The sequence below is a fragment of the Oryzias latipes genome, chromosome 3 (genome assembly GCF_002234675.1).
Source record: "Oryzias latipes chromosome 3, ASM223467v1".
Taxonomy (NCBI): Eukaryota; Metazoa; Chordata; class Actinopteri; order Beloniformes; family Adrianichthyidae; genus Oryzias; species Oryzias latipes.
This window is the reverse complement of record NC_019861.2, coordinates 4867987-4940075: the sequence shown is the minus strand read 5'-3', so window position 1 is coordinate 4940075 and position 72089 is coordinate 4867987. Positions and strand designations below refer to the sequence as shown.

General features: G+C 40.6%; 1 protein-coding gene and 8 non-coding genes across 9 annotated transcripts; 1 reads left to right on the top strand and 8 right to left on the bottom strand.

Moving 5' to 3' along the window:
• The first annotated feature begins 7305 nt into the window (after positions 1 to 7305).
• On the top strand, positions 7306 to 13548 carry ccnd1 (cyclin D1). Its single transcript, XM_020711611.2, has 5 exons — positions 7306 to 7816; positions 8969 to 9184; positions 9729 to 9888; positions 10616 to 10764; positions 10873 to 13548. The coding sequence occupies exons 1-5, from the start codon at positions 7619 to 7621 to the stop codon at positions 11026 to 11028; spliced, it is 879 nt and encodes a 292-aa protein (XP_020567270.1). The 5' UTR covers positions 7306 to 7618; the 3' UTR covers positions 11029 to 13548.
• Positions 13549 to 24630: 11082 nt separating this feature from the next.
• Positions 24631 to 24704, bottom strand: trnak-uuu. Its single transcript has one exon. It is a non-coding gene; the product is annotated as a tRNA-Lys (tRNA).
• Positions 24705 to 31605: 6901 nt separating this feature from the next.
• Positions 31606 to 31679, bottom strand: trnak-uuu. The gene has a single exon. It is a non-coding gene; the product is annotated as a tRNA-Lys (tRNA).
• A 5594-nt stretch (positions 31680 to 37273) lies between these two features.
• On the bottom strand, positions 37274 to 37347 carry trnak-uuu. The gene has a single exon. It is a non-coding gene; the product is annotated as a tRNA-Lys (tRNA).
• A 7052-nt stretch (positions 37348 to 44399) lies between these two features.
• Positions 44400 to 44473, bottom strand: trnak-uuu. The gene has a single exon. It is a non-coding gene; the product is annotated as a tRNA-Lys (tRNA).
• Positions 44474 to 50063: 5590 nt separating this feature from the next.
• Positions 50064 to 50137, bottom strand: trnak-uuu. The gene has a single exon. It is a non-coding gene; the product is annotated as a tRNA-Lys (tRNA).
• A 6973-nt stretch (positions 50138 to 57110) lies between these two features.
• On the bottom strand, positions 57111 to 57184 carry trnak-uuu. Its single transcript has one exon. It is a non-coding gene; the product is annotated as a tRNA-Lys (tRNA).
• Positions 57185 to 62489: 5305 nt separating this feature from the next.
• Positions 62490 to 62563, bottom strand: trnak-uuu. Its single transcript has one exon. It is a non-coding gene; the product is annotated as a tRNA-Lys (tRNA).
• A 5521-nt stretch (positions 62564 to 68084) lies between these two features.
• Positions 68085 to 68158, bottom strand: trnak-uuu. Its single transcript has one exon. It is a non-coding gene; the product is annotated as a tRNA-Lys (tRNA).
• Positions 68159 to 72089: the final 3931 nt, after the last annotated feature.

Genomic DNA, 72089 nt, shown 5'->3' with positions numbered 1-72089 from the left:
TCCAATTTCTGGTTCATATTTTCAAACAGGACTCCTTTCATCTTCCTAGTAGTTCCTTGAAACAGAGTATAGATATGCAAATGGTGTATTTCCCAGCAGTACTAGGGAGCAGGATCCCACATCGAGGGACCAACTCATAGCAACCCTTATGTACTGTTCCATGCCAATGACGCCATAAGAAATTGTTTACCCTCAGTTCCTAGCTCTAATCAACATCTCTTTTCTACACCAGATCCTAAGACTAGCACTAGTGCAGTAGGTAGTGGTGATGTTTACACCTTAACCCTTGTGCTATCTTAGATGACCCCACCCTTACATTGACGTGTTCTCCCTACCATGACAAAGGTGGATAAAGGTGGAAAGATTTCATGTAATCCATGGACACCAGTGAAGATCACAAATCATTGAAGAAAAAAGGTGCACTGTCTAGTGGGTCTAGATGACCCAACTCCCAATGTTAAAGTGCCTAGGATAGCACAAGGGTTAAGTCAGCAGCGAGTCATGCCACAACTTCTCCACATCCCCAACAGTTTTTAAGAGACTCTCATTTCATTATCCTGGATGAAATTGTTCTGGCACAGTAACATAAAAAGATGTAAATAAAAAGTGAAGCATTTAATTACAATTTTATGTATAAACTGATCTAATTCAGTTTATACTGATCCATTTGCATTTTAGTTTCCTAAAGTTCAGCCTACTGTTGTTTTTTCTACATCCAAAGAATCCAAAGGCATTCGAACATTCTAGCACACTGTGTGGTGACATGTGTTTGCTACATTCAAAGTCTTTCCACACATTGGACTGGAATGATGGTTGATCAGTTTTTTGCTGACATCCCATGTGTGTTGTCTGCTGTGATGCACTTGGTGGTTTTTATGTTATGGTAAAATAAACCTAACGTTTCTCAATCTAAATGCTATTTTCCTATATTAATTATCGATTTATCTCACTTTAGAAATTATTTTTTAATGGTTTAGGTCAATTCTATTAGATTCGATTTGATCCTGCCTTAGATAGATCGATCTGGTTGGAAGGTAGGAATAGAAATTGATTCATTGATTAATCGATTATTTCTTTTACCCCTTAATGCATAATCTTGTTTTAGGGTATACATATTTCATTCGATTAGTAAAATATTACTAAATGATGCAAAGCAGACCTTAAGCGTCTGAAAGGGACTGGTCTTAATTGACCAACATATGGGTGTCTCGCTGAAGAGACACCCATATGTTGGGTGTTTTCTCTCTTGCCCTGAAAGTTTACTTATTTGTTTGTACACATGTTTCATTTACACTTGATTATCTTGAATGAAGCACAAGGAATCTGGAAAATGTCACCTTCACTGTTCAGTACCAGGTATTTACCTCTGAGTCACACTGGTTGAAGTTTTAGCAAAAGATGTCCTAGATCCATCTTAGGTCAGTGAATTGGATGGTTTAAAATGACTGACTGTAAATATTAACTATAAATCGTATCGTAAATCACAAATAATGATGTGAATTCAAATGTAATAATGAATCATGACAAACCTAGACTTTTTAAATAAATCCCGTTTGTTAAGACAGTCTGATCTTTTCTCTGACCTCCACCATGAAGGAAAAGGAAGGCTGAATCCTAATTGCTTACCTACCCCTCTGGCTCCTCTCTATTGCTCTAACTGAAGGGGCATTTTGAAGGTGTAATGGAGTGTAAACGTGTTTTTTTGAGGAGCCGTAGGAACTTAGGCCTGGGTATCCCTCCACCGGTAGGGTAATCTGCGTTGCACTGTAGTGCAGAGGAAAAACACATTTCTTTTCGTAGGTGTGCTCTGAAGCACATAGGTTTACATTTGAATGTAAGTGTTGACTTTTTGTTTTTGCATGACTTTTTTCAATTCTAAGACCAATCTTGTTGTGTATTTACCAAGCACTGGCAGCTATGTGCTAATTTGGATGACCTGGTGAATATTGGTGGCGTCATTGAGTGGCAGCAATGTCCAGATTTGAAGACAGTATAATGAATGTAAGGATAGGGAGAAGCTGTAGGAGTAGAGGAAGGTTACTTGCAGTTATCCAATATTTGTGGGAAAGAAAACAGGTTTAGTTAAGCGATTTAAAATGACATGTTTTATGTATAAAGGCATTAGCTTAAAAGTGACTTTCATGCATTTTAACCAGTTCTTCTCCTCCATCAAAGGAGCGTATGACGTGAATGAAACACAGTGGATCCAATCTCTGCCACCATGGCATAATGTGACGTTGAGATGAGAAATTGTTGTAATTAGGGATTGTTAAAAATGATTAATTTTTGGTGTAAAAATTGCCATTGTACCTCTAAGATGTCTTATAGGATGCAACAGACCTACATGCAAATGTGCAGCAGTTGTGGCCTGGTTAGTAGCTGACATGAGACTCATTCACACATAGTTGTCAAAGGAGCACCCTGTAGATTTGGGTTGAGTGTATGTGTGTTTGAGATATGGGATTCATGCATTCCAGCCACCCCCGACTCCCTTTTCTCAAACTCCTACTGACCCATTGTGTTGGGGTTGTTTTCCCTCTTATCCTTGCCCTTGGCCCTACATGGCCTCTGAGCACCCACCCATCTTGCCAGAACAGAGGTGCTGTTAGGTCACTTTTTGTGCAGGACACACACACACACACAAATCGACCCCCACCTATCACTGTTCGTGGATCACTTCACAGGACAATCTCCCTATCCATCTTTGCGAGGTCATTGTGGACCTGCCCTCAGCTGAGAAAGGAGCTTCATTCACAGGGGAAAGCCCCTTCTTCTCTGCCTTCTCCCTTTCAGTGAGTGAAGGAAGCCCTCACACACTGCATGTGCTGTTGGAGGTCATATTTAGAATATGAAGAGGCACTAGGACTTCAAAGCTGGATGTAGAATGTGGGTGAAGACAAATGTCACCACTTCAACACTCCTGCAGACACACACAACCTCCTTTTAGTTATAGTTTGTAAAACTGACTGTTATGTTCCAGGAGATTTCCCAGCAAATAAACGAGAAAGGGAAATGTGCACAGGTGGATAATAGGACGAGTCATTAAGATAATTCACACACACCCACAAACAAAAGTATTGGTCAACGCTTGTGTTTGCAGGTATTAAAAGGATGTTTGCTCAAAGATGTGTCTACATCGCACTGAGATGGTGTTTCAGAACTTAACTAACCTGAAAAGAAACTCTTAAAGTCCATGAAAGCATTTCTTCTGAAAGATATACAATCAAACGACACACATGAATCTAATAGTGACGCAAACCAATGTACTAACTTTTTTCTTAAAGCATAAGCAGACTGGGGGACCACAGTGTTTACAAAGTCGTGGTTGACAACAACTAAAAGTCTGCCTCCATCAGGAGTCCTTCAATAAAGGGAAATTTTGGAAAAGCCCAGCATCGTTTTGTGTGCACTAACATCAGCTGGAGCAATGGCTCCTGCAATGGAGACCCCCCACCCCCCCCCCACCCCCCAAATGAAGTTCTTGCAACTAATCTTTACTTTGTTGGTCTTGAAACAGCTAAGAACTTGTGTTTGGTCACAAAGTTTAAATGGCAGGGTAGTCAAATTGAATGCCAAAATATAATTGAACAATGTCAACAATAAAAGGTTTTGATGAGAAGCTGGTGGAGACTTTTAGGAGTTCTTCACTTTAGCTTATGACATAAGACAAGGCCTTGCTAAAAAGTAATGCAACAGTTGTCTTGCTTCTCACCACCAGAACCTGATCTAGTTTAACTCAACAAGGAATCAAAGCATGCTTGCAAGCAGCTTTGGCATTTTTTCATTAAGTCTTAGAATGACCTCATCCATAATTCAATCCAACAAAAGTTTTTCAAAATGAAGCATTTTCATTTTACTAAAGGACTGTAGACTTTACATGGCTTGTGCCTTAGTCACATGGCGCTGGTTTTTGGCTTGTCCGGACCCAACACTCCTCATTTTAAAAAGACTGTCTTGAAGTTCCCTTGAGACTCATGTGGCCACCTTGAGGGATGTTATGAAAATGGAATGTACCATTATCATGAAGTATTTGTGACCATAGAGTAAGCAGTTATTACATCTGGGTGATGTTGTAATGCAGTACATTACGCCACACTGTAATTGTTAGTAAGGGTCTGCAGGTGATTTATAAGTGGCAGTAAGACACTCGCAGCAAGACTGTGAAAGGTGAACTGAGGGACCACTGTACAATGAAATACTATTGTTTTCTGTCATTAAAGTCTACAACAGAGATAAGACTTCACCCAAGCAACTCAAAGGTATATCATGCAAACCAAAATGGTGTTTTGGTTGATACATATTTTGCTTACTTCAAATTGCTGTTAACTAATTGCTGTTTTCAAGTTGGTGGATTGGAACTTAGAAAACTGTGGTGCAAATGTATGAATCCTGCTCATCTTGGCTAGACATTGCGATCTGGCAGAGTATTAAGCATTGACTGTATATAAAGAGCCGGACAAAGTGACCCCCCCCCCTTGCATTCCAACTAGGAAGTACCTGCAGGCTCCAAGAAGCCAAAATCCCATAAACTTCTATAGAGAAATGAACAGCTGTTACTCAGTCATTCTATTGATCAGAATTACCATTCTTGCTCTGATACCTTTTTAAACACGTTTTTGATGGTCCACTTGGTTTTTCATAACATTTTGTCTTCATCGCAAGTTATTTATTTATAAACTGATCAATAAGATGCCTCAGTAAAAGCATGTGGAGCCTGCCTGCCCCCACCTTGAACGCTTGAGTGACAGATTCTCCTGAGCCCTCTTTCGATGGGTGTGGACTTTGAACAAGCACACTCATGATTGGCGACAGTAGTTGCCATAGATACGTAGCATCAGAACAACTCGGACCAATCACTGTTGTCTGGGTCCAACAAAGCAACGTCCGTCTTGGAGAAAACTGGTGATTGAATTAGGTAAGGCATTTTCAATGCAACATTAAATCCACTCAATCCAGTTCCTGTAAACAGTCAATGGTATTAAGTTCTGTGCAGGATTCACATGTGTTCAGACTTGTTAGTCAGATCTGGTAATGCACGGCATAAAAGCACACTGAGAGGTTCATAACATAAAGGAAAACCACAAAGTGGGATTGACACTGCCTCTGTCTTTGTTGGTTAACCCCAACTGTTAACCATAAGATGAATCATAAAACACAGTGCAGCTTTTAACAGCAAATTGTCCATGGTTACATATTTGTATAGTTTTGATTCACCACCTCAGATTCTGATGTTTAGATGTCATGAAGGAGATCTACTTCATAAAATACTCGACATGCTAAAGTACAAAAACACACATCAAACCATTAAAGATCAGTTGGTTGCACTGGAAGTTTATAAAAAACTGACATTGTAAAACATGTTTGTTTTCTGATCACATCCTGTTACATTTTTATTTATTCTTTAATATAATTATATCGAAAAAGCAACTCTTTTTTTTTACATCAGTAACACTTGTATTGCTAAAAATGAGCAAATGATCAATTTTGCCTCACCAGTTGTTGGCTCTATAAGTAAACACTATTGGGAATTGCAAAGTCCTTTATGTTTTTATACTGCTGCCTCACAACATGTGTTCCTGTGTGTTCCTGTGGGGTAGGAAGCATTCTGCCAGTTGGTTTTAGGCCAACTCCCCACTGTCCCTTTAAACGTCTGTGCCGTTACCATAAAGCAGATAGAAGAGGCTCATGCCAAAAGTCACATGCTCCAGCTCCCTTTGTCTCCCACAGTAAGCCCCTGTCTTTCTTTACATGAGAGGGGGCTGAAAGGACTCAAATGAGAAATGTTTGTGTGAAGGAAATGAGGGGAAAAGAGGGAGAATGCTTTTTGCTATTGAAAGCAGTGTTAACGGTTCATAACTGGTTACGAAATAACACAAAAGCAACAGATAAAGTTTAGAAAATGTCTTAAAAGTAACAACAGAGGGCACATTTAAAAGATATAAAGTTGTATTAGAATTGGATATTAAGGGGATTTTGTTTGTGAAATGGGGTCACACAAAAAAGCCTTTCCATTAAATTATTAAAAATAAATGTTTTGAATCAGAAAATTCTGTTGCTCACGTTCATCACCTTATTCCATCAGAACTTTTGCAGAGGTAAGATTCCGGTTTCAGACCAACAATGCATGAACTACAACATCAAAAGCCGGACACTCAAAAAGTAGACAACGTTTAGAATATTTAAAAATAAAGGAACAGACATAAACGTTGAGAGGATTTCTCAGTATATCCTGGGATCTGCTCTTTATTCCTGCACAGGTAAATGAGGATTGTTTTTTGTCACACAGCAACTTTCACTTCAGATGTTTAGTCCTTAAAAAGCAGGAGACTGGGAATGTGTTGATGTGACTTTAAGCTCTTCCAGCACATGGACCCCCTCTTCAGGCTTTACGGTAGTCAACCAAACGGCCCAAAGTGGAATTTCAGGAATGCAAAAAGCTCTGATTCATATTGAAACTGGATTAAAAAGTGCTCTGTTTGTACTTTTTACATTTTCGTTAAAGTGCCTAAATGTATAATAAAGGACAGAAAGAGGCTTGTTCTACCTGATTTACAACTTATAAGACTGAAGAGAAAAAAGAGCTTCTTTTTTTTTTTACCATAGTGAACTCAGCATCAGGAAGTTGTCCACAAACACAAAACTGCAATGTTGACTTGGAAGTTTGTGTGAAAGGACTTTGTGAGGGTTATCAGGGTCAACTTTTTCAGAGCAATGAACTTTTCCCTACATGAAAGTTACACCAACATCTGCCTAGTAACAGCAATTCCTCCCATTGGTGCGACTCTAGTCTCCTCCTGTCTGTCTGAACGTCTCACAGGAATCTTTTGAGGTAAAGTCAGCTCCTGTCACGTTTTCAACCGAGCTGAGATTCGCAACTTCCAGAAGTTAAAAGAAGATGCTGATCTGGTTGAAATGACCTGAATCTGTTTCATGTGTCTGAAGTGGGGATGCAGTGTGCACGCGCCCTGAACCTGGTTCCTCTCTGACTGCTTGGATTCCAACCCTGTTTGCTTTCAGCCACAACGGTTGGTGGGATCTCCTGAATGGAGCAAACGGCGTGTCCCTGTCCTTTCGTGGAAACCTCATGTTGTCGGTTTCATTCAATCCCAGGAAGACATATGGTGGGGTGGGGGTTCGGGGGGGTGTAGGATCGCCACCGCCCCCTACCGACCAAAGGATGGAAGCGTTCGCCGGTGGGCCGGACCTCCCACCTCTCCACCAGAGCCCTCCCCCCGCACATACATATGGACATAAAACAATCCCTTCCGCGCGCTCCCCAGCAGACTGCATGTGTCTTTGATACCCCCCGCCCTAACAACCGCTGACGTCACCGCGCGCATCCACCGTTTCTCACCACCTCTCCACTGTGCGCTCTGCAGATCAACTTTGTGTGCGCGCGTGTTCGTGGTCGCGCACGCAACGCGCGCACGGATCGGGGGTTTTGTCTTCGAGAGCAGAGAGGTCTGGCCCTCAGAGGGCTCGCGCGACCGAAGGGGCAGCAGCACGCGGCAGCAGAAGCCACGCGAGAAGAAAGGGCGCTGAAAGTTGGTGTGTGCAGCCTCCTGCCCGCGGGAACACGGCCCGGACCGCCGGCGGACTCCGCTCTCGTCCTGCTACCATGGAGGAGCAGCTGCTGTGCTGCGAGGTGGACTCCATCCGGAGAGCCCACCAGGACGTCAACCTGCTGAACGAGCGCGTCCTGCGGACCATGCTGAAGGCGGAGGAAAACTACCTGCCGGCGCCCAACTACTTCAAGTGTGTTCAGAAGGACATCGCTCCCAACATGAGGAAGATTCTGGCCACCTGGATGTTAGAGGTATCAGCTCTGTGCGTCTAAGCTGCCAGCTGTTCTGACCGGAACCGCAGGTCACGCCAAAGTTTGGAGCGCCTCGCTCACGCCGCTTAGTTTCTTCACGCGGCTTGCTGCTCGCGTGAGGGTTGGCCTCCCTTCGGCTTCGGCCGCGCGCCTCTGATCATCCGCCGACTTCATTCCCCGTCAGCTCTTTTCCATTTCAGCTGATGTTTCGGTCCAACGGGACGTTTTCAGCGAAACGTTCCCGGTGTACACGTATGCAGCCCGGTGCGTGCCAGTTTCTGATTACGCGCCATCTTTGTTGCGGTGTTTGCGGAGCTTCGGGATCTGATTTGAATGATGTCATTTTAACAGAAATAACGGGGAACGGGCCGGTAAAGCGCGGACTTTGACACGAGAAGAGAATAAAGTTTGAAGCGGGATCGAAAGCTGGAGTTTGTTCGGCCTCCGGAGGCGCAGCCACGGCCACGAACTTCACGCCAAAAAACGCAGATTCCTTCGAAAATCCAAAGCGCAGACGGACCGGATCCGTCGGATCTGATACTCAGAAGCATTTCAAACATTTACATCAACTTTCAGTTCAAAAGTCTTTAGGTTAAATATTTTTAATTAATTTTTGAAATGTGGCATCGGGCTGTGCGAGCAGCGGCTGCAGCACGTGAAGAATCTTCGCCTAAAAAATAAAAATAAAAACCAATTTGTTCTCCAAACAAGACAAATGACATTATCATCCGATCAGGCGCGCCTTCAGCTTCATGTATCTGCTAAAATAAGCAGCCTGCGATTTTTGTTAATATTTTAAAGTGTTTTTTGAAAAGATGACGAAGTTGAAATTGGAGTGAAAGTTGCGTCGACGCCACCTTTGTGTCTCCGTCAGAACTGACTGTAAACTCATTCCCGCTGCAGCTTTCACCTGCTTTTCCAGCCTTTTCTTGAGAGTTGGTCTGTAGGTTTTAACAATTTTTTTCCACGTATTTTAAAAGCCGAAAAATGAAAGATGCTTTAGTTTTTCTAAATTAGTTGGAGAGGATCATAGTGTGCAGGATGGAAGACAGACTGCTTACAGAAAGTGAAATCATTGTTCCATTTGAACAGAAAGAAATGTCTCCATGCCAGTGTCGGCCTCTAAAACACTTTATTTTCTTTTTCTTTTAGGTCTGTGAGGAACAGAAATGCGAGGAGGAGGTTTTTCCGTTGGCAATGAACTATTTGGACAGATTTTTATCAGTGGAGCCCACCAGGAAAAGCAGACTCCAGCTGCTTGGAGCTACATGCATGTTTCTGGCATCTAAGATGAAGGAGACGGTACCATTGACTGCAGAGAAACTCTGTATCTACACAGACAACTCGGTCCAACCTGGAGAACTGCTGGTAATTAAGTTCTTGCAGACATGATGTTGCGTAACAATGGGAGAACATGACCAGAATGCCTGAAGGCCGCGTTGGCTGGAGGCAGGGCTCGGTCTGGGTTGCTGGTGCGCCGAGGCTGCAACATGTCAAGCATGCAGTCATGCTACTGATGTACGTTGTGGTTGAAATGTGCATGGAAGTCTGCTGCAGCGTTTGAATGACTGCCTGCACTTTCCCATGGAGACTGGAAGGCCTCTGATTTCATCAATGGTCTTTGGTGGCGTCTGCTAATTTGCAGTGACACCTAGTGGCCGTCAGACAGATGTGCAGACAGTAGAAAGATGTATGCTAGAAAAAAAGAAAATGTCTTGTTCTGTCATTCACTTTGTTTAGGTAGAACATTACAGCCTATTTATGCATAAGAAGGATTCAATATTGACTGCTGGGTCAGCCCTGTCAATTTAGAAACTATCATTGATGGCATTTGATGGAAAATTACATAAAGAAAAACAAATGTTTGTCAACCACAAAATGAAGCATTGCGTCTTCTCTGGTCCTTCCACAGCAAATGGAGCTGCTGGTTCTCAGCAAGCTGAAATGGGATCTGGCTTCTGTCACACCTCATGACTTCATCGAGCACTTCCTGTCCAAGCTGACAATCCACGCATCGACAAAGCAGATCCTCAGGAAACACGCCCAGACCTTTGTGGCTCTCTGCGCTACAGGTACTAGCTCTTTGTTACATGTCTATTGGTTTCTGGGTTGTTGCAGTTTATTAAAACACCAATCACATTTATAGATATTTAACTGGTTAAGATTGAATTAGCCCTAATAGTTGCAAACCACCATGCCGTCAAACAGCGGTGGGAAGTACCAGTGAGCTATTTAGGAAGTCATCTTTTGGTCAGCAAGCCCCAGTCAGTCAAACCTGACCTCACACAAACACATCAGTCGCATTTCATTCACAGTTTCCACGCTTTAACAACTGGGGTCTGGGCTTTTTCAAAAGTTTTTAAAGGCAATCAGGCATGGTCGTTTTCTGTTTATTATTAATGTAACTTATGAAACTTTGACCTCTATATATATGTCTGTCTCATAAGTAATACAATATTCCAAAAATATTTCAAATCAAACCATTACCCAAGTCCTGATAAATGGTAGAACGGATGGACGGCTTCCTTTCAGAGTCCTGACAATGTGGCTGCAAACCAAATTGATTTGAGTCAGCTTAGAAAATACATTGATCAAACTGGAGGAACTCCTCCTCCCTGTAGTGGTCAGCAGTTTTTGCGTCACGGTTAACTTGCTGTTCCGGTCAGGTCTTTGGTATTCGAACCCACAGCATAGGATGGTGATGCTGAAAGAACAGAAACAAACGTGCAAACATACGATGTGACGGAAAACGGCTTGCAGATACCCGAACCAAATGTGAACGTTCTTCTGCCTCTACAGATGTGAACTTTATAGCCAGTCCTCCATCAATGGTGGCAGCCGGCAGTGTGGTGGCAGCTGTTCAAGGACTCTACTTGAAAAGCCAAGATGCCTCCTTGTCCTCTCAGAACCTGACTAACTTCCTGTCTCAGGTCATCCGCAGTGACCCGGTATGGAAAACCCCTCGCACTGTCTAACCTCTAACCCTGAAGAGGGCTCGTGTCTTTGCTGTTGCGCAGTGGCAGCACGTTTTTTTCTGACCAGTTGTTTGTTTGCAGGACTGTTTGCGGTCGTGTCAGGAGCAGATTGAGTCTCTGCTGGAGTCCAGCCTGCGGCAGGCGCAGCAGCATGGCAGCGTGACGGAAGCCAAGCGTGTGGATGAAGAGGTGGACCTGTCCTGCACGCCAACAGACGTGCGGGACATCAACATTTGAGATGGTCACCAGCATGTCCTAATCCCAGTGTTGGGAGAACTCTGTTGTTAGAAGATGGGCAAGCAAAGAAGGGGGGGCCTGATTACTGCCTCCCCTCCTCTCTTCCTCGGTTGCCTGGTGCGCAGCTGCTTCAACGGATGTCACTCACTTGTCCACCACGACTGCCAAGGCAAGGTGGCGCACCCTTCTTGCCATGCAGCGCACCTCCCACCACATTCCTTGCCAGTGTCCCCTCCAATCCTGGACATAGACCAGAACACTAGACATGGACAAGTGAGAAACGCGCACCGGTGACCCGTGTGGGCAGGAGTCAGAGCCACACAAACTGATTCTTTTGGTTCTTATCCTCCATTTCAAACTAGGAATCTTTTAAATTGCTGTGGACTGATGATGACTACTTAAGGATCCCAAAGTGTGGTGTTCAGTAGGCCTTCACAGTCTGTCCACCTGAAACCCAACATTTATCAAAGCAAAGATGCTGTTTTGAACCAGTTTCTTTTGTTTAGAATGAGTTAGGCTTTTTCTAAGTCCCCGTGTTTGTCTTGTAGTTCAGGCATCCATTTACCCCATGCTTGTTTATGTTTAGTCACTTTATTATATTATTTAGCCTTATACCTCTTTTGTTCTAAGCTTTTGGGTAGTTTTTAAAACCCGTCTGTGAGTGAAGTTGTGTTTTTGTCTGCTGCTGGTGTGGACAAACGCTAGTCTTTCTTGATGATTCATTTGACCCGTTTCCGCTTGCAGCAATTGATCAAATCAAGTCAGTGCTAATGCGAGCAGAGCTGTCCAGACTCTGATGGTTTCTTCTTTTGTGTAGTTAGATCTAATACCATTCCAATGTATTGTTTTCAAGAAAGAAGCACTTTTGGTCAGCCGTGCTGGCTCAACTGAAAGAAAAATCGTGGTGGTAGAGTTTGCAATGGAACCCGAGGTTGGTGATGCAGTGGTCGAGCAGCTGGTTCAGATTCATCAGATGGGACAAAGAATTGACCAGTGTTGCAGATAGACTTGTTTTTATGTCTGGGAAAGGCCCGTCATAGCAGCCTTCCTGTCCTGCTAGTTTCACTTGTGCAGTGTTAGTTCAGGCAGAGCCGCCCTGAGCTTTTCACAGGTTCACTACAACTGCAAGCATGTAGAGCCAAAGGCTAAATCTGAGGAGGTAAAAGGATTATTTTTATAGCTAAAGTAATGCTTTATATTCCATATCGTAAAACCTATTTATTTTTACAACTTTCAATTGTGGCTCCGCCCACTTGTGCAGATGTTTGCCAATGAAATGCTGTAAAACCGTAAGCTTGAGTTGACCTGAACCACCAGGACGGCATCCCTCCATACTCCTCCTCACTTCAAATACTGCTCATGGATTATGAAAAATGGATCAAGTTGAAGAAAGGGGAGCGATGAGAATATGAGATGATTTTTGCACAAACCTTAAGGACGTGGGCGGGGCTTCTCTTGGACTTGCCTCAAAAACTGGTGGAGAGTATAGTGGGCAACAGTTTGAAGTGTCAAAAATGAAACAAAGAGGAGAAAGGCTCATCAGAAACTGCTTTAGAGTGGTTGGGGCTTCGTCCCATAAAGAGGAGGCATTTCTGCTCAGATGGACATTCACTTTATAAGGAATGAGGCGGAGTCTGAGTGTAGGATCCTTTTAAAGTAGGTTTCTGATTCTACAGTAAGGATAGAACGTAGGAGAGAAACACTCCTTGTATTTTGCTGCTATAGAAGATACATTTGAGCTTTGTGTTTAAAGACAAAAATAAAAATACAAAAAACAGATATGAAATGAAAACAATGCTTTTTTTTCTGTTGTTTGCTGCTATTTTTTATATGTATAAATGTACTGCCATTCTAGGTCTGAATTTTCTAATAGGAAGTTGTTGATGTCACCATTTGTTCTGTGTAGACTATGTGATCTTTTGGTTGTAATTATCTAATGTGATTTTTTTTTTTTTCCAAACTATTCCAAATACAAGGACGAATTGACAATGTACAGTAATGCTTTGATTCACAATACCTCATGTGACAGTCATGATCTCTGATTTTTAGTTGTGTGTGTGTGTGTGTGTGTGTGTGCGTGTTTCATTGTGCTCGCTGGTTCAGTGCTTGCCAGCTTTGACCTTTTGTAGGTGAAGCATCTGCGATGGAAACCAGCGTGTCCAGGCCGTGCGTTGTAACTGGTGCCATAACAGAAAATGGGATGTGTATAACTCTGTTGAGTGTTAAGCTGTCTCGATAAAAGAGACTTTATCCCCCCATTAGGCCCATAATGGCCTCTCTTCCTTCCCCCTTTTTATATTTATAAAGAGAAAAAAAAAAACCTGCTCCAATTTTTCAAACTTCCAGTGAGTCGATTTGAGTTTGTAAATACATTCAGTCTCATCCTCGGTAAGCCATAGATCATCCTTGTGCTGTGTTCACGGATCATTCCAAACCGATTGTTTTCATGTCAGCTGTCTGCACCCAGGATAATGTATTCATTTTTGTGTTGACGACACAATAAAAACATGAACTAGGAAAGCTGGCCACCATTTGTTGCCTGAAACCTTCACACACCCAAACCACTCATCTCCAAGCTCACATCTTTGACTGACACTTTCTGGATTAAATAGAATCAGTGCTTCACTTGAGTTTAAACAGTGCAAATGTAACCCTTGTGCTATCCTAGGCACTTTAAGATTGGGAGTTGGGTCATCTAGACCCACTAGACAGTGCTCTGAACCTTTTTTCTTCAATGATTTGTGATCTTCACTGGTGTCCATGGATTACATGAAATCTTTCCACCTTTATCCACCTTTGTCATGGTAGGGAGAACACGTCAATGGAAGGGGGGGGTCATCTAAGATAGCACAAGGGTTAAGCATGTTTTAGAATGAAAGGTTGTGATAAAACGGACCTCCATTAGACCGAATAGACCTAAGTTTGGAGGTTGATCATAGATGAAATGAACTATTTTCAGCCAACGTTTCTGCGCGTCAAGAGACGTAGACTGGTCAAAGAGAACAGAGGTTTCTGAGTTTTGGTTGGGAGGTGAAGCATGAAAAACCACAGTGTTTAATGAAAGGGATTTTCTGTTCAGGTGCAATAAGTAGAGTTTCAGGGTGTATTCAGACTGGGAAAAGCATTTGTTTGGGACCCAGTCTGCCTAATCTGGTCCGGATCGAATCCTGAACCTTGGATTTGGTCTGTATTCAGACTGCCATCAAGCGGCTTTCCTGATTCGAACCAAAAGTACAAAAAACCACTTGAATCAAAATCTCTTCACTCATTGTTTAGAAATTACGAGGGCGGGGCAAAGCAACAAGAGAAATTATGCAAGTCCTGCACTTTGCTGTCCTCAGGATAGCTCACCATTCAAACTTTGTATTTTGTTGACCAATTTTAAATGCCTGCATCAAAGTCAGGCTCAACACTATACTTGCTTTATAGGTCTGGTGGAAGCATGCTGCAGAGCGGTAACTGGTAAGAAAACATCCAAGAAGGTATAAGGTAAGTGCTTATGACATATAGATTGCCGGGAAACAGTGAGACCAATGTGGATCATGGTTAAAGTTGTTTCAATGTAATTTGCCACAGGTGTAAATAATGACAGAACGTAAAGACAGCGAGAACGGGAACGGCACGAACAGCGGAATCGCCAAAATAAAGCCCAGAAAGCCCGGAAGTGCAAAAACAAAAGCCTAACCAAACCGCCCTGGCCCCAGTACCTGACACTAATAGTTTAGTGGCTCATTTAAAATCTGTGTGCAGGTTTTTCACAATTTCATGATCTTTTTATATATTCATGAGAGATTTATTGGTTGATTGTGTATTTGCACAAGACCATATTTATTTATTTAATTATAAACAATTTGGGGCTCCATTCTCTTTAGCTGCTTTTTATGAAAAAAGGGGTTGTACAGACACTGTTTTTTTAATTACTTTACATGCTATTAAAATTACCTGAGATCTCTTCAGTGATGTCAGGAACATCTTGGGATGTGGACGCTGCACCACCTCCAATACTTTTTGCTACTTTTTGAGAGCAGAAGGAACTGTCGGCTGAGACGGAACTGTGCAAAACATCATCATTATGTAAAACCAAAACTGCAAAATACAAATGAGAAATAAATCTACCCATTTATAAATAATAAATGTGAACAATAATTTTAGTATAAGTGGAAATATAAGCATTTATACACATCTTTATTTATTATTTTGTATGCTCATGATTTTAAAATTAGTACATTTATTTTGTTTTTCATTTATAAATGAGAACATTTATTTCCTATTTGTATTTGGCAGTTTTTATTCTCCATATTTATGTTAATACAAGATTTTAAGACACACTCATTGTTTTAAAGTCAGACTACCTGACCTGCTGTAACAGATTGACAGCAGTTTTTAAACTGACATAATAAACCGGAAAATGCAGAACGCACTAAAGATGTGTGTTAGCAAAACAACTAAATAACCAATACGATTACGTGAGTTAAAACATTTATCAGCCATTATACCATTATTATTACTTACTTTTCTCCACCGTTTTGGAAGGTCATGTCCGACCTCATCTTTTTTGTTTTTTTTGTTTTTTAAACTTGTCCTGTCCAACAGCTGGGCAGACAGATGACAGCTGAAGGCTGAAGGCTTGTGTTGGACATATTTTAACTTTTACAACAGGGGTTATGAATCTTCTGACATACCAGAGGTATGTCTGAATAAACCCCTTTTGTAATCGAGGCCAAACTTTATTCATTTTAATTGTTTTTGAAATTCAGGAAGATCATGTCCGACCTCATCTTGGTAACTCGGGTATCAGAATTATTTTCGAGTTTTCCACTAGAAATTACGACAAACGGGGTCGTTTATGTGCAAACTTGACCTCGAATCGGTTAGTATTTTACGTAAAATCGCGCAGCTGCACAGAAAGGCTGGGTAATGTAAAAAGTACGGCCTCACCATCCTCCAAACTTACCTAGTAATTGATTGAAGTTCTTCATCTTTTTCTTTCTTTCTTTTTCAGCGCCTGATGGATAAAGCCTCTGTGGCATGAAGTTCTCCTGTTGTCGCTTTGATCAGTGTGACAAAATACACTCGTTTTTTTTTTCTTTTTCCCAACTTTATTGAAACAAATGTGTTCATAAATGCACACTATGCCAGGCTAAGACACAATGTTGTTGACCAATCGTTGCTAAGAGTAGCGTAACGTCATCATTTGGGTTGCCAGATTGGTTCAGGTGTGTTGAAGAGGGGGGTCATTATGCAAACCAAATATGTGCAGTCTGAATACACCCTCTCTTTCCTATTGGTTTTATTGCTGGTTTTCCAGAAACCCTGCCTTATTTGCTGCTGATGACCAGGATCAGGTGTGTTAAGCCAATAAGGAGCTTCAATGGCAGGTTAGTTGGAAAACATGTCGGACACTGGCCCTCGAGGCCTGGATTTGGGGACCATTGCATTAAATGAACAGTAAAGTTGAATATCATCTGCATAAAAATACTATTAAACCTCTTTGAAGCTGTTTATAATTTGGCCAAGGGGGTGATGGTATAGCAGAACAGAATTGGGCCAAACACTGAGCCATGTGGGACACCAGGGGAGTGACTTTGAATTTGAAAGCAATATAATCAACAAATATGGCAAAGATTCTCTTGCGTTAGGTAAGAAGAGAACCATGATAATGGTTCTTCTTAATAGAATTGGGAATTGGGTTGAAGGGAGCCAATGAGAGCAGATCTAATCTCCTTACAAATGTCTTAATTACTACGATGAAAGATCTCTTTTGTTATGTAAATATTTTTAAGGACAAGGATACGGTGGCACTGAAGTGCAAATCCAATCAACAAATCACTCAACACAAAAATATTAAAAAGTTCACATTGCAAGTTAAAAAGCAAAACCAATAACAGAAAAAAATTATATTTTAGAAATCAAAATAAATTTAAGAAAATAGAACATGAAAAGAAATATTTTGGAAAACAAAAGTAATTTCCAGAAATCACAAAAGGTAGGTGTAATGGGCCATCTCTGATTGGATGATGTTTGAGATTTGAACAAAAAGGAAGGCAGAAGAAAGTGTTGCCTGAACCGTGGTAAAGCGTGGATTGACTGACCTTTTGCAGTGGCTGTGGCCTGTAGAAAGCAATACATCCTGTTAAATGATATGGACATGCTAAATAACTTCCGGTTGAAAAAGTGAACAAGTCCATCCATTGATGTCCCATAGTACCTACTCTTTCCAGTTTCCATTTCGTTTAATATTTAACATTTCATTTAGATTTCTGTAAATTCCCTCTGTTTTTTGAAATGTTTCCTTTTATTATGTTTCTTTAATTTTTTGGGAATTATGTTTTAGTTTTTGGGGAGAATTGTGTTTTGGTTTCTGGAAATTTGTTTGATTACCAAAAAATAATGTTTTTTTTATTATTTTATATTATAGGTTTTGTTTTTTTAATTGTCGTTGTGATTTTTAATCTGTTTTTGTGTCACGCGAGTAGTTGATGTGATTTGGACTACAGGATCATCTTACAAAGAGGATCATGGTGTTCAGTGCTGGCAGCACTGAACACCACAAAGGTTTCTAAGTAAGTCTTGGCAACGGATTTGGGCTTCACAGCAAGTTCTTTTTACTCGGTTACATTTCCCTAAATACCTTTTGCAGAAATGGTAACCCTTAAGGTGGTTTTATTGTTCCTTTTTTTACTTTAACAACTGAGAAGAAGCCAATACTCGTTGACGACTGAATTCATTGAGTTCCTTTTTCCTGGGAAATGCTCATATCATGTGAAGAGATGCACAATAATGTTGGCACAGTTTCAGTTACAGCAGATAATTGTACAGTGCTGCTAATCATAAAAATATATTAGAAATATATTAGAATACTACAGTAAAACATTTATTGTATTGCTCCTTAATATTAGCATATTTCACCTTCGCTGCCCGCCTTTACGCGCCATCCAGGCAGCGCCGGGCGAGTTACGCAACACTTTTGGACTGTAGAACTTAAGCTTGGGCTGACGCATCTGCCTGCACTGTTCTTTGAGCTTTGGAGCCGCATGGCAACGAGACGGACTCTGACAATGACCAAAGGGTACCTGGCGTGTTTGATAGAAATTTAGCCCAGCTATTCATTTCAGATACAGAAGATGAGAACTTTGATGGATTTTTGGATGTTGATTGATGACTGCACAAATAAAAAATAAATCACAACCAACTCAGTATGGCGCTCGCTGCCTTTTTTAAACACACACTAGCATGCATGTTTTACCGGTATGTGTTAACGTTAAATTCAGAAAAAACACTCATAACTGAAACAGCCCCGTTTAATCCAGTGCTGTTGTATTGTAAAGAGAGGTGTGTGTTATTGGAAATAATATGGCTTTCATCGCGTGTTTGTATATGTATGTCTGACAGGTCAGTGCGTGGTGTGGCTCTTTGACTATCACAGTTAAAAATGTTGACTCTTTGTGTCAAACTTGTTCGCCATCCCTGTTTGTGTTGGAGGCTTTAACCCTTGTGCTATCCTAGGGACTTTAACATTGGGAGTTCTAGACTCCCAATGTTAAAGTCTAGACCCACTAGACAGTGCTCTGAACCTTTTTTCTTCAATGATTTGTGATCTTCACTGGTGTCCATGGATTACATGTAATCTTTGCACCTCCCCCTGCTCCTCCCCCTGCAAAAGAGTGCAGACGCTTTTTCCCCTGCTCCTGCCGCTTCCTGCTTTATTTGCTTTTTAATCATTTAATTAATCATTTTTAATTATTTTACCTCATCCACAACTCCTGGAATATCAGACTGGTCATCCTTTTTTGTGACTTCCACCTATACAAATCAATATTTTTACGTCTGACAAGCCAGCGACATGTCCGGAAGAGGAAGAAAAACAAACTCCCACTGTGAACGCTGTCGGATCTACCAACAAGAAATAAAAGAGCTACAAACACGGATATTTACTTTGGAAACTGAAAATGGACTTCACAAGACCCTTCCAGTAACATCGGGTGGTAAGAAGCCTGCTCTTACTACAAATGAGAAGAACAGTGACATAGACCTGAGTAATGTTGTGTCCTTTCCGAAACTTTGTGCGTAGGAACTCTGTGTCAAGCCAAAGCGTAAAGATGACAGAACATCCGAAATAAAGCTCACAAACAGATTTTTACCCCTAACACAATGTGATGTTAAAGAACAAAGTGAAATTGGACCACAGAATAGGAGTCATAATGTTGGCAACAAAGCACAGGCAGAAAGAAAATCTGTGCCAAACGTCAAGGTCAGAGATACGCTGCTGCTTGGAGATGGCGCTATCAGTGGAGTCAGCCACAGAAGAATGCAAACTTTATGTTGCCCAAGTTCTACTGTTCCAGTGATTACAGGACTCGTATCTAAAGTCTTGTACCAAGGAGTCAAACGAATAATCATCCATGTAGGTGCTGTCGATATCAAAAAAGAACAATCTGAACGTTTGAAAAAAGACTTCATCAAGTTATTTGAAGAGATTGACAAGGTAGAGGTTGAAGCATTCATCAGTGGACCTCTTCCTAACATCGATGGGGTGTCACTCAAGTTCAGCCGTCTGTTTCAGCTGAACAATTGGCTCTCCAGAGAGTGTGCTTCCAGAGGATTCCATTACATTGAGAACTTCAATACATTCTGGAAACGAAAGGACCTATTCATGGGAAGAGGCCCACACCTGAACAGAGGTGGAGCAAGAGAGTTAGTGAAGAACCTCCTCCACGCTCTGGGGCAAAGAGGCCAAGGCCCTGAAAAGGCAGTAAGGAAGGACCGAGCCAGTGTCCCAGGAACCACAGCACAACGGCAACAACAACTACCTCCACCACCACCACCGGTCAAAGACTTGGATCCGGCAGCACCAGCACCACAACCACCTCCATCTAAGGACTCAGCTGCACCAGCTTCACAACAACCACCGCCAGCTAAGGACCCAACCGCAGAACCACAACAACAACCACCAGATTTGGCCCCAGAAATACCACCATCTGACCAGCTGTGGGCGCCCCCTGCTACATCTACTCCCAGTGAAGACTCACTTTCCTTTTCGTCCCCCCCACTTTCACCCATGGCCCTACCTAGCCATTTTGATAGCCTCATTAAGTCAGGAATTAAGATGGCTCCCCTAACACCTGTGAGCCTCACACCACACAGGAGCTCTCCTACCCCTCCAGTGCCCCCCCCTTATCCTTCACCCAAAGTCCCTCCAACACGTCCTTCATCCAAAGCCCCTCCAACACGCTCCCTCCGTCGTTCACCCAAATCCCGTCCAGCTCCCGCTCCTCCTGGTCCATCACCCAAACTACCCTCAACTCAACCTCCCCTGCGTGCCTCTAGACGTGCTATCCCCCAGAGCTAGGATGAAACGGGCCCCCAGTGTCCTAGGAAAGGTTATGTCAAACTGGAGCCCTGTGATGAACAGCTTCCTTCTGGTGCTATACCTGTAGTTGCACCACGTAGAATGCAAAAAAGGGCAGTTAGACTGTCCAATCAAAGAAATCTAGTTGATATCCCTTGCAAGAAGGTTTTGACCAGTCCCAAGGAAACTAATCTCAAACTTGCTGCACTCAATGTCAGATCTTTATGCAACAAATCATTTTTAATCAATAATCTTATCTCTTCTTTTAATCTTGATTTTATGTTTTTAACTGAAACATGGCTTGACAAAAACACAGGAAACATAGTTCTAGTCGAATCAACTCCCCCCAACTACAAACATGTATCGGAAATACGAGAAAATAAAAAGGGTGGAGGCGTTTCTGCACTGTTTAGAGATAATATTGCAACCCGCAGACTATCATTTGGTGTGTTTTCATCATTTGAGTATGTGTCCTTTAAGATTGAGTTAAAACAAACTCCTCCCTTACTCTGCATAGTCATGTACAAACCTCCTCAGCACAGCCAAAGTTTCATTGATGATTTCACTGAAATGCTCTCAGTTGTGTGCACAGACTTTGATGGTCTAGTCATTACAGGTGATTTTAATGTTCATGTTGATAATGTCAATGACAGAAATGCAAAAGAGCTCAATGCTGTCCTTGAAACCTTTGATCTAATTCAGCATGTAAGTTGCCCCACCCACAGCAGAGGGCACACTCTGGACCTGCTCATCACAAAGGGGGTTAATATTTACAATGTCAGTGTGGTTGATGTTGCCCTCTCTGATCATTTCTGTGTATTCTTTGACCTGTCTGTTGCTCCCAAACCACCGCCTGGCCCTGCAGTTGTCCAAAGGAGACAAATAAATGAGAGCACTAGGGCACAGTTTGTAGAAATTATTAACCCTGAAAACGCCTCTGGTGCCAATGTTGATGAAATGCTGAATTCTGTTACTTCTAGCATCTTGAATGTTCTGGATGCCATTGCCCCTATGAAGGTTAAATTGAGAAAACATAGACAGAAAGCTCCCTGGAGGAACGATGATCTAGTCAGGGCACAGAAACAACAGTGCCGCAGAGCTGAGCGAAAGTGGCGCAAGTCAAAACTCCAGGTTCATTATGAAATGTATAAGGGGGAGTTGTACGCTTACAACCAGATCTTATGCAGAACAAGGGAAAGGTACTTCTCTGAAATAATTGGAAGTTGCAGCAGCAACTCTCGTGTCCTGTTCACAACAGTAAACAGATTAACTAACCCTCCAACCGAGCTACCAATAGAACTGGTTTGCACACCTAAATGTAATGAGTTTGCTGTATTTTTTAATGACAAGGTTCAGGGCATTAAAAAAGCTATCAACTCCACAACACATATAACTATCGAACGGCCACCTACTCACTCTAAGCTGACTCACTTTGTACCTGTCACTGACCCGTCTGAGCTCGTCTACATGCTGCCTTGATGTGTTACCCACTAGATTTCTAAAGTCTGTCCTGTACAGTGTGTTGCCATTAATTACTCAAATAGTTAACATGTCTCTTCAATCTGGAATATTTCCAGAGGCCTTAAAAACTGCAGTCATTAAACCTCTCCTGAAGAAAAGCGGTCTTGATCCCACTGTACTGAATAATTACAGACCTATCTCTAATCTGCCATTTTTAGGAAAAGTCCTTGAAAAAGTTGTCTACAAACAGCTCACTGATTTTCTCTTATTAAACAATTCATTTGATGTTTTCCAGTCAGGTTTTAGACCCCATCGTAGCACAGAAACTGCTCTTATCAAGGTAACCAACGACATCCGCCTGAACACTGATGATGGCAAAGTCACTGTCTTAATCCTGCTAGACCTGAGTGCTGCCTTTGATACTGTTGATCATGGGATCCTTTTGCACAGACTCCAAGACTGGGTTGGCATCTCTGGATCTGCCCTAAGTTGGCTCAAGTCTTATCTGGAAGACAGGAAATATTTTGTTGAAATTGGGAGTTGTGTCTCAGACTACATGGCCTTGACTTGTGGTGTGCCCCAGGGATCGATCCTGGGACCCCTTCTGTTCAACCTCTACATGCTGCCACTAGGGCAGTTAATACGCAGTAATAACATATCTTATCACAACTATGCAGATGATACTCAGATCTATGTGTCACTGACAACAGGTGAATATGGGCCGGTGGATTCACTCAGCCACTGCCTCCAACAGATCAGTGCGTGGATGCAGAACAACTTTCTCCAGCTAAACTCAAACAAGACCGAAGTTATTATTTTTGGCCCACAGAAACAAAGAGAAAGTGTCAGCAGCTACCTTCATTCTCTGTCTCTAAAACCCTCAAATCAAGTCAGAAATCTAGGGGTAATCATGTACTCTGACCTGAACTTTAACAGCCATATCAAGTCAGTAACATCAGCGGCATTTTACCATCTGAAAAACATTGCCAAAATCAAAAACAGTGTCAAAGCCAGACCTGGAGATACTAATTCATGCATTTGTCTCCAGTAGGTTAGACTACTGTAACGGCCTGCTCACCGGCCTCTCCAAACGAGCTGTAAAACAGCTTCAGTACATCCAGAATGCTGCTGCTCGAGTCTTGACCAGAACCAGGAAGTATGATCACATTAGTCCTGTGCTCAGGTCTCTGCACTGGCTCCCTGTACCTCAAAGAATAGACTTCAAAGCAGTTCTGCTTGTGTACAAGTCTCTCCATGGCCGAGCACCAAAGTACATCTCTGACATGTTAGTGCCATATGAACCATCTCGTACTCTGAGGACCTCAGGGGCCGGCCTCCTGTTGATTCCTAGAGTCAGAACTAAACAAGGGGAATCAGCGTTTCAATATTCTGCAGCTAAAATCTGGAACAGCCTCCCTGAAGTCGTAAGACAGGCGTCTTCTGTGTTCATGTTCAAATCTAGACTTAAAACATTTCTGTTTAGCCGTGTATATGACTGAAAGGTCCTATCTGCACTTTTCTTTCCTTTCCTTCCTTTATTTTTAAATCAATTTTCAATTATTATTATTATTATTTTTTTTCTTTTCTTTTAAAGTAAATTTTACGTTGATTATTTCTATGATGTATTGTGATTTTAATGCATTTTTTAATGCATTTTTCTGTTTTGTGAAGCACCTTTGTGTACGAATTGTGCTATACAAATAAACTTGCCTTGCCTTGCCTTGCCTTGCCTTGCCTTGCCTTGCCTTGCCTTGCCTTGCCTTGCCTTGCCTTGCCTTGCCTTGCCTTGCCTTGCCTTTATCCACCTTTGTCATGTTAGGGAGAACACGTCAATGTAAGGGTGGGGTCATCTAAGATAGCACAAGGGTTAAAATCTACAACTTCTAGTATCAACATTTTTTCCTCAGTAGCTTTCCATGGATGTCCAAGAAGTTACGACACGATCTATAAAATCCCCTGGGACGAGTTTTCGTATGTATCTGGAAGTAAAGGTGCTTTTTTTTTAAATTAAAGATGGCGGCCTTTTCCCAACGTCAAAGGTCGACAAAACTTCTGTGGTGTTTGTAGACTTGAGCTGGTGGCCTGTGTGTGCAATTTTTTGAAAACGCACAAACAAAATTGTTGTTTTCCAATATAGTCGAAAAATAGGAAAACCCCCAATGCTCAGAATTTGCCACAAAATGGCCGCCAACCCGATGGTCGTGTAGCCATCCCATAATGATTTCAAAAGTTCCTTGGGATATCCCCGACACGTGTGTTTAGGTTTCGTATTGGTATTTTGAATTTTCTTTTTTTTACCACGTAAGCCATTTTAGGCACATTTTTTTTTATGGTATCGCTCGCTGTGATGTCATCATGTTGGTGGGGTGTCGTTCAATATGCAGAAAATTCCTTTTCCATTTAACCTTGGTGTGTGCAAATTTAGGGGACTTTTCAAGGATGTGGCGAAGGTCAAATTTCCGCTCAAAGACGCATAAATCTTTCCTGCAAAAACAAAACGGTCCTTGCAGTCAGTGATGCTGTTGTGGAACTTAAAAAATGTAACAGAATGAAAAATATGCTGACCAACACAAAATACTTATGAATAAAATAAATATTTTATGACAAATTAATGTGGCATATTTTGTACACTGAAGTGTATAAATGAATTTTGGAGAAAAAAATTGTTGCTAGAGGCCAGAAAATTGAAGTTATGTAAGACCATGTCTGTTATTTTTAGTCCTTTAGTTGGACATGATGGATTATTTAGGTCCATGTAACATTGATGATTAATGAGGGTTGGTTGGATTTCAAGGTTCTACTGAGATTCGAACTCAGACTACTGGATACAAAATGTCCAGAGTGCTAACCATTACACCATAGAACCTTAGAATGAGACAAATTTCAACAAGCTTTGATAAGAAAAACTGTAATGAATTGGAAAATATGCTGACCAAGACAAAGATTTATGATTGAAATAAATATTATATCTAAAAAGATAATGTGGAATATTTTGTACACTAAAAGCATGGAATTTTATTCTGGGAAAAAAAATTGTTGCGGGAAAAGGGAAGGTATGTTTGAAGGTGTCCATTATTTTTAACTTTTTTTTAACTCAGACACTTGAGAGCAGTGCTGGGGGTTCACGGATAGGCCTACACCAGCCCGCCCCCCTCTCACCATGAGCAACTCCAGAATGGCAGTGAGTCCAACCCATCTGGAGGGACTGTGTTTCACAGCCCAGACTGTGGGTGGAGTTGAGCCCAAGCGCAGTCATAGGGGAGGAGTTGAGCCTTCCAGGACTATTTCTCTGAGATGCTAAGGAATGTGAGATCTATACATTTATAAGTTAAAATCATCTCTGTTTGTGATTCATATGTTCAATTTGTTTTGGCACTCACACAACCCTCTGCATTTATCCGGACTTGGGACTGGCACAAGAGAGCACTGCATTGTGTTCCCTTGTGGTTGCATTACATTCATTCACTCATTATTTCATTCCATCTGTTACATCTAACACATATAATGTCACTTTCCCATCCATTCATTTCATCCATGTATCCATCCAGTTGTGAAAAACATTCATATTCACACGTAAATGACACTTTTGAGTCACAAATAATACATGAAGATAATATTCAGAAACATTGATAAATAATGAGGAGATTTGTTTAGGGGAAACCTGAGCACCAAGGGAAATTCCAAGCAGATTAAACATAAAAACCACAACCAATAACTAAGTTTTTTGTGTTTTTTTTCTTTCTTAGATAAATACACAACACAACACTGATAAATGGTGAAGTTTTTTTAAGGGTGAACCTGAGCACCAGGAGAAAACCCAAGCAGATTAAACATGAATTAAAAAAAAAAAAAAACTATTTTTTCTTTTTTTAGTGGTTTAAATTTCTAAAATCTACACACCACAACTATATTTCTAAATCCTACACAATGTGGTGTGGTCCTAATTTTTTTTATGTGGTTTGAACGTGTCAAACCTAAACACCACAACCTAAATTCTAAATCCTACACGGTGTGGTGTGTTCTTACTCCTTTTTTTTAGACCTTTTGAAAAAACTCAGAAAACCTCGGTGGGATTTTTTCTTTGGTTTTTCTTTGACATCTTTCACCTCCTCCTGCAGTTCTTGGCAGTGGTTGAGTCTGTCCTCCTTTCTCTGGATAACCTCTTTTAGTTGAGAGATTTCTTGGAGAAGGGAGGACTTTTCTTCGTCCCACTTGTGTTTGTCCTCTGCCCGCTGTTTTTCGGCTGCATTGGTCTTTGCCTTCTCTGTCAACAGAGATGTTTCCAGGTTCCTCAGTTTGCTGGTGAGGTTTGATTTTTTCTGATTCTTTTCTTTTGGCTTGTACATCTCCTGATGTAGTTGGTCAACCGTCTTTTTGTGGTCCTCTACAGACTTTCTCATTTTGACTTCCTTTTCCCGGAAAAGGTTTTTTAATTGAGACATTTCTTGGAGAAAGGAGGACTTTTCTTTCTGCCATTGCAGTCTTTCCTGCTCTGCAGTTTCTTTGAAGGTCTCCTGGATTTTTTCCAGTTGGTGGATTTTTTGGGTGAGTTCTGAAGTTTCACGAGTCTTTTCATGGAGTCCTTTGTAGATCAACATTTTCTCCTTTTCCATGAGAGACTGTTCAACCTGGAGCTTATGTTTGAGCTGTTCTACATTGTACTTTAAAGTTGTGGTTTCTTTAAAGTGTTCCTCCTCCTTCTCCTTTAACAGTCTCTGAGATTGAGCCAATGCAGCTTCAGTTTCACTCTTTTGTTGCTGCATCTGGATCAGGGAGCTTTTGGCTTGTTCTACCAGGGTTCTCCAGTGGCTTAACTCTTCTCCAATTTGGTCCGCGTTCCCAGTAGCATCTGAAAGAACCGTATTTTTCTGCTGAAGGAGTTTGTTGAGACGCATGACTTCCACCTTGAGGGCAGAATTCTCCTGTTGAAGTGCAGCAGCGTTTTCATCTTTCTGTGTCAGAATTCCATAAAACTCTGTTTCAGAAATCATCATCATGCTTGTCTGAGAGAATGAGGGAATCTGAGGTTGTACAGGTGTTGGAACCGACACTTTGGGCTGCTCTGCACTCTTGTCTTGGTCAACAACATTCTCCATTTCAGCCTTTTCAGCTCCTGAAGGTAAATATGGCTTTTCTCTGTCTTTGACAGTCCCATTGTTTGGCACTGGGCTGTTTGTGTTGTTGTCCTTCAGAAAAGTTGCTGCTGGTCTTTCACTTTCAGTTGTTTCCATGGCAGAAGGTGATCCAGTCTCTGAAAGGGCTGACTTGACAGGAATCTCTACTCTCCTTTCTTCCATAACAGGTCTATGTTCAATAGGGACAGCAGAGACTGGTCTACGTTTTGGAGCCAGTTCCTTCTTTCCAGACAGAACATCTACAAAGCTTCTTTCCCAAACTGTTGGCACATATTTTGGGGCCTTTCTACCAATAGGTGTTTCTTTTATTATCACCATAGTTGGAGAGATCTCTGCAGGCTGCAGGTTGGTGTTCTCAGCAGGGACTACAGAGGGTTTGTGAGTTTCTTCCTGAGGTGTTGAAGTCTTTCTGTCTTCAGATTGTACCTGGACAGAGGAGGCTTCATTTTCCTTTACAGACTTTCCTGAATTGGCTGGTGTTGGTGGTTCTTCAACCACCACACTGAGCTGTGTCTTTTTAGGAACAGCAGGAATCAGCTTCCTCATCTTTTTTCCCCGTTTAGCAGGTACGTCTGCTGTTACTGGTCTGTGTGACTTAAGCGTCATAAACACCACAGGAGGCTGTTGACTCTGTTTTTCTGTCACAACTTGAGCAAAGCTCTTTTGCCAAACAGTTGGGACAGGTTTCTGGACGACTTCAGAAGGAAAGTCAGAGGTCCCTTTCTCTTCCACACCTGTGCAGGTCTCTGTAGGCTGTTTTCTCCGTCGAGCATGTGCGAAGGGTTTGGTAACATCAGGTGAATTCTTTGTGAACTCTGGTTGCCATTCAGGTTGGCCGCAGACAGAAGCTGGCTTTGCTGAAATGGCGGTAGATTTTGGCGTAAAAGAGCGGGCTGCTGCATTTGAAACTGGTTTTGAATTCATGGTGATTATCTTTTAATTAGTTCAAATGCTCAGATCTCTGTAACTTTGTGTTGGTTCGCTTGGTCTCGCTTGACACGCCTCTTCTCAAAAATGTTGAGTTTTTTCTGTGTTGTTGTACCTCTATTTATGAAGTTTTTGGCTTGATGATTTCATACTATGTGATGACAAAATATGACCTCATGCTGTATAATGATGATGTATAATGATGCATAATGATGTATAATCATGATGCATAATGATGCATAATCATGATGTTTCTTCTTCTTCCACTTTCGGCTTCTCCCATCAGGGGTTGCCACAGTGAACGAGTCGCATGGTAGATTTGGCAATGTTTTACGCTGGATGCCCTTCCTGACGCAACCTTCTCAAACCGGGCTTGGAACCGGCAGAGGTAGAGAAGGGAACAGGGAGCAGCCCGGAGTTGAACCCTGGTTTCACGGACGGAAGGCGCTGCAAACCAGCACGAGCTAAACCGGCACCCCATAATCATGATGTTTAATCACAGTAATAATTTTCAAGTTTTTGGCTTGATGACATCATAATTTCTGATGTCATTGTCACAAAAAGGAACATTAATGTGTTTTTTTATGATGTCATACTCTGTGATGGCATCAGAGAGGTCATCAATTTAGGCCATAAATTGCACAAAAAAGAAATTGCAAAGTTTTTGTTTTTCCCTAAATGACCATGGCATCTTACGACGGAGTTTTAGGGCCACGGTGAGGAAAAAAAATTCTGGCCAACGTGACGAGATTAAAGTCGTCACGTCGACTTTAATCTCGTCATGACGAGAAAAAACTCGACACAAAGTTTCGAGAAAAAACTCGTCTTGTCGAGATAAAAGTCGAAATAAAGTTTCGAGATTAAAGTCGCAATGTTGCGCGCGAGAGAAAAAAACTCGTAAATTTACGAGATTATTGTGGAAGTGAGAATGCAGAGCAGCAGGTGAACGCCGTGCAGCAGCAGAGCAGACCGACTAAACGTAGCTGAACAGGTGAGCTGAATGTTTATTGATAATGTTCCAAATGTCTGGAGGCTCATTTGATTGATTTACGATTCATTAAAGTTTTATTTATTGATGGTTGGTTTGCAGGATCACTGCAGCCCGATGAAGCCATCGGGTGTCCCTGCAGCTGTCCACTTCAATCCTTTCTTCCTCCACCAAAGACCAGATCTCTATGTTTGTGTGATGCTTCTATCTGGGGAGGAGAAGCACTTTTTGCCTTTTTCAACGTTGTAATGCTAATATAACAGACTATTTTCATTCATCTTTGTTTTTTAATGATCAGACGGGACGCTTCGTCTGCAGCAGTGGCCGTATGTAACACTGTTTACTTCCGCATTGGTGATCGGATGACAGGTTCATGACGTAATGTGACAGATGAACTTCAGGTTATGTGAATGAAAGAGAATAAAGGCTGCAGCGATCCTCTACACCCAAACGTGTCTCTGAGCTCCTTATTTTACATATTAAACTCCGCTTTACTGACACCGAACCCCGGAAAGACGGCTCCACTGACAATAATCTGATTTTGAGTCGCCACAAGGTTCAGAATCTCTTTGTTTTAAACCTATAATCCGGAAATAAAGCTTCACAAAAGGCTCCACATATTTCATCTTCAAGCTAGGCTCCGATAAACGGACAACGTCGGGGTTTTCTCCTTGTTAATCTATGACTTTTTCCCGTAAATTTCCGAGTTTTTATCTCCAAATAAAATTACTTTTTTTTGGTGGCCATAAAACTCTGTCGTCAACTCTTAAATAAGCCACTAGCTCACTAACATTAGCCATAACACTGAATACTCCTGAAAGACTCAGCTTCACTGCTCTCGCGCAACATTGCGACTTTAATCTCGAAACTTTATTTCGACTTTTATCTCGACACGACGAGTTTTTTCTCGAAACTTTGTGTCGAGTTTTTTCTCGCCAATTTTTTTTTGTGCCGAGTTTTTTCTCGTCATGACGAGATTAAAGTCGACATGACGACTTTAATCTCGTCATGTTGGCCAGAATTTTTTTTCCTCACCGTGGCCCTAAAACTCCGTCGTAGCATCTGGATGCAAATGCCAGTCAATCTCTTTTTACTAACATGTTCAAAAACCCACTTCAGTGAAGATGATGTTAGTAGTGCTGAATTATTGGCGAGCAATGTTGTATCAATCCACTCTGTTGTTGTTTGATCAGAATTGCAATTTACTACAATACATGAGCATTGAAGGCTCATCATTTCTTCATTTCTCGTACACCTCAGCGTGAGCAGGCCAGGGTGCACGGAAGGGGGGGGGGGGGGGGGGGGGGGGGGGGGACCTTGGCACGCCCATTTCAGTAACTGCATCATTAGTCTGAGCTTTTTTTAGCATCCAGTTTTCTGATCCAACGCAATTTGAATTAAGAAATACTCAGAAACACAGTTTAAATCATAAATTATAGGCAATTAATTGGTCCTTTATTAAGACAAAAAGGCTACAAAAACATGTTAAAAACGCCAAAAGGAAGATTTTCATTAGAATGGGTCTTTAAGAGCACAGACAGCCGGATGGGGTGGGACTTTGTCAAAGGAAGCACATTTTGATTGATGAGATGTGAAGAAGGGTTATCTGCAGCTTAATACATGAGCAACTAGTGCTCCTTTCTGAACAAGTGAGATACTGAAGACATGGCTTTACATTACTGACAAATACCACACAGCTGCAGCCAAAGGTTCCACACATCATTTTTTTTCCTTTTCCCCCTAAATTATACTAGCTTCTGTTGTTAATTGGTTCTCCAACTCTGCATCTGAAATTGTTTTTTTTTAGTGCAGCAGGCATGTGGGATGATTACAGTTAACATACATGCAAATAACACCAGGCTGCGTGAAAACATGAGGCATGTTTCAAAATATTTTTACGTCCTCTCGCACGATTTGGGAACGTGCCTTACACAATAAAAACCTCGATCAGTGAGCCATTAGTGATGCCTCTGTGCTTCACTGACTGACTCAGAAGTTCTTTTAGTAAAGCCTTTTCTAGACCAGCTTGCTGCAGCTGAACTGTAACTAATAAATGACAAACTAAATAATAATAACGAATTAACTAATACATTTTTCCTCATGTGATCATTACTGTTTTGTGTTGCAGCTTTTTTACAGTTTGGTTTGGTTGAGCTTTTCATCAAAATTACTTGTTACTTCATGTTATGTGGGTAACACATTGTACCATAAGGGTCCATTTTTAATGCTTATATTTAACTTATATTTTTATGCAGTACTATGCCTAACTTCATGTACAGTGATCCCTCGCTATAACGCGGTTGACTTTTCACGGTTTTGCTACTTCACAAATTTGCATCGTGCATTGTGTTCTGCATTCTGATTGGCTAAAAAGTCGCTCCGCTTCTTCTATACCTGTGCGTCAATAATGTTGCAGTTTAATATGTACACGTACGTAAAACAGCTTGCCAAATGCTGCTGCAGGCCATAAAAATTCTAACAGAATGGAAAATATGCTGACCAACACAAAATATTTATGAATAAAATATTATATGACAAATTAATGTGGCATATTTTGTACACTGAAGTGTATAAATGAATTTTGGAGAAAAAAATTTGTTGCTAGAAAATTGAAGTTATGTAAGACCATGTCTGTTATTTTTAGTTCTTTAGTTGGAGATGATGGATTATTTAGGTCCATGTAACATTGATGATTAATGAGGGTTGGTTGGATTTCAAGGTTCTACTGAGATTCGAACTCAGACTACTGGATACAAAATGTCCAGAGTGCTAACCATTACACCATAGAACCTTAGAATGAGACAAATTTCAACAAGCTTTGATAAGAAAAACTGTAATGAATTGGAAAATATGCTGACCAAGACAAAGATTTATGATTGAAATAAATATTATATCTAAAAAGATAATGTGGAATATTTTGTACACTAAAAGCATGGAATTTTATTCTGGGAAAAAAAATTGTTGCGGGAGGCGGGAAAAGGGAAGGTATGTTTGAAGGTGTCCATTATTTTTAACTTTTTTTAACTCAGACACTTGAGAGCAGTGCTGGGGGTTCACGGATAGGCCTACACCAGCCCGCCCCCCTCTCACCATGAGCAACTCCAGAATGGCAGTGAGTCCAACCCATCTGGAGGGACTGTGTTTCACAGCCCAGACTGTGGGTGGAGTTGAGCCCAAGCGCAGTCATAGGGGAGGAGTTGAGCCTTCCAGGACTATTTCTCTGAGATGCTAAGGAATGTGAGATCTATACATTTATAAGTTAAAATCATCTCTGTTTGTGATTCGTATGTTCAAGTTGTTTTGGCACTCACACAACCCTCTGCATTTATCCGGACTTGGGACCGGCACAAGAGAGCACTGCATTGTGTTTCCTTGTGGTTGCATTACATTCATTCACTCATTATTTCATTCCATCTGTTACATCTAACACACATAATGTCACTTTCCCATCCATTCATTTCATCCATGTATCCATCCAGTTGTTCAAACATTTATATTCACACGTAAATGACACTTTTGAGTCACAAATAATACATGAAGATAATATTCAGAAACATTGATTAATGAGGAGATTTGTTTAGGGGAAACCTGAGCACCAGGAGAAATTCCAAGCAGATTAAACATAAAAACAACAACCAATAACTAAGTTTTTAGTGTTTTTTTTTCTTTCTTAAATAAATACACAACACAACACTGAGAAATGGTGATGTTTTTTTAAGGGTGAACCTGAGCACCAGGAGAAAACCCAAGCAGATTAAACATGAATTAAAAACAAAACAAAACTCTTTTTTTTTTTTTTGTGGTTTAAATTTCTAAAATCTACACACCACAACTATATTTCTAAATCCTACACAATGTGGTGTGGTCCTAATTTTTTTGTGTGGTTTGAACTTATCAAACCAAAACACCACAACCTAAATTCTAAATCCTACACAATGTGGTGTGTTCCTAATTTTTTTGTGTGGTTTGAACTTGTCAAACCTAAACACCACAACCTAAATTCTAAATCCTACACGGTGTGGTGTGTTCTTACTCCTTTTTTTTAGACCTTTTGAAAAAACTCAGAAAACCTCGGTGTGATTTTTTCTTTGGTTTTTCTTTGACATCTTTCACCTCCTCCTGCAGTTCTTGGCAGTGGTTGAGTCTGTCCTCCTTTCTCTGGATAACCTCTTTTAGTTGAGAGATTTCTTGGAGAAGGGAGGACTTTTCTTCGTCCCACTTGTGTTTGTCCTCTGCCTGCTGTTTTTCGGCTGCATTGGTCTTTGCCTTCTCTGTCAACAGAGATGTTTCCAGGTTCCTCAGTTTGCTGGTGAGGTTTGATTTTTCCTGATTCTTTTCTTTTGGCTTGTACATCTCCTGATGTAGTTGGTCAACCGTCTTTTTGTGGTCCTCTACAGACTTTCTCATTTTGACTTCCTTTTCCCGGAAAAGGTTTTTTAATTGAGACATTTCTTGGAGAAAGGAGGACTTTTCTTTCTGCCATTGCAGTCTTTCCTGCTCTGCAGTTTCTTTGAAGGTCTCCTGGATTTTTTCCAGTTGGTGGATTTTTTGGGTGAGATCTGAAGTTTCACGAGTCTTTTCATGGAGTCCTTTGTAGATCAACATTTTCTCCTTTTCCATGAGAGACTGTTCAACCTGGAGCTTATGTTTGAGCTGTTCTACATTGTACTTTAAAGTTGTGGTTTCTTTAAAGTGTTCCTCCTCCTTCCCCTTTAACAGTCTCTGAGATTGAGCCAATGCAGCTTCAGTTTCACTCTTTTGTTGCTGCATCTGGATCAGGGAGCTTTTGGCTTGTTCTACCAGGGTTCTCCAGTGGCTTAACTCTTCTCCAATTTGGTCCGCGTTCCCAGTAGCATCTGAAAGAACCGTATTTTTCTGCTGAAGGAGTTTGTTGAGACGCATGACTTCCACCTTGAGGGCAGAATTCTCCTGTTGAAGTGCAGCAGCGTTTTCATCTTTCTGTGTCAGAATTCCATAAAACTCTGTTTCAGAAATCATCATCATGCTTGTCTGAGAGAATGAGGGAATCTGAGGTTGTACAGGTGTTGGAACCGACACTTTGGGCTGCTCTGCACTCTTGTCTTGGTCAACAACATTCTCCATTTCAGCCTTTTCAGCTCCTGAAGGTAAGAATGGCTTTTCTCTGTCTTTGACAGTCCCATTGTTTGGCACTGGGCTGTTTGTGTTGTTGTCCTTCAGAAAAGTTGCTGCTGGTCTTTCACTTTCAGTTGTTTCCATGGCAGAAGGTGATCCAGTCTCTGAAAGGGCTGACTTGACAGGAATCTCTACTCTCCTTTCTTCCATAACAGGTCTATGTTCAATAGGGACAGCAGAGACTGGTCTACGTTTTGGAGCCAGTTCCTTCTTTCCAGACAGAACATCTACAAAGCTTCTTTCCCAAACTGTTGGCACATATTTTGGGGCCTTTCTACCAATAGGTGTTTCTTTTATTATCACCATAGTTGGAGAGATCTCTGCAGGCTGCAGGTTGGTGTTCTCAGCAGGGACTACAGAGGGTTTGTGAGTTTCTTCCTGAGGTGTTGAAGTCTTTCTGTCTTCAGATTGTACCTGGACAGAGGAGGCTTCATTTTCCTTTACAGACTTTCCTGAATTGGCTGGTGTTGGTGGTTCTTCAACCACCACACTGAGCTGTGTCTTTTTAGGAACAGCAGGAATCAGCTTCCTCATCTTTTTTCCCCGTTTAGCAGGTACGTCTGCTGTTACTGGTCTGTGTGACTTAAGCGTCATAAACACCACAGGAGGCTGTTGACTCTGTTTTTCTGTCACAACTTGAGCAAAGCTCTTTTGCCAAACAGTTGGGACAGGTTTCTGGACGACTTCAGAAGGAAAGTCAGAGGTCCCTTTCTCTTCCACACCTGTGCAGGTCTCTGTAGGCTGTTTTCTCCGTCGAGCATGTGCGAAGGGTTTGGTAACATCAGGTGAATTCTTTGTGAACTCTGGTTGCCATTCAGGTTGGCCGCAGACAGAAGCGGGCTTTGCTGAAATGGCGGTAGATTTTGGCGTAAAAGAGCGGGCTGCTGCATTTGAAACTGGTTTTGAATTCATGGTGATTATCTTTTAATTAGTTCAAATGCTCAGATCTCTGTAACTTTGTGTTGGTTCGCTTGGTCTCGCTTGACACGCCTCTTCTCAAAAATGTTGAGTTTTTTCTGTGTTGTTGTACCTCTATTTATGAAGTTTTTGGCTTGATGATTTCATACTATGTGATGACAAAATATGACCTCATGCTGTATAATGATGATGTATAATGATGTATAATCATGATGCATAATCATGATGTTTCTTCTTCTTCCACTTTCGGCTTCTCCCATCAGGGGTTGCCACAGCGAACGAGTCGCATGGTAGATTTGGCAATGTTTTACGCCGGATGCCCTTCCTGACGCAACCTTCTCAAACCGGGCTTGGAACCGGCAGAGGTAGAGAAGGGAAGAGGGAGCAGCCCGGAGTTGAACCCTGGTTTCACGGACGGAAGGCGCTGCAAACCAGCACGAGCTAAACCGGCACCCCATAATCATGATGTTTAATCACAGTAATAATTTTCAAGTTTTTGGCTTGATGACATCATAATTTCTGATGTCATTGTCACAAAAAGGAACATTAATGTGTTTTTTTATGATGTCATACTCTGTGATGGCATCAGAGAGGTCATCAATTTAGGCCATAAATTGCACAAAAAAGAAATTGCAAAGTTTTTGTTTTTCCCTAAATGACCATGGCATCTGGATGCAAATGCCAGTCAATCTCTTTTTACTAACATGTTCAAAAACCCACTTCAGTGAAGATGATGTTAGTAGTGCTGAATTATTGGCGAGCAATGTTGTATCAATCCACTCTGTTGTTGTTTGATCAGAATTGCAATTTACTACAATACATGAGCATTGAAGGCTCATCATTTCTTCATTTCTCGTACACCTCAGCGTGAGCAGGCCAGGGTGCACGGAAGGGGGGGGGGGGGGGGGGGACTTTGGCACGCCCATTTCAGTAACTGCATCATTAGTCTGAGCTTTTTTTAGCATCCAGTTTTCTGATCCAACGCAATTTGAATTAAGAAATACTCAGAAACACAGTTTAAATCATAAATTATAGGCAATTAATTGGTCCTTTATTAAGACAAAAAGGCTACAAAAACATGTTAAAAACGCCAAAAGGAAGATTTTCATTAGAATGGGTCTTTAAGAGCACAGACAGCCGGATGGGGTGGGACTTTGTCAAAGGAAGCACATTTTGATTGATGAGATGTGAAGAAGGGTTATCTGCAGCTTAATACATGAGCAACTAGTGCTCCTTTCTGAACAAGTGAGATACTGAAGACATGGCTTTACATTACTGACAAATACCACACAGCTGCAGCCAAAGGTTCCACACATCATTTTTTTTCCTTTTCCCCCTAAATTATACTAGCTTCTGTTGTTAATTGGTTCTCCAACTCTGCATCTGAAATTGTTTTTTTTTAGTGCAGCAGGCATGTGGGATGATTACAGTTAACATACATGCAAATAACACCAGGCTGCGTGAAAACATGAGGCATGTTTCAAAATATTTTTACGTCCTCTCGCACGATTTGGGAACGTGCCTTACACAATAAAAACCTCGATCAGTGAGCCATTAGTGATGCCTCTGTGCTTCACTGACTGACTCAGAAGTTCTTTTAGTAAAGCCTTTTCTAGACCAGCTTGCTGCAGCTGAACTGTAACTAATAAATGACAAACTAAATAATAATAACGAATTAACTAATACATTTTTCCTCATGTGATCATTACTGTTTTGTGTTGCAGCTTTTTTACAGTTTGGTTTGGTTGAGCTTTTCATCAAAATTACTTGTTACTTCATGTTATGTGGGTAACACATTGTACCATAAGGGTCCATTTTTAATGCTTATATTTAACTTATATTTTTATGCAGTACTATGCCTAACTTCATGTACAGTGATCCCTCGCTATAACGCGGTTGACTTTTCACGGTTTTGCTACTTCACAAATTTGCATCGTGCATTGTGTTCTGCATTCTGATTGGCTAAAAAGTCGCTCTGCTTCTTCTATACCTGTGCGTCAATAATGTTGCAGTTTAATATGTACACGTACGTAAAACAGCTTGCCAAATGCTGCTGCAGGCCATAAAAATTCTAACAGAATGGAAAATATGCTGACCAACACAAAATATTTATGAATAAAATATTATATGACAAATTAATGTGGCATATTTTGTACACTGAAGTGTATAAATGAATTTTGGAGAAAAAAATTTGTTGCTAGAAAATTGAAGTTATGTAAGACCATGTCTGTTATTTTTAGTTCTTTAGTTGGAGATGATGGATTATTTAGGTCCATGTAACATTGATGATTAATGAGGGTTGGTTGGATTTCAAGGTTCTACTGAGATTCGAACTCAGACTACTGGATACAAAATGTCCAGAGTGCTAACCATTACACCATAGAACCTTAGAATGAGACAAATTTCAACAAGCTTTGATAAGAAAAACTGTAATGAATTGGAAAATATGCTGACCAAGACAAAGATTTATGATTGAAATAAATATTATATCTAAAAAGATAATGTGGAATATTTTGTACACTAAAAGCATGGAATTTTATTCTGGGAAAAAAAATTGTTGCGGGAGGCGGGAAAAGGGAAGGTATGTTTGAAGGTGTCCATTATTTTTAACTTTTTTTAACTCAGACACTTGAGAGCAGTGCTGGGGGTTCACGGATAGGCCTACACCAGCCCGCCCCCCTCTCACCATGAGCAACTCCAGAATGGCAGTGAGTCCAACCCATCTGGAGGGACTGTGTTTCACAGCCCAGACTGTGGGTGGAGTTGAGCCCAAGCGCAGTCATAGGGGAGGAGTTGAGCCTTCCAGGACTATTTCTCTGAGATGCTAAGGAATGTGAGATCTATACATTTATAAGTTAAAATCATCTCTGTTTGTGATTCGTATGTTCAAGTTGTTTTGGCACTCACACAACCCTCTGCATTTATCCGGACTTGGGACCGGCACAAGAGAGCACTGCATTGTGTTTCCTTGTGGTTGCATTACATTCATTCACTCATTATTTCATTCCATCTGTTACATCTAACACACATAATGTCACTTTCCCATCCATTCATTTCATCCATGTATCCATCCAGTTGTTCAAACATTTATATTCACACGTAAATGACACTTTTGAGTCACAAATAATACATGAAGATAATATTCAGAAACATTGATTAATGAGGAGATTTGTTTAGGGGAAACCTGAGCACCAGGAGAAATTCCAAGCAGATTAAACATAAAAACAACAACCAATAACTAAGTTTTTAGTGTTTTTTTTTTCTTTCTTAAATAAATACACAACACAACACTGATAAATGGTGAAGTTTTTTTAAGGGTGAACCTGAGCACCAGGAGAAAACCCAAGCAGATTAAACATGAATTAAAAACAAAACAAAACTCTTTTTTTTTTTTTTTTGTGGTTTAAATTTCTAAAATCTACACACCACAACTATATTTCTAAATCCTACACAATGTGGTGTGGTCCTAATTTTTTTGTGTGGTTTGAACTTATCAAACCAAAACACCACAACCTAAATTCTAAATCCTAAACGGTGTGGTGTGTTCCTAATTTTTTTTGTGTGGTTTGAACTTGTCAAACCTAAACACCACAACCTAAATTCTAAATCCTACACAATGTGGTGTGTTCCTAATTTTTTTGTGTGGTTTGAACTTGTCAAACCTAAACACCACAACCTAAATTCTAAATCCTACACGGTGTGGTGTGTTCTTACTCCTTTTTTTTAGACCTTTTGAAAAAACTCAGAAAACCTCGGTGTGATTTTTTCTTTGGTTTTTCTTTGACATCTTTCACCTCCTCCTGCAGTTCTTGGCAGTGGTTGAGTCTGTCCTCCTTTCTCTGGATAACCTCTTTTAGTTGAGAGATTTCTTGGAGAAGGGAGGACTTTTCTTCGTCCCACTTGTGTTTGTCCTCTGCCTGCTGTTTTTCGGCTGCATTGGTCTTTGCCTTCTCTGTCAACAGAGATGTTTCCAGGTTCCTCAGTTTGCTGGTGAGGTTTGATTTTTCCTGATTCTTTTCTTTTGGCTTGTACATCTCCTGATGTAGTTGGTCAACCGTCTTTTTGTGGTCCTCTACAGACTTTCTCATTTTGACTTCCTTTTCCCGGAAAAGGTTTTTTAATTGAGACATTTCTTGGAGAAAGGAGGACTTTTCTTTCTGCCATTGCAGTCTTTCCTGCTCTGCAGTTTCTTTGAAGGTCTCCTGGATCTTTTCCAGTTGGTGGATTTTTTGGGTGAGTTCTGAAGTTTCACGAGTCTTTTCATGGAGTCCTTTGTAGATCAACATTTTCTCCTTTTCCATGAGAGACTGTTCAACCTGGAGCTTATGTTTGAGCTGTTCTACATTGTACTTTAAAGTTGTGGTTTCTTTAAAGTGTTCCTCCTCCTTCTCCTTTAACAGTCTCTGAGATTGAGCCAATGCAGCTTCAGTTTCACTCTTTTGTTGCTGCATCTGGATCAGGGAGCTTTTGGCTTGTTCTACCAGGGTTCTCCAGTGGCTTAACTCTTCTCCAATTTGGTCCGCGTTCCCAGTAGCATCTGAAAGAACCGTATTTTTCTGCTGAAGGAGTTTGTTGAGACGCATGACTTCCACCTTGAGGGCAGAATTCTCCTGTTGAAGTGCAGCAGCGTTTTCATCTTTCTGTGTCAGAATTCCATAAAACTCTGTTTCAGAAATCATCATCATGCTTGTCTGAGAGAATGAGGGAATCTGAGGTTGTACAGGTGTTGGAACCGACACTTTGGGCTGCTCTGCACTCTTGTCTTGGTCAACAACATTCTCCATTTCAGCCTTTTCAGCTCCTGAAGGTAAATATGGCTTTTCTCTGTCTTTGACAGTCCCATTGTTTGGCACTGGGCTGTTTGTGTTGTTGTCCTTCAGAAAAGTTGCTGCTGGTCTTTCACTTTCAGTTGTTTCCATGGCAGAAGGTGATCCAGTCTCTGAAAGGGCTGACTTGACAGGAATCTCTACTCTCCTTTCTTCCATAACAGGTCTATGTTCAATAGGGACAGCAGAGACTGGTCTACGTTTTGGAGCCAGTTCCTTCTTTCCAGACAGAACATCTACAAAGCTTCTTTCCCAAACTGTTCGCACATATTTTTGGGCCTTTCTACCAAGAGGTGTTTCTTTTATTAACACCATAGTTGGAGAGATCTCTGCAGGCTGCAGGTTGGTGTTCTCAGCAGGGACTACAGAGGGTTTGTGAGTTCCTTCCTGAGGTGTTGAAGTCTTTCTGTCTTCAGATTGTACCTGGACAGAGGAGGCTTCATTTTCCTTTACAGACTTTCCTGAATTGGCTGGTGTTGGTGGTTCTTCAACCACCACACTGAGCTGTGTCTTTTTAGGAGCAGCAGGAATCAGCTTCCTCATCTTTTTTCCCCGTTTAGCAGGTACGTCTGCTGTTACTGGTCTGTGTGACTTAAGCGTCATAAACACCACAGGAGGCTGTTGACTCTGTTTTTGCGTCACAACTTGAGCAAAGCTCTTTTGCCAAACAGTTGGGACAGGTTTCTGGACGACTTCAGAAGGAAAGTCAGAGGTCCCTTTCTCTTCCACACCTGTGCAGGTCTCTGTAGGCTGTTTTCTCCGTCGAGCATGTGCGAAGGGTTTGGTAACATCAGGTGAATTCTTTGTGAACTCTGGTTGCCATTCAGGTTGGCCGCAGACAGAAGCGGGCTTTGCTGAAATGGCGGTAGATTTTGGCGTAAAAGAGCGGGCTGCTGCATTTGAAACTGGTTTTGAATTCATGGTGATTATCTTTTAATTAGTTCAAATGCTCAGATCTCTGTAACTTTGTGTTGGTTCGCTTGGTCTCGCTTGACACGCCTCTTCTCAAAAATGTTGAGTTTTTTCTGTGTTGTTGTACCTCTATTTATGAAGTTTTTGGCTTGATGATTTCATACTATGTGATGACAAAATATGACCTCATGCTGTATAATGATGATGTATAATGATGCATAATGATGTATAATCATGATGCATAATGATGCATAATCATGATGTTTCTTCTTCTTCCACTTTCGGCTTCTCCCATCAGGGGTTGCCACAGTGAACGAGTCGCATGGTAGATTTGGCAATGTTTTACGCTGGATGCCCTTCCTGACGCAACCTTCTCAAACCGGGCTTGGAACCGGCAGAGGTAGAGAAGGGAACAAGGAGCAGCCTGGAGTTGAACCCTGGTTTCACGGACGGAAGGCGCTGCAAACCAGCACGAGCTAAACCGGCACCCCATAATCATGATGTTTAATCACAGTAATAATTTTCAAGTTTTTGGCTTGATGACATCATAATTTCTGATGTCATTGTCACAAAAAGGAACATTAATGTGTTTTTTTATGATGTCATACTCTGTGATGGCATCAGAGAGGTCATCAATTTAGGCCATAAATTGCACAAAAAAGAAATTGCAAAGTTTTTGTTTTTCCCTAAATGACCATGGCATCTTACGACGGAGTTTTAGGGCCACGGTGAGGAAAAAAAATTCTGGCCAACGTGACGAGATTAAAGTCGTCACGTCGACTTTAATCTCGTCATGACGAGAAAAAACTCGACACAAAGTTTCGAGAAAAAACTCGTCTTGTCGAGATAAAAGTCGAAATAAAGTTTCGAGATTAAAGTCGCAATGTTGCGCGCGAGAGAAAAAAACTCGTAAATTTACGAGATTATTGTGGAAGTGAGAATGCAGAGCAGCAGGTGAACGCCGTGCAGCAGCAGAGCAGACCGACTAAACGTAGCTGAACAGGTGAGCTGAATGTTTATTGATAATGTTCCAAATGTCTGGAGGCTCATTTGATTGATTTACGATTCATTAAAGTTTTATTTATTGATGGTTGGTTTGCAGGATCACTGCAGCCCGATGAAGCCATCGGGTGTCCCTGCAGCTGTCCACTTCAATCCTTTCTTCCTCCACCAAAGACCAGATCTCTATGTTTGTGTGATGCTTCTATCTGGGGAGGAGAAGCACTTTTTGCCTTTTTCAACGTTGTAATGCTAATATAACAGACTATTTTCATTCATCTTTGTTTTTTAATGATCAGACGGGACGCTTCGTCTGCAGCAGTGGCCGTATGTAACACTGTTTACTTCCGCATTGGTGATCGGATGACAGGTTCATGACGTAATGTGACAGATGAACTTCAGGTTATGTGAATGAAAGAGAATAAAGGCTGCAGCGATCCTCTACACCCAAACGTGTCTCTGAGCTCCTTATTTTACATATTAAACTCCGCTTTACTGACACCGAACCCCGGAAAGACGGCTCCACTGACAATAATCTGATTTTGAGTCGCCACAAGGTTCAGAATCTCTTTGTTTTAAACCTATAATCCGGAAATAAAGCTTCACAAAAGGCTCCACATATTTCATCTTCAAGCTAGGCTCCGATAAACGGACAACGTCGGGGTTTTCTCCTTGTTAATCTATGACTTTTTCCCGTAAATTTCCGAGTTTTTATCTCCAAATAAAATTACTTTTTTTTGGTGGCCATAAAACTCTGTCGTCAACTCTTAAATAAGCCACTAGCTCACTAACATTAGCCATAACACTGAATACTCCTGAAAGACTCAGCTTCACTGCTCTCGCGCAACATTGCGACTTTAATCTCGAAACTTTATTTCGACTTTTATCTCGACACGACGAGTTTTTTCTCGAAACTTTGTGTCGAGTTTTTTCTCGCCAATTTTTTTTTGTGCCGAGTTTTTTCTCGTCATGACGAGATTAAAGTCGACATGACGACTTTAATCTCGTCATGTTGGCCAGAATTTTTTTTCCTCACCGTGGCCCTAAAACTCCGTCGTAGCATCTGGATGCAAATGCCAGTCAATCTCTTTTTACTAACATGTTCAAAAACCCACTTCAGTGAAGATGATGTTAGTAGTGCTGAATTATTGGCGAGCAATGTTGTATCAATCCACTCTGTTGTTGTTTGATCAGAATTGCAATTTACTACAATACATGAGCATTGAAGGCTCATCATTTCTTCATTTCTCGTACACCTCAGCGTGAGCAGGCCAGGGTGCACGGAAGGGGGGGGGGGGACTTTGGCACGCCCATTTCAGTAACTGCATCATTAGTCTGAGCTTTTTTTAGCATCCAGTTTTCTGATCCAACGCAATTTGAATTAAGAAATACTCAGAAACACAGTTTAAATCATAAATTATAGGCAATTAATTGGTCCTTTATTAAGACAAAAAGGCTACAAAAACATGTTAAAAACGCCAAAAGGAAGATTTTCATTAGAATGGGTCTTTAAGAGCACAGACAGCCGGATGGGGTGGGACTTTGTCAAAGGAAGCACATTTTGATTGATGAGATGTGAAGAAGGGTTATCTGCAGCTTAATACATGAGCAACTAGTGCTCCTTTCTGAACAAGTGAGATACTGAAGACATGGCTTTACATTACTGACAAATACCACACAGCTGCAGCCAAAGGTTCCACACATCATTTTTTTTTCCTTTTCCCCCTAAATTATACTAGCTTCTGTTGTTAATTGGTTCTCCAACTCTGCATCTGAAATTGTTTTTTTTTAGTGCAGCAGGCATGTGGGATGATTACAGTTAACATACATGCAAATAACACCAGGCTGCGTGAAAACATGAGGCATGTTTCAAAATATTTTTACGTCCTCTCGCACGATTTGGGAACGTGCCTTACACAATAAAAACCTCGATCAGTGAGCCATTAGTGATGCCTCTGTGCTTCACTGACTGACTCAGAAGTTCTTTTAGTAAAGCCTTTTCTAGACCAGCTTGCTGCAGCTGAACTGTAACTAATAAATGACAAACTAAATAATAATAACGAATTAACTAATACATTTTTCCTCATGTGATCATTACTGTTTTGTGTTGCAGCTTTTTTACAGTTTGGTTTGGTTGAGCTTTTCATCAAAATTACTTGTTACTTCATGTTATGTGGGTAACACATTGTACCATAAGGGTCCATTTTTAATGCTTATATTTAACTTATATTTTTATGCAGTACTATGCCTAACTTCATGTACAGTGATCCCTCGCTATAACGCGGTTGACTTTTCACGGTTTTGCTACTTCACAAATTTGCATCGTGCATTGTGTTCTGCATTCTGATTGGCTAAAAAGTCGCTCCGCTTCTTCTATACCTGTGCGTCAATAATGTTGCAGTTTAATATGTACACGTACGTAAAACAGCTTGCCAAATGCTGCTGCAGGCCATAAAAATTCTAACAGAATGGAAAATATGCTGACCAACACAAAATATTTATGAATAAAATATTATATGACAAATTAATGTGGCATATTTTGTACACTGAAGTGTATAAATGAATTTTGGAGAAAAAAATTTGTTGCTAGAAAATTGAAGTTATGTAAGACCATGTCTGTTATTTTTAGTTCTTTAGTTGGAGATGATGGATTATTTAGGTCCATGTAACATTGATGATTAATGAGGGTTGGTTGGATTTCAAGGTTCTACTGAGATTCGAACTCAGACTACTGGATACAAAATGTCCAGAGTGCTAACCATTACACCATAGAACCTTAGAATGAGACAAATTTCAACAAGCTTTGATAAGAAAAACTGTAATGAATTGGAAAATATGCTGACCAAGACAAAGATTTATGATTGAAATAAATATTATATCTAAAAAGATAATGTGGAATATTTTGTACACTAAAAGCATGGAATTTTATTCTGGGAAAAAAAATTGTTGCGGGAGGCGGGAAAAGGGAAGGTATGTTTGAAGGTGTCCATTATTTTTAACTTTTTTTAACTCAGACACTTGAGAGCAGTGCTGGGGGTTCACGGATAGGCCTACACCAGCCCGCCCCCCTCTCACCATGAGCAACTCCAGAATGGCAGTGAGTCCAACCCATCTGGAGGGACTGTGTTTCACAGCCCAGACTGTGGGTGGAGTTGAGCCCAAGCGCAGTCATAGGGGAGGAGTTGAGCCTTCCAGGACTATTTCTCTGAGATGCTAAGGAATGTGAGATCTATACATTTATAAGTTAAAATCATCTCTGTTTGTGATTCATATGTTCAAGTTGTTTTGGCACTCACACAACCCTCTGCATTTATCCGGACTTGGGACCGGCACAAGAGAGCACTGCATTGTGTTTCCTTGTGGTTGCATTACATTCATTCACTCATTATTTCATTCCATCTGTTACATCTAACACACATAATGTCACTTTCCCATCCATTCATTTCATCCATGTATCCATCCAGTTGTTCAAACATTTATATTCACACGTAAATGACACTTTTGAGTCACAAATAATACATGAAGATAATATTCAGAAACATTGATTAATGAGGAGATTTGTTTTGGGGAAACCTGAGCACCAGGAGAAATTCCAAGCAGATTAAACATAAAAACAACAACCAATAACTAAGTTTTTAGTGTTTTTTTTTTTCTTTCTTAAATAAATACACAACACAACACTGATAAATGGTGAAGTTTTTTTAAGGGTGAACCTGAGCACCAGGAGAAAACCCAAGCAGATTAAACATGAATTAAAAACAAAACAAAACTCTTTTTTTTTTTTTTGTGGTTTAAATTTCTAAAATCTACACACCACAACTATATTTCTAAATCCTACACAATGTGGTGTGGTCCTAATTTTTTTGTGTGGTTTGAACTTATCAAACCAAAACACCACAACCTAAATTCTAAATCCTACACAATGTGGTGTGTTCCTAATTTTTTTGTGTGGTTTGAACTTGTCAAACCTAAACACCACAACCTAAATTCTAAATCCTACACGGTGTGGTGTGTTCTTACTCCTTTTTTTTAGACCTTTTGAAAAAACTCAGAAAACCTCGGTGTGATTTTTTCTTTGGTTTTTCTTTGACATCTTTCACCTCCTCCTGCAGTTCTTGGCAGTGGTTGAGTCTGTCCTCCTTTCTCTGGATAACCTCTTTTAGTTGAGAGATTTCTTGGAGAAGGGAGGACTTTTCTTCGTCCCACTTGTGTTTGTCCTCTGCCTGCTGTTTTTCGGCTGCATTGGTCTTTGCCTTCTCTGTCAACAGAGATGTTTCCAGGTTCCTCAGTTTGCTGGTGAGGTTTGATTTTTCCTGATTCTTTTCTTTTGGCTTGTACATCTCCTGATGTAGTTGGTCAACCGTCTTTTTGTGGTCCTCTACAGACTTTCTCATTTTGACTTCCTTTTCCCGGAAAAGGTTTTTTAATTGAGACATTTCTTGGAGAAAGGAGGACTTTTCTTTCTGCCATTGCAGTCTTTCCTGCTCTGCAGTTTCTTTGAAGGTCTCCTGGATTTTTTCCAGTTGGTGGATTTTTTGGGTGAGATCTGAAGTTTCACGAGTCTTTTCATGGAGTCCTTTGTAGATCAACATTTTCTCCTTTTCCATGAGAGACTGTTCAACCTGGAGCTTATGTTTGAGCTGTTCTACATTGTACTTTAAAGTTGTGGTTTCTTTAAAGTGTTCCTCCTCCTTCCCCTTTAACAGTCTCTGAGATTGAGCCAATGCAGCTTCAGTTTCACTCTTTTGTTGCTGCATCTGGATCAGGGAGCTTTTGGCTTGTTCTACCAGGGTTCTCCAGTGGCTTAACTCTTCTCCAATTTGGTCCGCGTTCCCAGTAGCATCTGAAAGAACCGTATTTTTCTGCTGAAGGAGTTTGTTGAGACGCATGACTTCCACCTTGAGGGCAGAATTCTCCTGTTGAAGTGCAGCAGCGTTTTCATCTTTCTGTGTCAGAATTCCATAAAACTCTGTTTCAGAAATCATCATCATGCTTGTCTGAGAGAATGAGGGAATCTGAGGTTGTACAGGTGTTGGAACCGACACTTTGGGCTGCTCTGCACTCTTGTCTTGGTCAACAACATTCTCCATTTCAGCCTTTTCAGCTCCTGAAGGTAAGAATGGCTTTTCTCTGTCTTTGACAGTCCCATTGTTTGGCACTGGGCTGTTTGTGTTGTTGTCCTTCAGAAAAGTTGCTGCTGGTCTTTCACTTTCAGTTGTTTCCATGGCAGAAGGTGATCCAGTCTCTGAAAGGGCTGACTTGACAGGAATCTCTACTCTCCTTTCTTCCATAACAGGTCTATGTTCAATAGGGACAGCAGAGACTGGTCTACGTTTTGGAGCCAGTTCCTTCTTTCCAGACAGAACATCTACAAAGCTTCTTTCCCAAACTGTTGGCACATATTTTGGGGCCTTTCTACCAATAGGTGTTTCTTTTATTATCACCATAGTTGGAGAGATCTCTGCAGGCTGCAGGTTGGTGTTCTCAGCAGGGACTACAGAGGGTTTGTGAGTTTCTTCCTGAGGTGTTGAAGTCTTTCTGTCTTCAGATTGTACCTGGACAGAGGAGGCTTCATTTTCCTTTACAGACTTTCCTGAATTGGCTGGTGTTGGTGGTTCTTCAACCACCACACTGAGCTGTGTCTTTTTAGGAACAGCAGGAATCAGCTTCCTCATCTTTTTTCCCCGTTTAGCAGGTACGTCTGCTGTTACTGGTCTGTGTGACTTAAGCGTCATAAACACCACAGGAGGCTGTTGACTCTGTTTTTCTGTCACAACTTGAGCAAAGCTCTTTTGCCAAACAGTTGGGACAGGTTTCTGGACGACTTCAGAAGGAAAGTCAGAGGTCCCTTTCTCTTCCACACCTGTGCAGGTCTCTGTAGGCTGTTTTCTCCGTCGAGCATGTGCGAAGGGTTTGGTAACATCAGGTGAATTCTTTGTGAACTCTGGTTGCCATTCAGGTTGGCCGCAGACAGAAGCTGGCTTTGCTGAAATGGCGGTAGATTTTGGCGTAAAAGAGCGGGCTGCTGCATTTGAAACTGGTTTTGAATTCATGGTGATTATCTTTTAATTAGTTCAAATGCTCAGATCTCTGTAACTTTGTGTTGGTTCGCTTGGTCTCGCTTGACACGCCTCTTCTCAAAAATGTTGAGTTTTTTCTGTGTTGTTGTACCTCTATTTATGAAGTTTTTGGCTTGATGATTTCATACTATGTGATGACAAAATATGACCTCATGCTGTATAATGATGATGTATAATGATGTATAATCATGATGCATAATCATGATGTTTCTTCTTCTTCCACTTTCGGCTTCTCCCATCAGGGGTTGCCACAGCGAACGAGTCGCATGGTAGATTTGGCAATGTTTTACGCCAGATGCCCTTCCTGACGCAACCTTCTCAAACCGGGCTTGGAACCGGCAGAGGTAGAGAAGGGAACAGGGAGCAGCCTGGAGTTGAACCCTGGTTTCACGGACGGAAGGCGCTGCAAACCAGCACGAGCTAAACCGGCACCCCATAATCATGATGTTTAATCACAGTAATAATTTTCAAGTTTTTGGCTTGATGACATCATAATTTCTGATGTCATTGTCACAAAAAGGAACATTAATGTGTTTTTTTATGATGTCATACTCTGTGATGGCATCAGAGAGGTCATCAATTTAGGCCATAAATTGCACAAAAAAGAAATTGCAAAGTTTTTGTTTTTCCCTAAATGACCATGGCATCTGGATGCAAATGCCAGTCAATCTCTTTTTACTAACATGTTCAAAAACCCACTTCAGTGAAGATGATGTTAGTAGTGCTGAATTATTGGCGAGCAATGTTGTATCAATCCACTCTGTTGTTGTTTGATCAGAATTGCAATTTACTACAATACATGAGCATTGAAGGCTCATCATTTCTTCATTTCTCGTACACCTCAGCGTGAGCAGGCCAGGGTGCACGGAAGGGGGGGGGGGGACTTTGGCACGCCCATTTCAGTAACTGCATCATTAGTCTGAGCTTTTTTTAGCATCCAGTTTTCTGATCCAACGCAATTTGAATTAAGAAATACTCAGAAACACAGTTTAAATCATAAATTATAGGCAATTAATTGGTCCTTTATTAAGACAAAAAGGCTACAAAAACATGTTAAAAACGCCAAAAGGAAGATTTTCATTAGAATGGGTCTTTAAGAGCACAGACAGCCGGATGGGGTGGGACTTTGTCAAAGGAAGCACATTTTGATTGATGAGATGTGAAGAAGGGTTATCTGCAGCTTAATACATGAGCAACTAGTGCTCCTTTCTGAACAAGTGAGATACTGAAGACATGGCTTTACATTACTGACAAATACCACACAGCTGCAGCCAAAGGTTCCACACATCATTTTTTTTTCCTTTTCCCCCTAAATTATACTAGCTTCTGTTGTTAATTGGTTCTCCAACTCTGCATCTGAAATTGTTTTTTTTTAGTGCAGCAGGCATGTGGGATGATTACAGTTAACATACATGCAAATAACACCAGGCTGCGTGAAAACATGAGGCATGTTTCAAAATATTTTTACGTCCTCTCGCACGATTTGGGAACGTGCCTTACACAATAAAAACCTCGATCAGTGAGCCATTAGTGATGCCTCTGTGCTTCACTGACTGACTCAGAAGTTCTTTTAGTAAAGCCTTTTCTAGACCAGCTTGCTGCAGCTGAACTGTAACTAATAAATGACAAACTAAATAATAATAACGAATTAACTAATACATTTTTCCTCATGTGATCATTACTGTTTTGTGTTGCAGCTTTTTTACAGTTTGGTTTGGTTGAGCTTTTCATCAAAATTACTTGTTACTTCATGTTATGTGGGTAACACATTGTACCATAAGGGTCCATTTTTAATGCTTATATTTAACTTATATTTTTATGCAGTACTATGCCTAACTTCATGTACAGTGATCCCTCGCTATAACGCGGTTGACTTTTCACGGTTTTGCTACTTCACAAATTTGCATCGTGCATTGTGTTCTGCATTCTGATTGGCTAAAAAGTCGCTCCGCTTCTTCTATACCTGTGCGTCAATAATGTTGCAGTTTAATATGTACACGTACGTAAAACAGCTTGCCAAATGCTGCTGCAGGCCATAAAAATTCTAACAGAATGGAAAATATGCTGACCAACACAAAATATTTATGAATAAAATATTATATGACAAATTAATGTGGCATATTTTGTACACTGAAGTGTATAAATGAATTTTGGAGAAAAAAATTTGTTGCTAGAAAATTGAAGTTATGTAAGACCATGTCTCTTATTTTTAGTCCTTTAGTTGGAGATGATGGATTATTTAGGTCCATGTAACATTGATGATTAATGAGGGTTGGTTGGATTTCAAGGTTCTACTGAGATTCGAACTCAGACTACTGGATACAAAATGTCCAGAGTGCTAACCATTACACCATAGAACCTTAGAATGAGACAAATTTCAACAAGCTTTGATAAGAAAAACTGTAATGAATTGGAAAATATGCTGACCAAGACAAAGATTTATGATTGAAATAAATATTATATCTAAAAAGATAATGTGGAATATTTTGTACACTAAAAGCATGGAATTTTATTCTGGGAAAAAAAATTGTTGCGGGAGGCGGGAAAAGGGAAGGTATGTTTGAAGGTGTCCATTATTTTTAACTTTTTTTAACTCAGACACTTGAGAGCAGTGCTGGGGGTTCACGGATAGGCCTACACCAGCCCGCCCCCCTCTCACCATGAGCAACTCCAGAATGGCAGTGAGTCCAACCCATCTGGAGGGACTGTGTTTCACAGCCCAGACTGTGGGTGGAGTTGAGCCCAAGCGCAGTCATAGGGGAGGAGTTGAGCCTTCCAGGACTATTTCTCTGAGATGCTAAGGAATGTGAGATCTATACATTTATAAGTTAAAATCATCTCTGTTTGTGATTCATATGTTCAAGTTGTTTTGGCACTCACACAACCCTTTGCATTTATCCGGACTTGGGACCGGCACAAGAGAGCACTGCATTGTGTTTTTTCTTGTGGTTGCATTACATTCATTCACTCATTATTTCATTCCATCTGTTACATCTAACACACATAATGTCACTTTCCCATCCATTCATTTCATCCATGTATCCATCCAGTTGTTCAAACATTTATATTCACACGTAAATGACACTTTTGAGTCACATATAATACATGAAGATAATATTCAGAAACATTGATTAATGAGGAGATTTGTTTAGGGGAAACCTGAGCACCAGGAGAAATTCCAAGCAGATTAAACATAAAAACAACAACCAATAACTAAGTTTTTAGTGTTTTTTTTTTCTTTCTTAAATAAATACACAACACAACACTGATAAATGGTGAAGTTTTTTTAAGGGTGAACCTGAGCACCAGGAGAAAACCCAAGCAGATTAAACATGAATTAAAAACAAAACAAAACTCTTTTTTTTTTTTTTTGTGGTTTAAATTTCTAAAATCTACACACCACAACTATATTTCTAAATCCTACACAATGTGGTGTGGTCCTAATTTTTTTGTGTGGTTTGAACTTATCAAACCAAAACACCACAACCTAAATTCTAAATCCTACACAATGTGGTGTGTTCCTAATTTTTTTGTGTGGTTTGAACTTGTCAAACCTAAACACCACAACCTAAATTCTAAATCCTACACGGTGTGGTGTGTTCTTACTCCTTTTTTTTAGACCTTTTGAAAAAACTCAGAAAACCTCGGTGTGATTTTTTCTTTGGTTTTTCTTTGACATCTTTCACCTCCTCCTGCAGTTCTTGGCAGTGGTTGAGTCTGTCCTCCTTTCTCTGGATAACCTCTTTTAGTTGAGAGATTTCTTGGAGAAGGGAGGACTTTTCTTCGTCCCACTTGTGTTTGTCCTCTGCCTGCTGTTTTTCGGCTGCATTGGTCTTTGCCTTCTCTGTCAACAGAGATGTTTCCAGGTTCCTCAGTTTGCTGGTGAGGTTTGATTTTTCCTGATTCTTTTCTTTTGGCTTGTACATCTCCTGATGTAGTTGGTCAACCGTCTTTTTGTGGTCCTCTACAGACTTTCTCATTTTGACTTCCTTTTCCCGGAAAAGGTTTTTTAATTGAGACATTTCTTGGAGAAAGGAGGACTTTTCTTTCTGCCATTGCAGTCTTTCCTGCTCTGCAGTTTCTTTGAAGGTCTCCTGGATCTTTTCCAGTTGGTGGATTTTTTGGGTGAGTTCTGAAGTTTCACGAGTCTTTTCATGGAGTCCCTTTGTAGATCAACATTTTCTCCTTTTCCATGAGAGACTGTTCAACCTGGAGCTTATGTTTGAGCTGTTCTACATTGTACTTTAAAGTTGTGGTTTCTTTAAAGTGTTCCTCCTCCTTCTCCTTTAACAGTCTCTGAGATTGAGCCAATGCAGCTTCAGTTTCACTCTTTTGTTGCTGCATCTGGATCAGGGAGCTTTTGGCTTGTTCTACCAGGGTTCTCCAGTGGCTTAACTCTTCTCCAATTTGGTCCGCGTTCCCAGTAGCATCTGAAAGAACCGTATTTTTCTGCTGAAGGAGTTTGTTGAGACGCATGACTTCCACCTTGAGGGCAGAATTCTCCTGTTGAAGTGCAGCAGCGTTTTCATCTTTCTGTGTCAGAATTCCATAAAACTCTGTTTCAGAAATCATCATCATGCTTGTCTGAGAGAATGAGGGAATCTGAGGTTGTACAGGTGTTGGAACCGACACTTTGGGCTGCTCTGCACTCTTGTCTTGGTCAACAACATTCTCCATTTCAGCCTTTTCAGCTCCTGAAGGTAAATATGGCTTTTCTCTGTCTTTGACAGTCCCATTGTTTGGCACTGGGCTGTTTGTGTTGTTGTCCTTCAGAAAAGTTGCTGCTGGTCTTTCACTTTCAGTTGTTTCCATGGCAGAAGGTGATCCAGTCTCTGAAAGGGCTGACTTGACAGGAATCTCTACTCTCCTTTCTTCCATAACAGGTCTATGTTCAATAGGGACAGCAGAGACTGGTCTACGTTTTGGAGCCAGTTCCTTCTTTCCAGACAGAACATCTACAAAGCTTCTTTCCCAAACTGTTGGCACATATTTTGGGGCCTTTCTACCAATAGGTGTTTCTTTTATTATCACCATAGTTGGAGAGATCTCTGCAGGCTGCAGGTTGGTGTTCTCAGCAGGGACTACAGAGGGTTTGTGAGTTTCTTCCTGAGGTGTTGAAGTCTTTCTGTCTTCAGATTGTACCTGGACAGAGGAGGCTTCATTTTCCTTTACAGACTTTCCTGAATTGGCTGGTGTTGGTGGTTCTTCAACCACCACACTGAGCTGTGTCTTTTTAGGAACAGCAGGAATCAGCTTCCTCATCTTTTTTCCCCGTTTAGCAGGTACGTCTGCTGTTACTGGTCTGTGTGACTTAAGCGTCATAAACACCACAGGAGGCTGTTGACTCTGTTTTTCTGTCACAACTTGAGCAAAGCTCTTTTGCCAAACAGTTGGGACAGGTTTCTGGACGACTTCAGAAGGAAAGTCAGAGGTCCCTTTCTCTTCCACACCTGTGCAGGTCTCTGTAGGCTGTTTTCTCCGTCGAGCATGTGCGAAGGGTTTGGTAACATCAGGTGAATTCTTTGTGAACTCTGGTTGCCATTCAGGTTGGCCGCAGACAGAAGCTGGCTTTGCTGAAATGGCGGTAGATTTTGGCGTAAAAGAGCGGGCTGCTGCATTTGAAACTGGTTTTGAATTCATGGTGATTATCTTTTAATTAGTTCAAATGCTCAGATCTCTGTAACTTTGTGTTGGTTCGCTTGGTCTCGCTTGACACGCCTCTTCTCAAAAATGTTGAGTTTTTTCTGTGTTGTTGTACCTCTATTTATGAAGTTTTTGGCTTGATGATTTCATACTATGTGATGACAAAATATGACCTCATGCTGTATAATGATGATGTATAATGATGCATAATGATGTATAATCATGATGCATAATGATGATGTATAATGATGCATAATCATGATGTTTCTTCTTCTTCCACTTTCGGCTTCTCCCATCAGGGGTTGCCACAGTGAACGAGTCGCATGGTAGATTTGGCAATGTTTTACGCTGGATGCCCTTCCTGACGCAACCTTCTCAAACTGGGCTTGGAACCGGCAGAGGTAGAGAAGGGAACAGGGAGCAGCCCGGAGTTGAACCCTGGTTTCACGGACGGAAGGCGCTGCAAACCAGCACGAGCTAAACCGGCACCCCATAATCATGATGTTTAATCACAGTAATAATTTTCAAGTTTTTGGCTTGATGACATCATAATTTCTGATGTCATTGTCACAAAAAGGAACATTAATGTGTTTTTTTATGATGTCATACTCTGTGATGGCATCAGAGAGGTCATCAATTTAGGCCATAAATTGCACAAAAAAGAAATTGCAAAGTTTTTGTTTTTCCCTAAATGACCATGGCATCTTACGACGGAGTTTTAGGGCCACGGTGAGGAAAAAAAATTCTGGCCAACGTGACGAGATTAAAGTCGTCACGTCGACTTTAATCTCGTCATGACGAGAAAAAACTCGACACAAAGTTTCGAGAAAAAACTCGTCTTGTCGAGATAAAAGTCGAAATAAAGTTTCGAGATTAAAGTCGCAATGTTGCGCGCGAGAGAAAAAAACTCGTAAATTTACGAGATTATTGTGGAAGTGAGAATGCAGAGCAGCAGGTGAACGCCGTGCAGCAGCAGAGCAGACCGACTAAACGTAGCTGAACAGGTGAGCTGAATGTTTATTGATAATGTTCCAAATGTCTGGAGGCTCATTTGATTGATTTACGATTCATTAAAGTTTTATTTATTGATGGTTGGTTTGCAGGATCACTGCAGCCCGATGAAGCCATCGGGTGTCCCTGCAGCTGTCCACTTCAATCCTTTCTTCCTCCACCAAAGACCAGATCTCTATGTTTGTGTGATGCTTCTATCTGGGGAGGAGAAGCACTTTTTGCCTTTTTCAACGTTGTAATGCTAATATAACAGACTATTTTCATTCATCTTTGTTTTTTAATGATCAGACGGGACGCTTCGTCTGCAGCAGTGGCCGTATGTAACACTGTTTACTTCCGCATTGGTGATCGGATGACAGGTTCATGACGTAATGTGACAGATGAACTTCAGGTTATGTGAATGAAAGAGAATAAAGGCTGCAGCGATCCTCTACACCCAAACGTGTCTCTGAGCTCCTTATTTTACATATTAAACTCCGCTTTACTGACACCGAACCCCGGAAAGACGGCTCCACTGACAATAATCTGATTTTGAGTCGCCACAAGGTTCAGAATCTCTTTGTTTTAAACCTATAATCCGGAAATAAAGCTTCACAAAAGGCTCCACATATTTCATCTTCAAGCTAGGCTCCGATAAACGGACAACGTCGGGGTTTTCTCCTTGTTAATCTATGACTTTTTCCCGTAAATTTCCGAGTTTTTATCTCCAAATAAAATTACTTTTTTTTGGTGGCCATAAAACTCTGTCGTCAACTCTTAAATAAGCCACTAGCTCACTAACATTAGCCATAACACTGAATACTCCTGAAAGACTCAGCTTCACTGCTCTCGCGCAACATTGCGACTTTAATCTCGAAACTTTATTTCGACTTTTATCTCGACACGACGAGTTTTTTCTCGAAACTTTGTGTCGAGTTTTTTCTCGCCAATTTTTTTTTGTGCCGAGTTTTTTCTCGTCATGACGAGATTAAAGTCGACATGACGACTTTAATCTCGTCATGTTGGCCAGAATTGTTTTTCCTCACCGTGGCCCTAAAACTCCGTCGTAGCATCTGGATGCAAATGCCAGTCAATCTCTTTTTACTAACATGTTCAAAAACCCAGATGATGTTAGCAGTGCTGAATTATTGGCGAGCAATGTTGTATCAATCCACTCTGTTGTTGTTTGATCAGAATTGCAATTTACTACAATACATGAGCATTGAAGGCTCATCATTTCTTCATTTCTCGTACACCTCAGCGTGAGCAGGCCAGGGTGCACGGAAGGGGGGGGGGGACTTTGGCACGCCCATTTCAGTAACTGCATCATTAGTCTGAGCTTTTTTTAGCATCCAGTTTTCTGATCCAACGCAATTTGAATTAAGAAATACTCAGAAACACAGTTTAAATCATAAATTATAGGCAATTAATTGGTCCTTTATTAAGACAAAAAGGCTACAAAAACATGTTAAAAACGCCAAAAGGAAGATTTTCATTAGAATGGGTCTTTAAGAGCACAGACAGCCGGATGGGGTGGGACTTTGTCAAAGGAAGCACATTTTGATTGATGAGATGTGAAGAAGGGTTATCTGCAGCTTAATATATGAGCAACTAGTGCTCCTTTCTGAACAAGTGAGATACTGAAGACATGGCTTTACATTACTGACAAATACCACACAGCTGCAGCCAAAGGTTCCACACATCATTTTTTTTCCTTTTCCCCCTAAATTATACTAGCTTCTGTTGTTAATTGGTTCTCCAACTCTGCATCTGAAATTGTTTTTTTTTAGTGCAGCAGGCATGTGGGATGATTACAGTTAACATACATGCAAATAACACCAGGCTGCGTGAAAACATGAGGCATGTTTCAAAATATTTTTACGTCCTCTCGCACGATTTGGGAACGTGCCTTACACAATAAAAACCTCGATCAGTGAGCCATTAGTGATGCCTCTGTGCTTCACCGACTGACTCAGAAGTTCTTTTAGTAAAGCCTTTTCTAGACCAGCTTGCTGCAGCTGAACTGTAACTAATAAATGACAAACTAAATAATAATAACGAATTAACTAATACATTTTTCCTCATGTGATCATTACTGTTTTGTGTTGCAGCTTTTTTACAGTTTGGTTTGGTTGAGCTTTTCATCAAAATTACTTGTTACTTCATGTTATGTGGGTAACACATTGTACCATAAGGGTCCATTTTTAATGCTTATATTTAACTTATATTTTTATGCAGTACTATGCCTAACTTCATGTACAGTGATCCCTCGCTATAACGCGGTTGACTTTTCACGGTTTTGCTACTTCACAAATTTGCATCGTGCATTGTGTTCTGCATTCTGATTGGCTAAAAAGTCGCTCCGCTTCTTCTATACCTGTGCGTCAATAATGTTGCAGTTTAATATGTACACGTACGTAAAACAGCTTGCCAAATGCTGCTGCAGGCCATAAAAATTCTAACAGAATGGAAAATATGCTGACCAACACAAAATATTTATGAATAAAATATTATATGACAAATTAATGTGGCATATTTTGTACACTGAAGTGTATAAATGAATTTTGGAGAAAAAAATTTGTTGCTAGAAAATTGAAGTTATGTAAGACCATGTCTCTTATTTTTAGTCCTTTAGTTGGAGATGATGGATTATTTAGGTCCATGTAACATTGATGATTAATGAGGGTTGGTTGGATTTCAAGGTTCTACTGAGATTCGAACTCAGACTACTGGATACAAAATGTCCAGAGTGCTAACCATTACACCATAGAACCTTAGAATGAGACAAATTTCAACAAGCTTTGATAAGAAAAACTGTAATGAATTGGAAAATATGCTGACCAAGACAAAGATTTATGATTGAAATAAATATTATATCTAAAAAGATAATGTGGAATATTTTGTACACTAAAAGCATGGAATTTTATTCTGGGAAAAAAAATTGTTGCGGGAGGCGGGAAAAGGGAAGGTATGTTTGAAGGTGTCCATTATTTTTAACTTTTTTTAACTCAGACACTTGAGAGCAGTGCTGGGGGTTCACGGATAGGCCTACACCAGCCCGCCCCCCTCTCACCATGAGCAACTCCAGAATGGCAGTGAGTCCAACCCATCTGGAGGGACTGTGTTTCACAGCCCAGACTGTGGGTGGAGTTGAGCCCAAGCGCAGTCATAGGGGAGGAGTTGAGCCTTCCAGGACTATTTCTCTGAGATGCTAAGGAATGTGAGATCTATACATTTATAAGTTAAAATCATCTCTGTTTGTGATTCATATGTTCAAGTTGTTTTGGCACTCACACAACCCTCTGCATTTATCCGGACTTGGGACCGGCACAAGAGAGCACTGCATTGTGTTTCCTTGTGGTTGCATTACATTCATTCACTCATTATTTCATTCGATCTGTCACATCTAACACATATAATGTCACTTTCCCATCCATTCATTTCATCCATGTATCCATCCAGTTGTTCAAACATTCATATTCACACGTAAATGACACTTTTGAGTCACAAATAATACATGAAGATAATATTCAGAAACATTGATTAATGAGGAGATTTGTTTAGGGGAAACCTGAGCACCAGGAGAAAACCCAAGCAGATTAAACATGAATTAAAAACAAAACAAAACTCTTTTTTTTTTTTTTTGTGGTTTAAATTTTAAAATCTACACACCACAACTATATTTCTAAATCCTACACAATGTGGTGTGGTCCTAATTTTTTTGTGTGGTTTGAACTTATCAAACCAAAACACCACAACCTAAATTCTAAATCCTACACGGTGTGGTGTGTTCCTAATTTTTTTTGTGTGGTTTGAACTTGTCAAACCTAAACACCACAACCTAAATTCTAAATCTTACACGGTGTGGTGTGTTCTTACTCCTTTTTTTTAGACCTTTTGAAAAAACTCAGAAAACCTCGGTGTGATTTTTTCTTTGGTTTTTCTTTGACATCTTTCACCTCCTCCTGCAGTTCTTGGCAGTGGTTGAGTCTGTCCTCCTTTCTCTGGATAACCTCTTTTAGTTGAGAGATTTCTTGGAGAAGGGAGGACTTTTCTTCGTCCCACTTGTGTTTGTCCTCTGCCTGCTGTTTTTCGGCTGCATTGGTCTTTGCCTTCTCTGTCAACAGAGATGTTTCCAGGTTCCTCAGTTTGCTGGTGAGGTTTGATTTTTCCTGATTCTTTTCTTTTGGCTTGTACATCTCCTGATGTAGTTGGTCAACCATCTTTTTGTGGTCCTCTACAGACTTTCTCATTTTGACTTCCTTTTCCCGGAAAAGGTTTTTTAATTGAGACATTTCTTGGAGAAAGGAGGACTTTTCTTTCTGCCATTGCAGTCTTTCCTGCTCTGCAGTTTCTTTGAAGGTCTCCTGGATCTTTTCCAGTTGGTGGATTTTTTGGGTGAGTTCTGAAGTTTCACGAGTCTTTTCATGGAGTCCTTTGTAGATCAACATTTTCTCCTTTTCCATGAGAGACTGTTCAACCTGGAGCTTATGTTTGAGCTGTTCTACATTGTACTTTAAAGTTGTGGTTTCTTTAAAGTGTTCCTCCTCCTTCTCCTTTAACAGTCTCTGAGATTGAGCCAATGCAGCTTCAGTTTCACTCTTTTGTTGCTGCATCTGGATCAGGGAGCTTTTGGCTTGTTCTACCAGGGTTCTCCAGTGGCTTAACTCTTCTCCAATTTGGTCCGCGTTCCCAGTAGCATCTGAAAGAACCGTATTTTTCTGCTGAAGGAGTTTGTTGAGACGCATGACTTCCACCTTGAGGGCAGAATTCTCCTGTTGAAGTGCAGCAGCGTTTTCATCTTTCTGTGTCAGAATTCCATAAAACTCTGTTTCAGAAATCATCATCATGCTTGTCTGAGAGAATGAGGGAATCTGAGGTTGTACAGGTGTTGGAACCGACTCTTTGGGCTGCTCTGCACTCTTGTCTTGGTCAACAACATTCTCCATTTCAGCCTTTTCAGCTCCTGAAGGTAAGAATGGCTTTTCTCTGTCTTTGACAGTCCCATTGTTTGGCACTGGGCTGTTTGTGTTGTTGTCCTTCAGAAAAGTTGCTGCTGGTCTTTCACTTTCAGTTGTTTCCATGGCAGAAGGTGATCCAGTCTCTGAAAGGGCTGACTTGACAGGAATCTCTACTCTCCTTTCTTCCATAACAGGTCTATGTTCAATAGGGACAGCAGAGACTGGTCTACGTTTTGGAGCCAGTTCCTTCTTTCCAGACAGAACATCTACAAAGCTTCTTTCCCAAACTGTTGGCACATATTTTTGGGCCTTTCTACCAAGAGGTGTTTCTTTTATTATCACCATAGTTGGAGAGATCTCTGCAGGCTGCAGGTTGGTGTTCTCAGCAGGGACTACAGAGGGTTTGTGAGTTCCTTCCTGAGGTGTTGAAGTCTTTCTGTCTTCAGATTGTACCTGGACAGAGGAGGCTTCATTTTCCTTTACAGACTTTCCTGAATTGGCTGGTGTTGGTGGTTCTTCAACCACCACACTGAGCTGTGTCTTTTTAGGAACAGCAGGAATCAGCTTCCTCATCTTTTTTCCCCGTTTAGCAGGTACGTCTGCTGTTACTGGTCTGTGTGACTTAAGCGTCATAAACACCACAGGAGGCTGTTGACTCTGTTTTTGCGTCACAACTTGAGCAAAGCTCTTTTGCCAAACAGTTGGGACAGGTTTCTGGACGACTTCAGAAGGAAAGTCATAGGTCCCTTTCTCTTCCACACCTGTGCAGGTCTCTGTAGGCTGTTTTCTCCGTCGAGCATGTGCGAAGGGTTTGGTAACATCAGGTGAATTCTTTGTGAACTCTGGTTGCCATTCAGGTTGGCCGCAGACAGAAGCTGGCTTTGCTGAAATGGCGGTAGATTTTGGCGTAAAAGAGCGGGCTGCTGCATTTGAAACTGGTTTTGAATTCATGGTGATTATCTTTTAATTAGTTCAAATGCTCAGATCTCTGTAACTTTGTGTTGGTTCGCTTGGTCTCGCTTGACACGCCTCTTCTCAAAAATGTTGAGTTTTTTCTGTGTTGTTGTACCTCTATTTATGAAGTTTTTGGCTTGATGATTTCATACTATGTGATGACAAAATATGACCTCATGCTGTATAATGATGATGTATAATGATGCATAATGATGATGTATAATCATGATGTATAATCATGATGCATAATGATGCATCATGATGATGTATAATCATGATATATAATCATGATGTATAATGATGATGCATAATCATGATGTTTAATCACAGTAATAATTTTCAAGTTTTTGGCTTGATGACATCATAATTTCTGATGTCATTGTCACAAAAAGGAACATTAATGTGTTTTTTTATGATGTCATACTCTGTGATGGCATCAGAGAGATCATCAATTTAGGCCATAAATTGTACAAAAAAGAAATTGCAAAGTTTTTGTTTTTCCCTAAATGACCATGGCATCTGGATGCAAATGCCAGTCAATCTCTTTTTACTAACATGTTCAAAAACCCACTTCAGTGAAGATGATGTTAGTAGTGCTGAATTATTGGCGAGCAATGTTGTATCAATCCACTCTGATGTTGTTTGATCAGAATTGCAATTTACTACAGTACATGAGCATTGAAGGCTCATCATTTCTTCATTTCTCGTACACCTCAGCGTGAGCAGGCCAGGGTGCACGGAAGGGGGGGGGGGGGGGGGGACTTTGGCACGCCCATTTCAGTAACTGCATCATTAGTCTGAGCTTTTTTTAGCATCCGGTTTTCTGATCCAACGCAATTTGAATTAAGAAATACTCAGAAACACAGTTTAAATCATAAATAATAGGCAATTAATTGGTCCTTTATTAAGACACAAAGGCTACAAAAACATGTTAAAAACGCCAAAAGGACGATTTTCATTAGAATGGGTCTCTAAGAGCACAGACAGCCGGATGGGGTGGGACTTTGTCAAAGGAAGCACATTTTGATTGATGAGATGTGAAGAAGGGTTATCTGCAGCTTAATACATGAGCAACTAGTGCTCCTTTCTGAACAAGTGAGATACTGAAGACATGGCTTTACATTACTGACAAATACCACACAGCTGCAGCCAAAGGTTCCACACATCATTTTTTTTCCTTTTCCCCCCAAATTATACTAGCTTCTGTTGTTAATTGGTTCTCCAACTCTGCATCTGAAATTGTTTTTTTTTAGTGCAGCAGGCATGTGGGATGATTACAGTTAACATACATGCAGATAACACCAGGCTGCGTGAAAACATGAGGCATGTTTCAAAATATTTTTACGTCCTCTCGCACGATTTGGGAACGTGCCTTACACAATAAAAACCTCGATCAGTGAGCCATTAGTGATGCCTCTGTGCTTCACTGACTGATTCAGAAGTTCTTTTAGTAAAGCCTTTTCTAGACCAGCTTGCTGCAGCTGAACTGTAACTAATAACTGACTAACTAAATAATAATAACGAATTAACTAATACGTTTTTCCTCATGTGATCATTACTGTTTTGTGTTGCAGCTTTTTTACAGTTTGGTTTGGTTGAGCTTTTCATCATAATTACTTGTTACTTCATGTTATGTGGGTAACACATTTTACCATAAGGGTCCATTTTTTAATGCTTATATTTAACTTATATTTTTATGCAGTACTATGCCTAACTTCATGTACAGTGATCCCTCGCTATAACGCGGTTGACTTTTCACGGTTTTGCTACTTCACAAATTTGCATCGTGCATTGTGTTCTGCATTCTGATTGGCTAAAAAGTCGCTCCGCTTCTTCTATACCTGTGCATCAATAATGTTGCAGTTTAATATGTACACGTACGTAAAACAGCTTGCCAAATGCTGCTGCAGGCCATAAAAATTCTAACAGAATGGAAAATATGCTGACCAACACAAAATATTTATGAATAAAATATTATATGACAAATTAATGTGGCATATTTTGTACACTGAAGTGTATAAATGAATTTTGGAGAAAAAAATTTGTTGCTAGAAAATTGAAGTTATGTAAGACCATGTCTGTTATTTGTAGTCCTTTAGTTGGAGATGATGGATTATTTAGGTCCATGTAACATTGATGATTAATGAGGGTTGGTTGGATTTCAAGGTTCTACTGAGATTCGAACTCAGACTACTGGATACAAAATGTCCAGAGTGCTAACCATTACACCATAGAACCTTAGAATGAGACAAATTTCAACAAGCTTTGATAAGGAAAACTGTAATGAATTGGAAAATATGCTGACCAAGACAAAGATTTATGATTGAAATAAATATTATATCTAAAAATAATGTGGAATATTTTGTACACTAAAAGCATGGAATTTTATTCTGGGGGAAAAAATTGTTGCGGGAGGCGGGAAAAGGGAAGGTATGTTTGAAGGTGTCCATTATTTTTAACTTTTTAACTCAGTCAATTGAGAGCAGTGCTGGGGGTTCACGGATAGGCCTACACCAGGCCGCCCCCCTCTCACCATGAGCAACTCCAGAATGGCAGTGAGTCCAACCCATCTGGAGGGACTGTGTTTCACAGCCCAGACTGTGGGTGGAGTTGAGCCCAAGCGCAGTCATAGGGGAGGAGTTGAGCCTTCCAGGACTATTTCTCTGAGATGCTAAGGAATGTGAGATCTATACATTTATAAGTTAAAATCATCTCTGTTTGTGATTCATATGTTCAATTTGTTTTGGCACTCACACAACCCTCTGCATTTATCCGGACTTGGGACCGGCACAAGAGAGCACTGCATTGTGTTCCCTTGTGGTTGCATTACATTCATTCACTCATTATTTCATTCCATCTGTTACATCTAACACACATAATGTCACTTTCCCATCCATTCATTTCATCCATGTATCCATCCAGTTGTTCAAACATTTATATTCACACGTAAATGACACTTTTGAGTCACAAATAATACATGAAGATAATATTCAGAAACATTGATAAATAATGAGGAGATTTGTTTAGGGGAAACCTGAGCACCAGGAGAAATTCCAAGCAGATTAAACATAAAAACAACAACCAATAACTAAGTTTTTAGTGTTTTTTTTTCTTTCTTAAATAAATACACAACACAACACTGATAAATGGTGACGTTTTTTTAAGGGTGAACCTGAGCACCAGGAGAAAACCCAAGCAGATTAAACATGAATTTTAAAAAAAACAAAACTCTTTTTTCTTTTTTTTGTGGTTTAAATTTCTAAAATCTACACACCACAACTATATTTCTAAATCCTACACAATGTGGTGTGGTCCTAATTTTTTTGTGTGATTTGAATTTATCAAACCAAAACACCACAACCTAAATTCTAAATCCTACACGGTGTGGTGTTTTCCTAATTTTTTTTGTGTGGTTTGAACTTGTCAAACCTAAACACCACAACCTAAATTCTAAATCCTACACGGTGTGGTGTGTTCCTAATTTTTTTTGTGTGGTTTGAACTTGTCAAACCTAAACACCACAACCTAAATTCTAAATCCTACACGGTGTGGTGTGTTCTTACTCCTTTTTTTTAGACCTTTTGAAAAAACTCAGAAAACCTCGGTGTGATTTTTTCTTTGGTTTTTCTTTGACATCTTTCACCTCCTCCTGCAGTTCTTGGCAGTGGTTGAGTCTGTCCTCCTTTCTCTGGATAACCTCTTTTAGTTGAGAGATTTCTTGGAGAAGGGAGGACTTTTCTTCGTCCCACTTGTGTTTGTCCTCTGCCTGCTGTTTTTCGGCTGCATTGGTCTTTGCCTTCTCTGTCAACAGAGATGTTTCCAGGTTCCTCAGTTTGCTGGTGAGGTTTGATTTTTCCTGATTCTTTTCTTTTGGCTTGTACATCTCCTGATGTAGTTGGTCAACCGTCTTTTTGTGGTCCTCTACAGACTTTCTCATTTTGACTTCCTTTTCCCGGAAAAGGTTTTTTAATTGAGACATTTCTTGGAGAAAGGAGGACTTTTCTTTCTGCCATTGCAGTCTTTCCTGCTCTGCAGTTTCTTTGAAGGTCTCCTGGATTTTTTCCAGTTGGTGGATTTTTTGGGTGAGTTCTGAAGTTTCACAAGTCTTTTCATGAAGTCCTTTGTAGATCAACATTTTCTCCTTTTCCATGAGAGACTGTTCAACCTGGAGCTTATGTTTGAGCTGTTCTACATTGTACTTTAAAGTTGTGGTTTCTTTAAAGTGTCCCTCCTCCTTCTCCTTTAACAGTCTCTGAGATTGAGCCAATGCAGCTTCAGTTTCACTCTTTTGTTGCTGCATCTGGATCAGGGAGCTTTTGGCTTGTTCTACCAGGGTTCTCCAGTGGCTTAACTCTTCTCCAATTTGGTCCGCGTTCCCAGTAGCATCTGAAAGAACCGTATTTTTCTGCTGAAGGAGTTTGTTGAGACGCATGACTTCCACCTTGAGGGCAGAATTCTCCTGTTGAAGTGCAGCAGCGTTTTCATCTTTCTGTGTCAGAATTCCATAAAACTCTGTTTCAGAAATCATCATCATGCTTGTCTGAGAGAATGAGGGAATCTGAGGTTGTACAGGTGTTGGAACCGACACTTTAGGCTGCTCTGCACTCTTGTCTTGGTCAACAACATTCTCCATTTCAGCCTTTTCAGCTCCTGAAGGTAAGAATGGCTTTTCTCTGTCTTTGACAGTCCCATTGTTTGGCACTGGGCTGTTTGTGTTGTTGTCCTTCAGAAAAGTTGCTGCTGGTCTTTCACTTTCAGTTGTTTCCATGGCAGAAGGTGATCCAGTCTCTGAAAGGGCTGACTTGACAGGAATCTCTACTCTCCTTTCTTCCATAACAGGTCTATGTTCAATAGGGACAGCAGAGACTGGTCTACGTTTTGGAGCCAGTTCCTTCTTTCCAGACAGAACATCTACAAAGCTTCTTTCCCAAACTGTTGGCACATATTTTTGGGCCTTTCTACCAAGAGGTGTTTCTTTTATTATCACCATAGTTGGAGAGATCTCTGCAGGCTGCAGGTTGGTGTTCTCAGCAGGGACTACAGAGGGTTTGTGAGTTTCTTCCTGAGGTGTTGAAGTCTTTCTGTCTTCAGATTGTACCTGGACAGAGGAGGCTTCATTTTCCTTTACAGACTTTCCTGAATTGGCTGGTGTTGGTGGTTCTTCAACCACCACACTGAGCTGTGTCTTTTTAGGAACAGCAGGAATCAGCTTCCTCATCTTTTTTCCCCGTTTAGCAGGTACGTCTGCTGTTACTGGTCTGTGTGACTTAAGCGTCATAAACACCACAGGAGGCTGTTGACTCTGTTTTTCCGTCACAACTTGAGCAAAGCTCTTTTGCCAAACAGTTGGGACAGGTTTCTGGATGACTTCAGAAGGAAATTCAGAGGTCCCTTTCTCTTCCACACCTGTGCAGGTCTCTGTAGGCTGTTTTCTCCGTCGAGCATGTGCGAAGGGTTTGGTAACATCAGGTGAATTCTTTGTGAACTCTGGTTGCCATTCAGGTTGGCCGCAGACAGAAGCTGGCTTTGCTGAAATGGCGGTAGATTTTGGCGTAAAAGAGCGGGCTGCTGCATTTGAAACTGGTTTTGAATTCATGGTGATTATCTTTTAATTAGTTCAAATGCTCAGATCTCTGTAACTTTGTGTTGGTTCGCTTGGTCTCGCTTGACACGCCTCTTCTCAAAAATGTTGAGTTTTTTCTGTGTTGTTGTACCTCTATTTATGAAGTTTTTGGCTTGATGATTTCATACTATGTGATGACAAAATATGACCTCATGCTGTATAATGATGATGTATAATGATGCATAATGATGATGTATAATCATGATGTATAATCATGATGCATAATGATGCATCATGATGATGTATAATCATGATATATAATCATGATGTATAATGATGATGCATAATCATGATGTTTAATCACAGTAATAATTTTCAAGTTTTTGGCTTGATGACATCATAATTTCTGATGTCATTGTCACAAAAAGGAACATTAATGTGTTTTTTTATGATGTCATACTCTGTGATGGCATCAGAGAGATCATCAGTTTAGGCCATAAATTGTACAAAAAAGAAATTGCAAAGTTTTTGTTTTTCCCTAAATGACCATGGCATCTGGATGCAAATGCCAGTCAATCTCTTTTTACTAACATGTTCAAAAACCCACTTCAGTGAAGATGATGTTAGTAGTGCTGAATTATTGGCGAGCAATGTTGTATCAATCCACTCTGATGTTGTTTGATCAGAATTGCAATTTACTACAGTACATGAGCATTGAAGGCTCATCATTTCTTCATTTCTCGTACACCTCAGCGTGAGCAGGCCAGGGTGCACGGAAGGGGGGGGGGGGGGACTTTGGCACGCCCATTTCAGTAACTGCATCATTAGTCTGAGCTTTTTTTAGCATCCGGTTTTCTGATCCAACGCAATTTGAATTAAGAAATACTCAGAAACACAGTTTAAATCATAAATAATAGGCAATTAATTGGTCCTTTATTAAGACACAAAGGCTACAAAAACATGTTAAAAACGCCAAAAGGACGATTTTCATTAGAATGGGTCTCTAAGAGCACAGACAGCCGGATGGGGTGGGACTTTGTCAAAGGAAGCACATTTTGATTGATGAGATGTGAAGAAGGGTTATCTGCAGCTTAATACATGAGCAACTAGTGCTCCTTTCTGAACAAGTGAGATACTGAAGACATGGCTTTACATTACTGACAAATACCACACAGCTGCAGCCAAAGGTTCCACACATCATTTTTTTTCCTTTTCCCCCCAAATTATACTAGCTTCTGTTGTTAATTGGTTCTCCAACTCTGCATCTGAAATTGTTTTTTTTTAGTGCAGCAGGCATGTGGGATGATTACAGTTAACATACATGCAGATAACACCAGGCTGCGTGAAAACATGAGGCATGTTTCAAAATATTTTTACGTCCTCTCGCACGATTTGGGAACGTGCCTTACACAATAAAAACCTCGATCAGTGAGCCATTAGTGATGCCTCTGTGCTTCACTGACTGACTCAGAAGTTCTTTTAGTAAAGCCTTTTCTAGACCAGCTTGCTGCAGCTGAACTGTAACTAATAACTGACTAACTAAATAATAATAACGAATTAACTAATACGTTTTTCCTCATGTGATCATTACTGTTTTGTGTTGCAGCTTTTTTACAGTTTGGTTTGGTTGAGCTTTTCATCAAAATTACTTGTTACTTCATGTTATGTGGGTAACACATTTTACCATAAGGGTCCATTTTTTAATGCTTATATTTAACTTATATTTTTATGCAGTACTATGCCTAACTTCATGTACAGTGATCCCTCGCTATAACGCGGTTGACTTTTCACGGTTTTGCTACTTCACAAATTTGCATCGTGCATTGTGTTCTGCATTCTGATTGGCTAAAAAGTCGCTCCGCTTCTTCTATACCTGTGCATCAATAATGTTGCAGTTTAATATGTACACGTACGTAAAACAGCTTGCCAAATGCTGCTGCAGGCCATAAAAATTCTAACAGAATGGAAAATATGCTGACCAACACAAAATATTTATGAATAAAATATTATATGACAAATTAATGTGGCATATTTTGTACACTGAAGTGTATAAATGAATTTTGGAGAAAAAAATTTGTTGCTAGAAAATTGAAGTTATGTAAGACCATGTCTATTATTTTTAGTCCTTTAGTTGGAGATGATGGATTATTTAGGTCCATGTAACATTGATGATTAATGAGGGTTGGTTGGATTTCAAGGTTCTACTGAGATTCGAACTCAGACTACTGGATACAAAATGTCCAGAGTGCTAACCATTACACCATAGAACCTTAGAATGAGACGAATTTCAACAAGCTTTGATAAGGAAAACTGTAATGAATTGGAAAATATGCTGACCAAGACAAAGATTTATGATTGAAATAAATATTATATCTAAAAAGATAATGTGGAATATTTTGTACACTAAAAGCATGGAATTTTATTCTGGGGGAAAAAATTGTTGCGGGAGGCGGGAAAAGGGAAGGTATGTTTGAAGGTGTCCATTATTTTTAACTTTTTTAACTCAGTCAATTGAGAGCAGTGCTGGGGGTTCACGGATAGGCCTACACCAGCCCGCCCCCCTCTCACCATGAGCAACTCCAGAATGGCAGTGAGTCCAACCCATCTGGAGGGACTGTGTTTCACAGCCCAGACTGTGGGTGGAGTTGAGCCCAAGCGCAGTCATAGGGGAGGAGTTGAGCCTTCCAGGACTATTTCTCTGAGATGCTAAGGAATGTGAGATCTATACATTTATAAGTTAAAATCATCTCTGTTTGTGATTCATATGTTCAATTTGTTTTGGCACTCACACAACCCTCTGCATTTATCCGGACTTGGGACCGGCACAAGAGAGCACTGCATTGTGTTCCCTTGTGGTTGCATTACATTCATTCACTCATTATTTCATTCCATCTGTTACATCTAACACATATAATGTCACTTTCCCATCCATTCATTTCATCCATGTATCCATCCAGTTGTTCAAACATTTATATTCACACGTAAATGACACTTTTGAGTCACAAATAATACATGAAGATAATATTCAGAAACATTGATAAATAATGAGGAGATTTGTTTAGGGGAAACCTGAGCACCAGGAGAAATTCCAAGCAGATTAAACATAAAAACAACAACCAATAACTAAGTTTTTAGTGTTTTTTTTTCTTTCTTAAATAAATACACAACACAACACTGATAAATGGTGACGTTTTTTTAAGGGTGAACCTGAGCACCAGGAGAAAACCCAAGCAGATTAAACATGAATTTTAAAAAAAAACAAAACTCTTTTTTCTTTTTTTTTGTGGTTTAAATTTCTAAAATCTACACACCACAACTATATTTCTAAATCCTACACAATGTGGTGTGGTCCTAATTTTTTTGTGTGATTTGAATTTATCAAACCAAAACACCACAACCTAAATTCTAAATCCTACACGGTGTTAAGTGTTCCTAATTTTTTTTGTGTGGTTTAAACTTGTCAAACCTAAACACCACAACCTAAATTCTAAATCCTACACGGTGTGGTGTGTTCTTACTCCTTTTTTTTAGACCTTTTGAAAAAACTCAGAAAACCTCGGTGTGATTTTTTCTTTGGTTTTTCTTTGACATCTTTCACCTCCTCCTGCAGTTCTTGGCAGTGGCTGAGTCTGTCCTCCTTTCTCTGGATAACCTCTTTTAGTTGAGAGATTTCTTGGAGAAGGGAGGACTTATCTTCGTCCCACTTGTGTTTGTCCTCTGCCTGCTGTTTTTCGGCTGCATTGGTCTTTGCCTTCTCTGTCAACAGAGATGTTTCCAGGTTCCTCAGTTTGCTGGTGAGGTTTGATTTTTCCTGATTCTTTTCTTTTGGCTTGTACATCTCCTGATGTAGTTGGTCAACCGTCTTTTTGTGGTCCTCTACAGACTTTCTCATTTTGACTTCCTTTTCCCGGACAAGGCTTTTCAATTGAGACATTTCTTGGAGAAAGGAGGACTTTTCTTTCTGCCATTGCAGTCTTTCCTGCTCTGCAGTTTCTTTGAAGGTCTCCTGGATCTTTTCCAGTTGGTGGATTTTTTGGGTGAGTTCTGAAGTTTCACGAGTCTTTTCATGGAGTCCTTTGTAGATCAACATTTTCTCCTTTTCCATGAGAGACTGTTCAACCTGGAGCTTATGTTTGAGCTGTTCTACATTGTACTTTAAAGTTGTGGTTTCTTTAAAGTGTTCCTCCTCCTTCTCCTTTAACAGTCTCTGAGATTGAGCCAATGCAGCTTCAGTTTCACTCTTTTGTTGCTGCATCTGGATCAGGGAGCTTTTGGCTTGTTCTACCAGGGTTCTCCAGTGGCTTAACTCTTCTCCAATTTGGTCCGCGTTCCCAGTAGCATCTGAAAGAACCGTATTTTTCTGCTGAAGGAGTTTGTTGAGACGCATGACTTCCACCTTGAGGGCAGAATTCTCCTGTTGAAGTGCAGCAGCGTTTTCATCTTTCTGTGTCAGAATTCCATAAAACTCTGTTTCAGAAATCATCATCATGCTTGTCTGAGAGAATGAGGGAATCTGAGGTTGTACAGGTGTTGGAACCGACACTTTGGGCTGCTCTGCACTCTTGTCTTGGTCAACAACATTCTCCATTTCAGCCTTTTCAGCTCCTGAAGGTAAGAATGGCTTTTCTCTGTCTTTGACAGTCCCATTGTTTGGCACTGGGCTGTTTGTGTTGTTGTCCTTCAGAAAAGTTGCTGCTGGTCTTTCACTTTCAGTTGTTTCCATGGCAGAAGGTGATCCAGTCTCTGAAAGGGCTGACTTGACAGGAATCTCTACTCTCCTTTCTTCCATAACAGGTCTATGTTCAATAGGGACAGCAGAGACTGGTCTACGTTTTGGAGCCAGTTCCTTCTTTCCAGACAGAACATCTACAAAGCTTCTTTCCCAAACTGTTGGCACATATTTTTGGGCCTTTCTACCAAGAGGTGTTTCTTTTATTATCACCATAGTTGGAGAGATCTCTGCAGGCTGCAGGTTGGTGTTCTCAGCAGGGACTACAGAGGGTTTGTGAGTTCCTTCCTGAGGTGTTGAAGTCTTTCTGTCTTCAGATTGTACCTGGACAGAGGAGGCTTCATTTTCCTTTACAGACTTTCCTGAATTGGCTGGTGTTGGTGGTTCTTCAACCACCACACTGAGCTGTGTCTTTTTAGGAACAGCAGGAATCAGCTTCCTCATCTTTTTTCCCCGTTTAGCAGGTACGTCTGCTGTTACTGGTCTGTGTGACTTAAGCGTCATAAACACCACAGGAGGCTGTTGACTCTGTTTTTCCGTCACAACTTGAGCAAAGCTCTTTTGCCAAACAGTTGGGACAGGTTTCTGGACGACTTCAGAAGGAAAGTCAGAGGTCCCTTTCTCTTCCACACCTGTGCAGGTCTCTGTAGGCTGTTTTCTCCATCGAGCATGTGCGAAGGGTTTGGTAACATCAGGTGAATTCTTTGTGAACTCTGGTTGCCATTCAGGTTGGCCGCAGACAGAAGCTGGCTTTGCTGAAATGGCGGTAGATCTTGGCGTAAAAGAGCGGGCTGCTGCATTTGAAACTGGTTTTGAATTCATGGTGATTATCTTTTAATTAGTTCAAATGCTCAGATCTCTGTAACTTTGTGTTGGTTCGCTTGGTCTCGCTTGACACGCCTCTTCTCAAAAATGTTGAGTTTTTTCTGTGTTGTTGTACCTCTATTTATGAAGTTTTTGGCTTGATGATTTCATACTATGTGATGACAAAATATGACCTCATGCTGTATAATGATGATGTATAATGATGCATAATGATGATATATAATGATGATGTATAATCATGATGCATAATGATGCATCATGATGATGTATAATCATGATATATAATCATGATGTATAATGATGATGCATAATCATGATGTTTAATCACAGTAATAATTTTCAAGTTTTTTGGCTTGATGACATCATAATTTCTGATGTCATTGTCACAAAAAGGAACATTAATGTGTTTTTTATGATGTCATACTCTGTGATGGCATCAGAGAGGTCATCAATTTAGGCCATAAATTGTACAAAAAAGAAATTGCAAAGTTTTGTTTTTCCCTAAATGACCATGGCATCTGGATGCAAATGCCAGTCAATCTCTTTTTACTAACATGTTCAAAAACCCACTTCAGTGAAGATGATGTTAGTAGTGCTGAATTATTGGTGAGCAATGTTGTATCAATCCACTCTGTTGTTGTTTGATC

Excerpts from the sequence above, each read along its gene's own strand:
- ccnd1 (XM_020711611.2), top strand. The coding sequence starts at position 7,619 with ATGGAGGAGCAGCTGCTGTGCTGCGAGGTGGACTCCATCCGGAGAGCC. Across the intron at positions 9,185-9,728 it reads TCCAACCTGGAGAACTGCTG|CAAATGGAGCTGCTGGTTCT; the intron begins GTAATTAAGTTC and ends GTCCTTCCACAG. Across the intron at positions 10,765-10,872 it reads AGGTCATCCGCAGTGACCCG|GACTGTTTGCGGTCGTGTCA; the intron begins GTATGGAAAACC and ends GTTTGTTTGCAG.